The sequence below is a fragment of the Saimiri boliviensis genome, chromosome 5 (assembly GCF_048565385.1).
Source record: "Saimiri boliviensis isolate mSaiBol1 chromosome 5, mSaiBol1.pri, whole genome shotgun sequence".
In the NCBI taxonomy this organism is placed as follows: Eukaryota; Metazoa; Chordata; class Mammalia; order Primates; family Cebidae; genus Saimiri; species Saimiri boliviensis.
Window position 1 is genome coordinate 10,084,596 of NC_133453.1, and position 70,716 is coordinate 10,155,311.

Genomic DNA, 70,716 nt, shown 5'->3' on the forward strand with positions numbered 1-70,716 from the left:
ACCTAAATATAAGAGCTAAAACATAATATTCTTAGAAGAAAACATAGCAATAAAACTTTGTGCACAAGTGATTAAAGAAAATTGAGAAATTGGGCTTAATCAGAATTTAAAATGTTTGTGTTTCAAAGGCCATTTTTAAAAAGTCAAAATCTGCAGACTGGCTGGGCACAGTGGCTCACACCTGTAATCCCAGCACTTTGGGAGGTCACGGTGGGTGAATCATGAGGTGAAGAGATCAAGACCATCCTGGCCAACATGGCGAAACTCTGTCTCTACTAAAAATACAAAAATTAGCTGGGCATGGTGGCATGCGCCTATAGTCCCAACTACTCAGGAGGCTGAGGCAGGAGAATCGCTTGAACCCAGGAGGCGGAGGTTGCAGTAAGCCGAGATTGTGCCATTGCACTCCAGCCTGGCAACAGAGCAAGACTCTGTCTCAAAAAATAAAAGAGAAAAATACAAAATTAGCTGGGTGTGGTGGTGTGCGCCTGTAATCTCAGCTAATTGGGAGACTGAGGCAGAAGAATCACTTGAACCTTGGAGGTGGAGGTTTCAGTAAGCCAAGATTGTCCCATTGCATTCCAGCTTGGGCAACAAGAGTGAAACTCCGTCTCAAAAAAAAAAAAAAAGTAGAAAAAATCTATAGACTGGAAGAAAATATTTGCAGATCATATATCCGACAAGGGACTTGCGTCCAAATATATAAAGAACTCCTATTTTCATTCAATAAAAAGGCAACCCAGTTAAGAAATGGGCAAAGGATTTGAATGAACATTTCTCCAAAGAAGGCACATGAGTGGCCAGTAAGCACATGAAAAGATGGTCACCATTTGTTGTTAGGGAAATGCAAATCAAAACCATGATGTGATATACTTCACATTCATTAGAATGGCTATAACAAAGAAGGTAAACAGTCACAAGTGTTGACAAGGATGTGGAAAAGTTGGAGCCCTCATATGTTGCTGATGGGAATGTAAAATATTATAGTTGCTTTGGAAAAGTTTGACAGTTTCTGAAAATGATAAACATAGAGTTGCCATATGGTCCAGCAATTCTCTTAAGTATCTACCTCAAAGAAATGAAAACACATGTTCACACTTTTCTACAAATGTTCATGTCAGCATTATTTAATAGTCAAAAAGTAGAAATGACCCCAAAATTCTATTAGTTGATGGATTGATAAAGTATGGTATGTCCTTCCATATATGACATGTCCAGGATAGCCAAATCTTTACAGACTGGAACTAGAGCAGTAGTTGCTTGTGACTGGGAGCAAGAATGGGTTGGGGGGAATGAGGAGTGACTGCTGATGGGTACTTTTGGGGACAATAAAAATGTTCCAAAGTTAGTTTACAACGATGATGGTACAGTTGTGTAAATGTATTAGAAACCATTGTAAACTTTAAATAGGTGAATATTATGATATGTTAATTATATCAACCTTTTTAAGAAAAATTGTGTATGTGTATACATTTGTTTTTATATATACCTAATGTTGCCTGTATGGTTAGAAATTGGGTGGCCTGGAATAGGAATATGAGGAAGACTACTACACCATATCCTTTGTTTGTTTTTTTCATTTTTCTACATGATCAAAACCATATCCTTTTCTACTTTTTGGATTTTGAGTCTTGTATATTTCTGATTCAGAAGACAAATAATAGATTGTGGCCCTAAATGCTGACTGTTTTCTCTTTCACCCCATCCCCACAATTGCAGGATTGCATATGTTGAATTCAAGTCACAAGCTGAGGCAGAGAGAGCCTTGGAAGAAAAGCAGGGAACAGACGTTGATGGGCTTGCCATAGTTCTGGACCATATTGGAGAGAAAAGCCAGGGCCAGAAAAAAAAAGATTGAAAGAACAGCACTTGGAGAGGTGAGTGGTCCCAGAGCTCTATGGATTGAGAGTTACCAGGGTTGTCGCAGGGGGTCCCAAGGGAGAGGCTGGTATGAGTTTAAGGGCACTCAGCATTTTATCTTTTTTATTATTATTTTGAGACAGGGTCTCACTCCCTTCACCCACACAGGAGTGTGGTGGCACAGTCACCACAGTCTCAACTTCCTGGGCTCGGGTGATCCTCCCACCTCAGCCTCCCGAGTAGCTGGGATGGGAGGGCCACTCAGCACTTCAAAATGCAGTTTCTTCTGTATTGAAAGTGAATCATTCTCATAATTACATTAAACTGATTAATATTGTCCTAGTTGCCGGGCGCGGTGGCTCAAGCCTGTAATCCCAGCACTTTGGGAGGCCGAGGCGGGTGGATCACGAGGTCAAGAGATCGAGACCAACCTGGTCAACATGGTGAAACCCCGTCTCTACTAAAAATACAAAAAATTAGCTGGGCATGGTGGTGCGTGCCTATAATCCCAGCTACTCAGGAGGCTGAGGCAGGAGAATTGCCTGAACCCAGGAGGCGGAGGTTGCGGTGAGCCGAGATCGCGCCATTGTACTCCAGCCTGGGTAACAAGAGCGAGACTCCGTCTCAAAAAAAAAATATTGTCCTAGTTAACTGTAACCTGATGTCTGCAAAAGAAATGGCACTTTGAAGTCCATCAGTTGGCCAGGCACGGTGGCTCATGCCTGTTATCCCAGCACTTTGGGAGGCCAAGGTGGGTGGATCATTTGAGCCCAGGATAAGACTGGCTTGGTCAATATGGCAAAACCCTGTCTCTGCAAAAAATACAAAAATTTGCCAGGCATGGTGGTGCGTGCCTGTAATCCCAGCTACTTGAGAGTCTGAGGTGGGAGGATGGCTTGAGCCTGGGAGATGGAGGCTGCAGTGAGCCGAGATCACACAGCTGCACTCCAGCCTGGGCAACAGAGCTGGACCTTGTCTCAAAAAAAAAAAAAAAAAAGAAAAGAAACCCATCAGTTTATTTTTTCTTTTTGGGCACTCTCTTGTATTCTGTTTGAACAAGTTCTTATATCTATGGTTTCAGAATTAGATATTTAATTCTCTTCAGATATTATTTTTCTTCAAGTAGTGTTTTTGCAGGTTTAAACCAATGACCCCAAACCAGTGTCCTGAATTTGCCTAATCTGATCAGCAAACTGTTGCTTACAGAGTAAGAGACAATTGAATTTGTTTTGAGTATTTCAAAAGTCAAGAAATTTCACATAAAACCTTGGGTTTCCAGCTTCTTTTGATAAAACAAAAAATCTGGCCAGGTGCGGTGGCTTATACTTGTAATCCCAGCACTTTGGGAGACTGAGGTGGGTGGATCACCTGAGCCCAGTTGAGACCAGCCTGGGCAACATGGAGAGACTCCCATCTGTACAAAAATAAAGTAAAATCTGGGTGTGGTGGTGCGTACCTGTAGTCCCAGCTAACTCAAGAGGCTGAGGTGGGAAGATTGCCTGAACCCGGGAGGTCGAGGCTACAGTGAGCCATGATGGTGCCACTGCACTTCAGCCTATCTGTTGCAAAAAAAAAAAAAAAAAAAAAAAAAAAAAGGAAAGAAAATCTAGTGGCACGGTGGCTGCATTCCCACATGGCAGCAGTTGGCTGGCAATGAGAAGTAGCTGCTTCCTCTTAGGTGTGGCCTTTGCTCTTATTTGCTGGTAACCCCCACAGTTCCTGAGGGGAAACAGCAGTGGTGTGGAAACTTACACTTTTAAACATAGAGTTAATACCTTAAAATAACACTTTTTTCTTATAGTAAAGATGACATGGCTGGGCATGGTGGCTCATGCCTATAATCCCAGTACCGTGGGAGGCTGAGACAGGCGGATCATGAGGTCAGGAGTTCGAGACCAGCTGTTTAATGGTGAAACCCAGTCTCGACTAAAAATACAAAAATTAGCTGGGTTTGGTGGTTCACACCTGTAATCCCAGCTACTTGGGAGGCTGAGGCAGAAGAATTGCTTGAACCCAGGAGGTAGAGGTTGCATTGAGCCGAGATCACACTATTGCACTCTAGCCTGGTGACAGAGTGAGACTTTGTTTTGGGAAAAAAAAAGAAGATGACATTTTAATATTTCTTATGTATTTGTCTCTTTCACAAGTGGAAAGACAAAGTACAGAACAAGACAACCACACTGTTCAAGAAAAATGAGAGAAGCCTATTTTATTTGTGGAGGTAAAGAATGTCCCTACTGGCCTGGTGCGGTGGCTCAAGCCTGTAATCCCAGCACTTTGGGAGGCCGAGGCGGGTGGATCACGAGGTCGAGAGATCGAGACCATCCTGGTCAACATGGTGAAACCCCGTCTCTATTAAAAATACAAAAAATTAGCTGGGCATAGTGGCATGTGCCTGTAATCCAAGCTACTCAGGAGGCTGAGGCAGGAGAATTGCTTGAACCCAGGAGGCGGAGGTTGCGGTGAGCCGAGATCGCACCATTGCACTCCAGCCTGGGTCACGAGCGAAATTCCGTCTCAAAAAAAAAAAAAAAAAAAAAAAAAAAGTCCCTACATGTTTAATATGCAAACAAAGTCTTTCTGTGTCAAAAGAGCATGCCCTAAGACACCACTATGAAATAAACCATAGCAAGAACCATGAGGGATATACAGAGAAGATGAGTGACAAAAAAACCTAATGAACTGACAAAAAGACAGATTTCAACATGATTTGCTTTTGAATGTGAATAAAATAGGTGATGCTGCTAGGAAGTATAGTTACATATTAAATGAGAAAATTGCCTGGGCATCAAAACCTTTTACAGATGGGGAGTTTAAAAAGAATGTTTGTTGAGTACAGCAGAAATTATGTTTGTGGCTTTCTCTATTGCAACTCATGGGAGTGCTGATATAAATAATGTTCCCCGGTTGGCTGTGTTCATTCATGATGCTGATGAAACTTTTGATGTGACTGAAGAACTTTTAGATACAGTACCCATAACAGGCACAGCATCAGGAAATGACATATTTTTATGTGTTGATAAAAGTCTTAAAAATTTTAATGTGGACTGGTCAAAATTAGTAAGTGTTAGCACAGATGGTAATTCCGCAATGGTTGGTGTTAAACAACTTGTAACAAAACTGAAATCTAAGGTGGCAGGGCTTTGCAAAAGCACAGAACTTAAGTCTGTGCATGGCCTCATTCTCCGGGAATCACTTTGTGCTAAAAAGTTAAAAATGGATCATGTCATGGACATAGTAATTTGCAGCATAATCTAGATACATTCCCATGGCTCAAACCACAGAAAGTTCAACGCTTTTTTCAGTGAGTTAGATGCACAATGTGGAAACCTGTTCTACAACCTGGAAGTGAAGTGGCTGAGGCGTGGTATGGTGCTAAAGCAGTTTTTTGAACTGTTGGAAGAAATTGACTTTTTCGTGTCTTCTAAAGGAAAATCTGTGTCTCAGCTCACTAGCAAAAATTGGGTCAACGACTTAGCCTTTTTGATTGACATTACAGCACATCTGAATACATTGGATATTTCTCTGCAAAGGCGTTCACAAGTGGTTACACAAATGTATGATTCAATTCACTCATTCCTAGCAAAATCGTGTCTTTGGGAAACTCATTTGACAAGGAACAATCTGGCCCACTCCCCTACACTGAAATTAGTTTCTGAAAATGAAAGTGATGGCCAGAACTATATTCTAAAAATTGAAGAGTTGAAGACTGAATTCCAAAAATGATTCTCTGATATCAGTTCTTTATGAAAATGAACTGATATTGTTGTTTACCTTTCTTGATTAATCATGTGAATGAAGAGCTGCAAATGGAAGTTACTGAATTGCAGTCAATACTATACTGAAAACTAAATTTGATGATGTGGGAATCCCAGAATTCTACAGATACCTGGGGAATGGTTACCCTAATATAAAAACCATTGTGCAAAGATTCTGTCCATGTTTGGAAGTACCTATGTTTATGAGCAGTTATTTTCTATTATAAAACTAAATAAAACTAAATATTGGTTCCAATTAGGAAAGATGAATTATCTGCTGCACGTGGCTATACAAGATTCACAACCTGATGTTGATTGATACCTTGGGGCATAAGAAAGGAATGTTAGATTTTGGATTTCAAATCTGCAAAGTAATAAATTATGGAACTTGGGATAATTATTTTCAAATTATATTTTTTCAACATCAAATTTAGATAACATCTCTGGCATTATATGTGTTTGTTAAATCTTATACCATATAAAATAAAGTTGGATTATACTTCTGGTGGTTTTTTACACCTCGCCTTTCTGGCCTTTAGAGTTACTCAAGTTTATAAACTTCTGCCCTAAAAGAAGCCACATTTTTTTTTTTAAAGGAATTTGTAAGCCTGGGATGTGAACCAAGGAGTCAGCTGGATGAACTGAATGTTTAGACACCTAGTGCGATCTGATCCCTAAGCACAACAGACCTGCTACAGTCATCCTGAGGTTCAGGCCAGGGTAACTAACCTCCTTCCCTGTACAGGCTGAGTGGCAGAGCTGTTACTAGCCTCTGGACTTCTTTTGTGGTGCTTCTATTTGGATTTTACACATTTCTTTTGAAGTTCCAATGTTGTTGGTCAGCTTACAGTCAGTGTGGCTGGCCCAGAAACATTCTGCCTCTTACAGGCAGGGATGCTTGTTCCCTTGGTATTGGGGTACACAGTGGGGGTGCACAATGGGGTGTCGATGTGTGGAAGAGCATATGAGCATTTTTCCAGGGTAGCTGCCAGCAGACTCTTAGAGAGGTCTGTGACCCAAAAGGTGTTTTTCCACTGACAGTGACATCTCTGCTCACTGTTGTAGAAACCATATCTTAAAAAATTAGTCTAGCCACACATGGTGGCTCATGCTTGTAATCTCAGCACTTTGGGAGGCTGAGATGGGCAGATCACCTGAGATCAGGAGTTCGAGACCAGCCTGACCAACATATTGAAATTCTGTCTCTACTAAAAATATGAAAATTAGCTGGAAGTGGTAGCAGGCACCTGTAGTACCAGCTACTTGGGAGGCTGAGGCAGGAGAATCGCTTGAACTTGGGAGGCAGAGGTTGCAGTGAGCTGAGATCATGCTATTGCACTCCAGCTTGGGTGATGAGAGAAACTCTGTCTCAAAAAAAAAAAAAAATTAATTGAAGTAATATGTACTTATTGTAGAATATTTGGATATTATAAAGAAATTTTGAGAAAATACCTGTAATCTCAGCAGAGGTAAGCCCTGTAAATATTTAGGGATGTTTTCTTTCAATTTTCTATGTGCGATTTGATGTGGTTGAGCACATTATGGATAGACCATAGTGTATCCTGCTCTATGCCCTCACTCTACCACTCAACAGCAAGCCCTAAATAGCTCTCCATCTTCAGGCTCAGGTTATGTTTATTTGATTTCTCAAGGAGTGCACTTATGGACTTTGCTAGCTGGTGAGTTCTCTCGGCAACACGTGAGCATGGCTGAGTTGATTTTCCAATGTAGGATCCCTCTTCCTTTCTGGCAGGCTCATAGAAGGCTGGGAAGAAAACCCTTGCTGTTCTGGGAAGAAGAGGCAAATCTTATCACTGGAGAGTCTCAGGATAGCCTCAGTGCATAGGTCCTGGGACTGCTAATGAGTGTGAAGCTGAGCTCCGATAGCCATAGCAGAGCAAAGAGATGAAGACAGAGGGAATTTAGGGCAAGGCAGTGAGGTGTTGGGGTTCTGGTAGCCTCTGAGAAAGCTGGCTTAAAAGGCAAACCCAGATTCAGATTCTCTCCTTTAATAAGAGAGACTTGACTATAAAAGTGGGTGGGTGAGAGTGTGGTGGTGAGGGCCAAGGGGGTGCTCAGAACAGGCCTCTGGAGGTTGAGTGAGATGGCAGGGCAGGGCTAGGCTCTTCTCCAGAGGAAACTTGGGGACCATTTTGGAAAGAATGAGTGACTAAAGGTACAGAGTGACTTTGAGGATGACAGTGCATCCGGGAGTCTGGCAAGGCAGGGCAGTGAGAGGAGGGGCCAGGGACGGAGATGGAAGTTGGGGTGAAGGATGGGCAGACTGGCTAGGCATGTGGCCTCTGAATGTCAGGTCATTGTGGTTGAACCTTTCAGCTCTGGATGAGCAAGGGACAGTCCCAGGATCTGCTTTTGGCTGCATTCTCCTGTCTGGGGATCTGCTTTGGGCTGCATTCTCCTGTCTGGGGATCTGCTTTGGGCTGCATTCTCCTGTCTGAGGAAACAGTCTCTCGGCTGCACTCTCATGCAGCTGACTCCTGGCTCTGTGTTTTTGGAAATTTTGTTTCTACTGGCTCTTCTAATGCCCACATCTCTGGCACACTGTCTTTAAATTTCTATTTTTAAAAATGTGTAAAATTGACACTGTTCCCCAAATTCAGAAGGCACAAAGGGAAAAGTCTCCAACTCATCCTCTAGCCACCTAGCTCCTTTGTATAGAAGGAGCCAATATTATTGGCCTCTTCTTGTCTTCCACTGTTCAAGACAGGAATTATGGATTCTTTTCCTACCGATTTTTTACACAAAGCAACAAGCTATAACACATTTTCCTGTACCTTGCCTTTTTGTCGTTTAAAGTATTTTGGAGATACATCTGTAATGAACAGCTGTTCCCTTTGTTTTTATAGCTGTAGTGCTCCATTGCATGGATGTACAAGAATGTCCTTAACCAATGTATTAGGTTAACTCTACCTGCTGTAGTGGATGGACCCCAGTTCTTAGTAGCACAACACAGTAAGTGTTTATCTCTCACTGATGCCACATTCAGAGTGGGGTATTCCTGGGCAGATGGCCTTCTGTGTGGTCATCTGAGGACCCAGGCTTCCTCTGTTTTGCTCCTTTATCCTGTTCTGGGTCATTGGAAAGATCTTCATTCAGCGAGTAGATAGGAAAGAACAAGGAGGCTCCAGTAGGGGCACTTGGTACAGGCCGGGCCTGGATAGGTTTTTACCAGTCAAGGTCCAGCACCACACCTCTAGTCCCAAGGAGGCTGGGCAGGCGCTGCAGCTACACATCCAGGAAGAAGAGGGATTCTGGGTTGGCTGAGTGGCTAGCCTGTCTCTACTGCCCTTGGCTTCTGTTGAGGCTGTCGTGGTCTCAAGAGAATCCAGAACCAAGCCTCTTGCTGGGCATGTGCCCTTTCCAATCCTGCCCTTTCCTTTCACAGGCAAAGGTCTTGGGATAGTGCCCCAATTCCCTGACTGCAGTTCCTCGTCTACAACTCCGTGCACCTGTGATACCTGCTGTGCCTCCCAGCCCCCACAGGATCACTAGGGACCTCTGTGGCAAACGCTTCTAGAAAGATTTTTTTTTTTTCTTGAGGTGGAGTTTTCACTCAGTTGCCCAGGCTGGAGCACAGTAGCACGATCTCAGCTCACTGTAACCTCCGCCTCCCAGGTTCAAGTAATTCTCCTGCCTCAGCCTCCTGATAGCTGGAATTACAGGTACCCACCACCACACCCAGCTAATTTTTGTATTTTTAGTAGAGATGTGTTTCACCATGTTGGCCAGGCTGGTCTCGAACTCTTTACCTCGGATGATCTGCCTGCCTTGGCCTCCCAAAGTGCTGGGATTATAGGTGTGAGCCGCTGCGCCTGGCTGGAAGTTGATTTTTAGATCTGATCTTAATCTCAGCAACAGCTAACACTGTTTCCTCTCACTTGAAGTCTCCTTATTCTCATTTCCCCTCCTCTCTGAAGACTTCGCAGGCTATCCCCTCCCTCTTACTGTCCCCTCCATTCTGTGTTCCTCTGATGACTTTCCCCATAGCTTGCAGAGGCTTTGTCTTTTAGCTCCACAAGATGTTGGAAGCTCAGCTTGTACTTTTATTGCCATTGCCCTGGACATACTCATTTCTCCTGGAGTCTTGGTGCCTTTTATTGAGAACAGCATTCAAAACCAAGATCTGGCCGGGCTCGGTGGCTCACTCCTGTAATCCCAGTACTTTGGGAGGCCGTGGAAGGGGGATCACCTGAGGTCAAGAGTTCGAGACCAGCCTGGCCAAGATGGCAAAACTCCATCTCTGCTAAAAATCCAAAAATTAGCCGGTGTGTGGTGGGTGCCTGTAATTCCAGCTACTCGGGAGGATGAGGCAACAGAATTGTTTGAACCAGGGTGTTGGATGTTGCAGTGTGTCAAGATTGTGCCACTTCATTCCAGCCTGGGCAAAGGAGCAAAACTCCATCTCAAAACAACAACAAAAACAGAAGATCTGGGTGCTGGGCGGGTTCACTGGTATCGGCTGTTAGTACTTTCAGGCCTTTCCAGTGGATAGAGCTAGGAAATATATGTCTACACATGTGCATCTCCAAAGATCTTTCTATAGCTGTATGTATTTTAAAAACCAGGAGTTCGCAGTGATGTCTCCAATTCCAGTCCAACACCATAGTGTTTATTCTAGCCTACTCTTCTCATTATTAATTTGTTTAGAGACATGGTCTCACTGTGTCACCCAGGCTGGACTGTAGTGGTGCGATCATAGTTCACTGTGGCCTTGAATTCCTGGGCTCAAGTGATCCTCTGCCTCAGCTTCCCAGGTAGCTGGGACTACAGGTGTGCACCATCACCTGTGGCTGATTTTTTATGTTTTATCTCTTTTGTAGAGATAGGGGTCTTCTTGCTCTGTTGACCCAGCTGGTCTTTGACTCCTCACATCAAGCAATTCTGCCACAGCTTCCCAAAGTGCTGGGATTACAGGCATGAACAACTGTGCCCATCCCGTTTCCTTATTTTTAGCTCATTTGCCTGATGGTGAGAAATCTGGGTCTTGTTAGCCACATTATATGTACTTGCTCAGTGCCAGAATCCACGTCATATAGTTCATGGATTTCTAACATCCCTGTGAAAAAGAGAGATGTGAATTAGACATCAGATGTGTGCTCCTCTACCAACGGCACAATAGTGTGCAGTTTTTTCCCAAAATACTGTTTTCTAAAGTTCTGTAGGTTACTGCTCCCGCAGGGTTCCTGAATGCAGGTTACTCACATGTAACACAGCAGGTTCACTTGTTTCTGTTTGTATTCCATTTTGGGTCACCTCTACCACCCTTCTCCAATTCCTTGTTGATTTAAATATATATATATATTTTACTGTGAAACATAGAAATAGTTCTAAAAGTCAGAATCATACAGAGATGTGCAGTTGACCCTTGAATGATGCAGGAATTAGAGGTGCCAACTCCCTGTGTAGTTGAAAATCCACATATAACTTTTGATTCCCCCAAAACACAAGTACTGATAGGCTGCTGTTGATCAATAACGCAAACAATTGATGAACACATATTTTGTATGTTACATGTATTATATACTTTATTCTTAAAGAAAACATTATTAAGAAAATCAGGCCGGGCACAGTGGCTCATGCCTGTAATCCCAACACTTTGGGAGGCTGAGGTGGGCAGATCACCTGAAGTCAGGAGTTCGAGACCAGCCTGGCCAACGTGGTGAAACCCTGTCTCTACTAACAATACCAAAAAAAAAAAAAAAGAAAAGAAAAAACTGGCCATGGTGGCGGGTGCCTGTAGTCCCATCTACTCAGGAGGCTGAGGCAGGGAGAATTGCTTCAGTACAGGAGGCGGAGGCTGCAGTGAGCCGAGATCGTGCCACTTCACTCCAGCCTGGGCAACAAGCGAGACTCCATCTCAAAAAGAAAATCATAAGGAAGAGAAGATCTGTTATACTATTCATTAGGTGTAAGTGGATCACCATAAAGGTTTTCATTCTCATCTTCACATTGAATAGGAAGAGGAGGAGGAGGGGTGGTCTTGCTGACTCGGGGTGGCCAAGGTACAGACGTGTACACACAGTTGAAACCGTGTTGTTCAAGGGTTAGCTGGACTCAGAGAAGTGTTACCTCTCCTCTCCCTTCTCCCCTCTCCCACCTGTCATGACCTGCTCTGTGCTCCAACACCTCAGAAACGGCCAGTCTCATGAGTTTCTGGTGTATCCTGACTGTTACGTCTTCATGCACATGAATGTTTGGCAGTTCCTCTTCCTTCTGGATGAAAGGCAACCCACTGCAGGTACGTTTCACACTTGGCTTTTCCCCTTTGACAGTACTTTGGGAATCATGAGTAAGTCATTGGACTTACAGGATGGAGAGCAGGCGCTGGCCCCACGGCCAGTACACCCTGGGTGCACAAGGGGAAGGTGAGCAGGGGGCTTGGCGGTGCCTTCACAGAAACGCTCTCCTCAGCTGTTGCCTTTGTTAGCATTCACAGCCAAGGACAGAAGTACCAAATCATGATTCTATTATTTCTTTTCTTTTTTTTTCTTCAAGACCAAGTCTTGCTCTGTTGCCCAGGCTGGAGTACAGTGGCACAATCTCGACTCAGTGCAACCTCCACCTCCCAGTTCAAGCAGTTCTCCTGCCTCAGCCTCCCAAGTAGCTGGGATTACAGGCACGTGCCACCATACCTGGATAAGTTTTTTGTATTTTTAGTAGAGACGAGGTTTCACTATGTTGGCCAGGCTGGTCTGGAACTCCTGACCTTAGGTGAGCCTTGACCTCCCAGAGTGCTGAGATTACAGGCCTAAGCCACCTTGCCCAGCCATGATTCTATTATTTCTAAGGTGAGGGAAAATTGTAAACATTTTGATTATCAATTTAAATACAAAGATAGAGTCTATAAAATCTAGGCAGAAAAGCATCAGTCTCTTACCGAAGAACTTTTATGTGTTTTGTATATCAAGAATCCCCACAGGTATCCTGCAAACTCGATCTTCTCCCATTTTACAGATGAGGGAAGCCTAAGCCTCAGAGAGGAAGTAACTCCCCAGGGTCACACAGCTGGGAAGCCACAGAGCACCTGATTATTCTTGCTCCCCCACTCATGCCCCACCACCATCTGTCACACAGCTCCCCCACGCTGGGTCCACAGGCTAGCAGGAAGGGTCGCTGGGAGGGCGGGAACCTGCGCACCAGCTGAAGTGACAGGGCCCAAGAAACCGCACCCCAGAGGCAGCCTCCACCGCCAGCTCAGGGGCAGAGGGGCTCGGGGTCTCAGCGCCTGCGGGTGGGAGATGGCATCAAGTCTGTACGGTGGACGCTGGGAGTCCTGCGGGTCGCCCGAGGACCACGTAGCCTCAGGGGAATGCTGGGCCAGAGAAGACCAGTACCTGCCCCGAGGAACCCCGGCCCCCCCTGCCCGCTTCCTACGCTGGGCTGACTGCCTGGACTGCGCTCCGCAGGCGCCGTGGCCTCCTTCCCGTTTGCTCTCGAGGCCCCTGTGGCCCCTGCCCTACCCTACTCTACCCCACCCCAGCTCCTCCAGCAAAGGTCTCCTAACCGGAGGCTGCTGTGCCACCTTGACAATGGCAGCCCTCATCTGCTACCGCGGAGAAGTCTTGAAACTCCTAGACTTTGGTCGCTTCTGTTCCTGCCAGGGAAGGACGCGCAGGGCCAGCCTCGTGACTTGGGTTCCCGCCCGGGCCTCGCCGTGTGCCTGCTGCTCTCCACGGGGCCTGCTGCCCACCACCCGTGACCCAGGGCTTTCTGCCGGCCGCCAGCACCAGCCTGACCCTCGGACGAGAGCCCAGTACTGCCCAACCCAGGCCTTTTTTAGGGTCCCCTTCTCTCCAGGTAAGGCCTCATTATCCCCACGTGGTCCCCCTCCTCCCCATGGCCGCCCCATGCCCATGTAGGGTTCCCGTTTTCCTGGCGTGTGTTCTCCGCCCTCTCCTTGTGGGGTCCTGGTCCTCTCCAGGCTTCTGGAAGGTGGGTGAACTGGAGACAACCATGGTCAGGGAGCCTCGGGAAGGCTGAGCAACGGCAGGAAAGAGACGGACTCAGCGCATTTCTCGGAAGTAAAGTGATGGGATCCCTAGGCAGCGGGAGTCCTGGCACCCAGGACCACAGTTTGAGGTGCCTGGTGCAAAATGAAAATGCAGGGCTCCTGCTCGGCAGTAACTCAGACGTCAAGATGGCGACAGCAGAGCTTCCAGCCAAGCCTAGAGCCCCGCCAAATGCAGGTCACACACCCGCAAACCGGCCCTACTGCATCTGCGAGTCGGGCGCCCAGGAAGGCACGGGGCTCAGGGGCTGCCTGGAGAGACCTGGCCCGGTTTCCCCGAGCGCCGCTCGAGAGCTGTGCCTGACCCAGGCTGCCGCGGCGCCGCCACCTGCCGGCCACCTTGGGCCTCTGCTGCGCCTCTCGGAGAGAAGGACCTTGTGTGGAGTGGCCAGGCGCCTCGTGACCCAGACAGTACCTTGGAAGAAGAGAAAACAGCCGAGGAGGGAGCATTCTGTAGGAGTTCCCATCAGCTACAGCACCCCAGTGACGGTGGCAGCACGCTACTGCCGCTCTTGAACTGCCCTGTTCTTTCCATCAGCAAGGTAAGAAGATGATTCCCCTATAGATAAGGAAATGAATTCAGAATTGGAGTTTTCTGGCCTGGTGCGATGGCTCACGCCACTCATCTCAATACTTTGAGAGGCCCAGGCAGGCGGATCATCTGCGGTTAGGTGTTTGAGAGAAGGCTGGCCAATATGGTGAAACCTCATCTCTACTAAAAACAAAAATTAGCCGGGCCTGATGGCAGATGCCTGTAATCCCAGCTTCTTGGGAACCTGAGGCAGGAGAATCACTTGAGCTCGGGAGTCTTGAGGTTGCAGTGAGCTGAGATTGCCCTACTACACTCCAGCCTGGGTGACAGAGTGAGACTCCATCGCAAAAAATAAAAAATTAAAAAAATTAAAAAAATTTTTTTTGGCGTTTTCTGGCTGCAGAGTCAATGGAGCGGCCTCCCGTGACCCTTCTCTATTCTCCAGGTGCTCCCCTGATCATTCTCTGGGTACCTGCCTCTGCCCCCCACTCTGGTGCTGACCCCCTGGGGCTGGGGGTGCAGCAGGTGGCCCAGGAACACACATTATCATAACCACCATATTGCCTGGGCACAAAGGTGGGGCTGTAATCCAGGGACAGTCTGGGGAACTCCTTTGTGGGAAATGGCTTCTGGAAAAGATGCTTACAAGACTCTGTCTCAAAAAAAAAAAAAAAAAAAAAAAAAAAGCAAACTCTAATCCTATACATTAGAAGAAAATGAACATCTGTTTCATCTCTCCAGCCTTCCCACTGCCCCATCAATTTCCAGTTACATTTTGTCACATATTATATGGGAAATTTCCCAGTTATTCACATTACAGCCAAGAATTTCGATTACATTGCATGGCTTCTATTGATTTTATTATTATAAAATAAAATCATCTTTTTTTTTTTTTTTTTTTTGAGATGGAGTCTTGCTCTGCTGCCCAGGCTGGAGTGCAGTGGCTCCATCTCTGCTCACTGTGACCTCTACCTCCTGGGTTCAAGCTATTGCCCTGCCTCAGCCTCCTGAGTAGCTGGGATTACAGATGTGTGACATCAAGCCTGGCTAATTTTTGTATTTTTAATAGAGACGGGCTTTCTCCATGTTGGTCAGGCTGGTCTCAAACTCCTGACCTCCGGTGATCAGCCCACCTCAGCCTTCTAAAGTGCTGGGATTACAGGCACGAGCCACCGTGCCCAGCCTGCAACCTCCTCCTCCCAGGTTCAAGCAATTCTCCTGCCTCAGCCTCTCGAGTAACTGGGACTACAGGCATGCACCACCCTGCTCAGCTAATTTTTGTATTTTTAGTAGAGATGGGGTTTCACCATGTTGGCCAGGATGGTCTCAATCTCTTGACTTTGTGATCCGCCCACCTCACCCTCCTAAAGTGCTGGGATTACAGGCGTGTGCCAAGCATCTCACTTCTTCTTTTTCTTTTCTTTTCTTTTTTTTTTTTTTTTTTGAAACATAGTTTTGCTCTTGCTGTCCAGGATGGAGTGCAGTGGTAGGATCTCAGCTCACTGCAACCTCCTGTCCAGGATGGAGTGCAGTGGTAGGATCTCAGCTCACTGCAACCTCTGCCTCCTGGGTTCAAGTGATTCTCCTGCCTCAGCCTCCCGAGTAGCTGGGACTACAGGCGTGCGCCACCATGCCCAGCTAATTTTTTTTTTTTTTTTTTTTTTTTAGGCGGAGTTTTGCTCGTTACCCAGGCTGGAGTGCAATGGCGCAATCTTGGCTCACCGCAACCTCCGCCTCCTGGGTTCAGGCAATTCTCCTGCCTCAGCCTCCTCAGTAGCTGGGATTACAGGCACGCGCCACCATGCCCAGCTAATTTTTGTATTTTTAGTAGAGACGGGGTTTCACCATGTTGACCAGGATGGTCTCGATCTGTCAACCTCGTGATCCACCCGCCTCGGCCTCCCAAAGTGCTGGGATTACAAGCTTGAGCCACCGCGCCCGGCCTAATTTTTGTATTTTTAGTAGAGACGGGGTTTCACCATGTTGACCAGGATGATCTCGATCTCTTGACCTCGTGATCTACTTGCCTCGGCCTCCCAAAATGTTGGAATTACAGGCGTGAGCCACCGCACCTGGCCTGAATTTTTTTTTTTTTGAGACAGAGTTTCGCTCTTGTTACCCAGGCTGGAGTGCAATGGCGCGATCTCGGCTCACCGCAACCTCCGCCTCCTGGGTTCAAGCAATTCTCCTGCCTCAGCCTCCCGAGTAGCTGGGACTACAGGCATGCGCCACCATGCCCACGCTAATTTTTTGTATTTTTAGTAGAGACGGGGTTTCACCGTGTTGACCAGGATGGTCTCAATCTCTTAACCTCGTGATCCACCTGCCTCAGCCTCCCAAAGTGCTGGGATTATAGGCGTGAGCCACTGCGCCCAGCCTAATTTTTGAATTTTTAGTAGAGACGGGGTTTCACCATGTTGGTCAGGCTGGTCTCCAACTCCTGACCTCAGGTGATCCTCCTGCCTCAACCTCCCAAAGTGCTGGGATTATAGGCGTCAGTCACCATGCTTGGCCAAAAGCTCACTTCTTGTTATTTCGTAGTATCTGTTGATTAATTTGGGGAGTATTGCCATCCTAACAAAATTGAATCTTCTGATCCATGAACATGGGCAGTGTTTCCATTTATTAGGTCTTTGTTGCCAATGTTCTGCAGTTTTCAGTGTTTGTCTTGCACTTCTTTTGTTAACTTTATTTATAACATTTATTTTTGATGCAGTTGTAAATTGAATTGTTTTCCTTTTTTTTTTTTTTTTTTTTTTTGAGACAGAGTTTCGCTCTTGTTACCTAGCCTGGAGTGCAATGGCACGATCTCGGCTCACCGCAACCTCCGCCTCCTGGGTTCAAGCAATTCTCCTGTCTCAGCCTCCTGAGTAGCTGGGATTACAGGCATGCACCACCATGCCCAGCTAATTTTTTGTATTTTTAGTAGAGACGGGGTTTCACCTTGTTGACCAAGGTTGGTCTCGATCTCTTGACCTTGTGATCCACCCGCCTCGGCCTCCCAAAGTGCTGGGATTACAGGCTTGAGCCACCGCGCCTGGCAGAATTGTTTTCCTAATTCAGTTTTTGATTGTTCATTGGCATTGATAGAAATACCCTTGGTTTTTACATATTGATTTTGCATCTTTTGTATCTTGCTTAACTTTTTTTTAGCTCTAATAGTTTGTGTGTGTGTGTGTGTGTGTGTGTGTGTGTGTGTGTGTGTGTGGATCCTGTCAGGATCATGTTATCTGCAAATATAGTTTTACTTTTTTTTTTTTGCCTAATTGTTCTGGATGGCACCTCCAGTACAATTTGAACAGAAGTGGTGAGAGCAGACACCTTTGCATTGTTCCTGATCTTAAAGCTTTCAGTCTTTCACCACTGGGTTAGATGTTTTTGTAGACGCCCTTTATCAGATTGAGGAAGTACCTGGCTACTGTTTTGTTTGGTGTTTTGCTTTTTGTTAAACATGAAAGGGTGTTGGCTTTTGTGAGCCCTTCCTGCATATATTGAGATAATTACATTCCTTTTGTTGTATAGTTAACACATTTTTGTTTATTTTTTTGACAGCGAGTCTCATTCCATCATCCAGGCTGGGGTGCAGTGGTGCAATCTCAGCTCACTGCAACCTCCATCTCCTGGGTTCAAGCAAGTCTCCTGCCTCAGCCTCCTAAGTAGCTGGGACTATAGTTGTGTGCCACTGTGCCCAGCTAATTTTTATATTTGTGATGGAGTTGGGGTTTCACCATGTTGACCAGGCTGGTCTCAAACTCCTGACCTCAAGTGATCCACCCACCTTGTCCTCCCAAAATGCTGAGATTACAGGCCTGAGCCACCATGCCCAGCTGGGTTAACCATTTTTAAAAGCAGTTAGTTACCTGGGTAGGGTAATGAATTAGGAACCAGGAAAATGGAAGACGAATGCAAGAGAGACTTTTAACTGTCTTTTGTTTTATTTTACTTTGAGATGGAATCTCTCTATATGCAGTGGCTACTCACAGGCATGATCTACCTTGGCCGGGCATGGTGGCTAATGCCTGTAATCCCAGCACTTTGGGAGGCTGAGGTGGGCAAATCACCTGATATCAGGAGTTTGAGACCAGCCTGGCCAACATGGTGAAACCCCAGCTGTACTAAAAATATAAAAGTTAGCCAGAGGTGGTTGCTCACACCTTTAATTCCAGCTACTTGGGGGGCTGAGGCAGAAGAATCGCTTGAACCCGGGAGGCAGAGGTTATAGTGAGCTGAGATCATACCACTGCACTCCAGTGTGGGCAACCGAGCAAGACTCTGTCTCAAAAAAAAAAAAAAAAAGAATAGCTCACTCACTACAGCCTTGAACTCCTGGTTCCAAGTCAGCCTCCTGCCTCAGCATCCTGAGTAGCTGGGACTATAGGCACATCACCGCACCTGACCTGCTCCTTTTATATTTTTTGGTTTCTTGGATGTATTTATTATTCAAAAAATTATGTTTTTGGTTTTTTTTTTTTTTTGAGACAGAGCCTTGCTCTGTCACCCAGGCTGGAGTGCGGTGGTGCCATCTTGGCTCACTGCAACCTCTGCTTCCCAGATTCAAGCAATTCTCCTGCCTCAACCTCTCAAGTAGCTAGGATTACAGCCACCACGCACAGCTAATTTTTGTATTTTTCGTAGAGATAGGGTTTCACCACGTTGGTCAGGCTGGTGTCGAACTCCAGACCTCAAGTGGTCCGCCCACCTTGGCCTCTCAAAGTGCTGGGATTACAGGAGTGAGTCACCACTAAATTATCTCAATTTTTATTATCTAAATCATTTTACTATCTAAATTATTACAATTTTTAAAAATTGTGATATATGGTATTAGATGTATACGTGAAACAAATATTGTGATAAAATGTACTATCTTAACCATTTTTAAGTGTATAGTTCAGTAGTGTTAAGTATAGTCACATTATACAACCTATTTCTAGAACTTTTTCATCTTGCAAAACTGCAACTCTTGGGCTGGGCACAGTGGCTTATGCCTGTAATCTCAGGATTTTGGGCAGCCAAGGTGAGAGGACTTCTTTCTTTCCCCTTTTTTTTTTTTTTTTTTTTGGTTCTGTTGCCCAGGCTGGAGTGCAGTGGCCCCATGTCAGCTCACTGTTCACTGCAACCTCTGCCTCCTGGGCTCAAGCCAGCCTCCTACCTCAGCCTCTGAAGTAGCTGGGACTGCAGGAATATGCCACCACACCTGGCTAATTTGTGTTTTGTTTGTTTTTTGAGATGGAATTTCCCTCTTATTACCCAGGCTGGAGTGCAATGGTGCAATCTAGGCTCACTCCAACCTCCACCTACCAGGTTCAAGTGATTCTCCTGCTTCAGCTTCGAGAGTAGCTGGGATTACAGGTGCCCACTACCACACCTGGCTAATTTTTATATTTTTATTAGAGATGGGGTTTCACCATGTTAGTCAGGCTGGTCTCAAACTCCTGACCTCAGGTGATCCAACCCCCTTGGCCTCCCAGAGTGCTGGGATTACAGGCACCTGGCCCCATCTCTCTTGGGGAAAAAAAAAGCAGCAGCTCACAGTGGAGTGGGGAGACAGACGCATAAGTTTGCTCACTTTTGAGTGTTGTGCAGCTGGTGCAGTAGCACGAGGAGGATCTGACCCAGCCTGGGGATTATAGGGAGGACCCCAGGAAAGTGATTTAGTCCGGATGACCAGGAGGCTGGAGATGGAGGGGGTCATCTCGGGCAGGGAAAGGAGCACAACAAGAGGTGGAGGTGGGACAGAGCTCAGAGGGCCGCCTGGGAGAAGATGGGTGGTCCAGTTGGCCTGGAGTTTGGGCATAGGACCAGGACTAGGGTGAGAGACAAGTGAGGCAGTTGTCTTGCATACAGAATTTCAGGCCCCAAACGTCAATGATCAACATAATATTTTAGTGTAATATTTAAAAATAAAAATTAATGCCAGAAAATCCATGATGAACTTATCAAATTTTAAATGACAGGATCAGTGACTGCTGTGCAGGCCACGGTGAATCCCGAGGCAAGAGAAATGTCAGTGATAGTGATCTGTGTTCATTTAAAAATCCGATTTTAGGCTGGGCACAGTGGCTCATGCCTGTAATCCCAGCACTTTGGGAGGCTGAGGAGGGAGGATGACTTGAACCCAGGAGTTTGAAACCAGCCTGGGCAACATGGCAAGACCTCGGCTCTACAAAAAATTAAAAGATAGCCTGGCATGGTGGAATATGCCTGTATTCCCAGCTACTTGGGGCCGAGGTGGGAGGATCTCTTAAGTTTAGATTGCAGTGAGCCAAGGGGCACCATTGTACTTCAGCCTGGGTCACAGAGTGAGACTGCCTCAAAAATATAAAATAAGATAAATTTCTGACTTTTTTCATTATGGATTTTTCCCAGTAATTAAAAACTATTGCAGTCAAATATTATCTCAATGATTGAGTTTTTAAGCGTTGTGCCTGAGACAAGTGCCTTACCTCACCTCAGGCTCCCTCTCTGTAGCAAGAATGGGTTTTCTTTGAGATGGAGTCTTGCTATGTCACCCAGGCTTGTGTGCGGTGGTGCGATCTGGGCTCACTACCACCTCCGCCTCCAGGGTTCAAGCAATTCTCCTGCCTCTACCTCCTAAGTAGCTGGGATTACAGGTGTCTGCCACCAGGCCTGGCTAATTTTTTGTATTTCTAGTAGAGACGGGGTTTCACTATGTTGGCCAGGCTGGCCTCAAACTCCTGACCTTGTGATCCACCTGCCTCGGTTTCCCAAAGGGATTACAGGAGCAAGCCACCATGCCCAGCCTCACGAAGGAGTTTTCAGTGGTAGATTGGGACACTTGAATTTTCTCTTGTTGGCTGTCAGAAGTCACTGAAATCCCTCAATTAGAAGAATGTGTTTGTATCTACCGCTGAGGAAAACTGATGTGGCTGCTGTGTGGTGGGTTAAGATACAGGCAAGACAGGTCAGAATGGCTGCGTTAATCCAGGCAGGAACTTGAGAAGGGGCAGTAAGAGAAGGACAGTGGAAAGTAGAGTGGACCCATTCCAGAGACACTCGAAGCCCAGGCCAGGGGAAGCCCTGGGTCTGAGAGCTGAGGAGAGGGCAGGGTCTAGACAATGCTACCATCTGAATGCTGGTGTCCCCCCAAATTCATATGTTGAAAGCTAATCCCTAAGGCAAGAGTATGAAGAGGTGGTGCCTTTAGGTGATCCGCTCCTGAAGGCTCCTCCCTCAAGAATGGGATTCGTATCCTTATAAAAGGGGCTTACGGGGGCCTGTGGGTTCCTTCTGCCTGTGAAGAAGCAGCAAAAAGGGCACAGTCTAGGAGAGAGGCCCTCGCAGATACCAGGTCTCCCAGTGCTTTGATCTTGGATTTCCAGCCTCCGAGACAGCGAGCAACACATTTCTGTTGTTTAAAAGAGATCCCATCTAACATGATAGCAGCTCCAGCAGACTAAGACAACATACCGGCTCTTGGCCATGCAAGCTGGGAGCTGTTTCTCCTTTACTGAGGTAGGAAAGACAGCAGCAGTTCACGGGTGGAAGAGGCTGAAATCAGAGTGGAACACTTTACTTGGAGTCTGAAGTGGTTTTTTTTTGTTTTGTTTTGTTTGTTTGTTTGTTTGTTTTTCCTGAGACTAAGTTTTGCTCTTGTTACCCAGGCTGGAGTGCAATGGCGCCATCTCGGCTCACCATAACCTCTGCCTCCCGGGTTCAAGCGATTCTCCTGCCTCAGCCTCCTGAGTAACTAAGATTATAGGCATGTGCTGCCACACCTGGCTAATTTTGTATTTTTAGTAGAGACAGGATTTTTCCATGTTGGTCAGGCTGGTCTTGAACTCCTGACCTCAGGTGATCCGCCCTCTTCAGCCTCCCAAAGTGCTGGGATTACAGGTGTGAGCCACTGCGTCCGGAGAGTCTGAAATTTGATAGGGCACCAAAGGGAGATGTTTGCCAAGCCACTGGGTTACTGAGGAAGAAAGCTGCTCCTGCAGAGCCCCTGATATGGGCACCATCAGATGGCATCGCCCACAGGAAGGAGAAGCTGCTTGGAGGAGTGGCTCCAAGTAGGTGGGGTACACACAGATGGTAGCTGAAGCCACTGGATAAGGGGGTTACCAGTGAGAGAATGTTGAGAAGAGAGAAAGGTGGAAACACTCTTCTTTGAGGGGAAGCTCCAAGGAGGATGCAGTCAAGAGACAGAGGCTGCAGAAGGGTCAAAAGAGATAAGAGATAAGGTCTGCAAGGTGTCCTTGTGGCTAGAGGGTGTCTGCAGAAGGCAGGGTTGAAGGCCGCCTGCAGGGGCTGGGAACCTGGGGGCCCTGGTGGAGCTGCAAGCAACTGTTGTCAACTCTTCCCAGGAGCTTGTTCCTGCAAAGGGCAATGGAAGGGAAGGAGGTATTGAATGGAATGGCAGGTGGCAGGCCAGGCACAGTGTCACGCCTGTAACCTCAACACTTTGGGAGGCCCAGGCAGGAGGATCACTTGAGCTTAGGAGTTTGAGACCAGCCTGAGCAACATGGCAAATCCCTGTCTCTGTAAAAAATACAAAAAGTAGCTGGGTGTGGCAGCAAACACCTGTAGTCTTAGCTACTTGTGGAGCCTGAGGCAGGAGGATCACTTGAGCTTAGGAGTTTGAGACCAGCCTGAGCAACATGGCAAATCCCTGTCTCTGTAAAAAATACAAAAAGTAGCTGGGTGTGGCAGCAAACACCTGTAGTCTTAGCTACTTGTGGAGCCTGAGGCAGGAGGATCACTTGAGCCTGGGAGGTCGAGGCTGCAGTGAGCTGTGTTCATACCACTGCATTCTGGCCTGGGCAACAGAGTGAGTGTCAAAACAACAACAAAAAATGGCGGGTGATGGCTGAGATCACTGCTGTAGGACCCCCAGGAGGGGTGAGGAGGGGCTCGCTGGCACAGGAGAAGGGGTGCTTTAGAGAAAGACTGGTTTCCTTGGGGCCTTGGGGTGATAGGGAGTGCTCAGGGTGTCTGTGAATGTATGTAAATCAGAGGGTGCGAATCCCTCTGGGAGGTCTGTCCTTCCCTTTGTTGGAGAAGATAGGGTACCTCTCTTGACAGGGAGGGCAGAGAAGGAGAGGTGAGGGGCCTGAGGGAAGAGGCTTGGCATAGAGGCCAGGGAGATGGAAATGAGAACGGTCAGGACCTCCTGGAAGAGGGTCTATCTGGGCTAGCAGCTGGGGCTGCTACCAGGGTGGCTGCTGGGAGGGCAGGGCATTTGGAGGCCCCAAATCTGCGTCATCACAGATTCTCTCCAGCAGGGCCCCACCTCCTGGATGGAGAGGCCTGGGAGGTGCAGCAGGGAAGCTGGGGATAGCAACGATCTAGGGCCCTCAGTAGCCTCCTCCAGTGGGCTCAGGGGCCTGAGGCTAGTGGTGAGGAGCTGACTCTACCTCTGGGTGAGCAGGGGAAGCTTCTCAGGCTGCCTCCAGAAGACGGAGGTTGGGTTCTTTAGCTCTGGCCCCTGAGACCCCGAGGCACAGGTGCTTCCTGCAGGGGAAGACTTGCTAATACCCCAAGCAAGGCCTGGTAAGGGAGGAAGAGCTTGGGGTCCCCCTTTGGCATCTGGGGGAAAGTGCTGGGGAGTATGCACAGGCCTCGGTGAACCTGAAAGAGAAGCAGGCTGGGCTGGTAAAGGGACCTTCACAGCAGACACCCCAGGCCTCCACACTCAGGCAGACCTGGAGCTCTAGAAACTGAGGCTGTGGTTCTCCCAGCCAGCTGGGGTGCCCAGCCCGGTCCTGCTCAGCCACCATGGTGGGGGCTCACCCTGCAGGCTTTGTGAGCTGGATGCTGGCTGAATCAGGCCAGCCCCACCTGCAACTCAGGGGGAGGAGCAGGGGAGACACAGGATATCCCCACCTTCAGACCCTCTGAAGCTTCCCTGGCAGCAGCCTGGCCCCTCATCATGGCCCTCAGTGGAAAAGCCTGGAGTAGGGGGCAGCTGCTTCCTGCTCAGTCCCCTCAGCTTCTCATCAGCAATTCTCTCTCATGTCACCACGTCCCTGCACTAAACCCCCTTACTCCCTCTTTTTAAAATAGTGTGATTTTTCTTGGCTGGTTGGGGCCTAACTGAGATACTTAGTTGCTACAGCCCCAGACCTGGAAAGTGGAGTTAATCCTTGGAAGCCTGCAGACCAGTTCCACTGGGCTGTGGGACCCTAGCATGAGTGTGAGGCCCACTATGGCTGACTGGGTCTCAGGGGCCAGAAGTCCCCATGGGTGCCCCAAGTGGGTGCCTCGCTACACAGGTATAGGGAGGGGCAGACAGGCCACAGCAGCAGGCAGAGTTGGGCCAGGTCAATGCAGGCCTGAAGAGGCAGCCAGTGGCCACTCAAGGCAGTGGTACCCCTGGAGCTTCTAGGCTGGTGGCTGAGGCTGTCACACTCCCCACAAGAATTAGAGCCATGCTCACACCCCTCCCCACCATCCAGTTCCTCCTCTGCTAAAATGTGGAGCACTGTCTCCCAGCCTTGGAGCTCAGGGGCAGCAGATAACCCAGTACTTGGGAGAACATCTATCAAATGTAAAAGGCCATAACCTTGACCCAGCTGTTCTCCAGATGATTTGTGTAAAATAAAGCATGTGAGGTTATTCGCTATAGCAGTTTGTAATGGCCAAACATAGCAAACAACCCTAAATGTCCAGCAATGGTGACTAGATTAATTGTGATCCTTCCACACAAGGAACGCCATGTAGCTATTAAAAAAGAGGAGCTCTGTATGTGTTTATGAAAGATGAGTTACAAGATACACATAGTTAAAAGGAGAGTTCAGAACAGTGTATATGATAGCGTTTGCATTAAATATAACAAATATACTTGTCTATTTGCATGTATGACTGAATTTGGAAGGATATACAATAGACTGGCACTGCCTTGAGATTGGGAGCCCTAGAGGACAGGGAGGGAAGGGAGACTTCATTTACTGTACGTGTTTGAATCTTTTGAATTTTGTACTATGTGTGTAACTCACATTTTCAAAACAGAGCATTTAGAAACAAATAGGCCAGATGTGGTGGCTCACATCTATAATCCCAGTGCTTTGGGAGGCTGAGGCAGGAGGACTGATTCAGCTGGGAGGACTGAGTGAGCTGGGGACGTCAAGGCTGCAGTGAGCCATGATCCTGCCACTGCACTCCAGCCTGGGTGACAGTGAGATTCTGTCTCCAAAAAAAAAAAAAAAAAAAAAAAAACTGGGATGACACAGTAGTGTCTTCACTTGCATCCTACTCCACTGCTAGCTACGTGACCCCGGACAAGTTAATTTACCTCTGTGCCCCAGTTTCTGTAAAACAGTGATACCTTTTTGGAAAGGTTATTTTGAAGAGCAAGTGAATGAATATGTGAAGAGCTGGAAGAGCGCCTGCCACTGAGTCAGCATTATGAAGTGTTAGATATTGCTATTTTGCTGCCCCAGACTTAACTCCAAAGCAACGCCACTTGAGCCATGCCGGCTCTCCCTGCTGCTGCTTCTACCTAAATACTTTACTCATTTAACAAATAATTTTTTTTTTTTTAAATAGGGTCTTTTTTTTTTTTTTTTTTTTTTTTTTGAGACAGAGTTTCCCTCTTGCTGCCCAGGCTGGAGTGCAATGGTGCGATCTCGGCTCACTGCAACCTCCGACTCCCGGGTTCAAGCGATCCTCCCACCTCAGCCTTCAGAGTAGCTGGGACTCCACGTGAGTGCCACCACACCCCCTAATTATTTACTTTGTTTTTTGGAGAGACGGGGTCGCACTGTTACCCAGGCCAGTCTCAAGTTCCTGGACTTAAGCGATCCTCCTGCCTCAGCTTCCCAAAGTACTGGAATTACTGGCATGAGCCAACACGCCCGGCCTTAACAAATAAATTTTCTTTCTTTTTGAGATGGAGTCTCGCTCTGTCGCCCAGGCTGGAGTGCAGTGGCGCGATCTCGGCTCACTGCAACCTTCGCTTCGCCAGTTCAAGGGCCTCGGTCTCCCAAAGTGGTGGGATTAAAGGCGTGGGTCACCACGCCCAGACTCAGGTGATCTTTTTTTTTTTTTTTTTGAGACGGAGTTTCGCTCTTGTTACCCAGGCTGGAGTGCCATGGCGCGATCTCGGCTCACCGCAACCTCCACCTCCTGGGTTCAGGCAATTCTCCTGCCTCAGCCTCCTGAGTAGCTGGGATTACAGGCACGTGCCACCATGCCCAGCTAATGTTTTGTATTTTTAGTAGAGACGGGGTTTCACCGTGTTGACCAGGATGGTCTCGATCTCTCGACCTCGTGATCCACCCGCCTCGGCCTCCCAAAGTGCTGGGATTACAGGCTTGAGCCACCGCGCCCGGCCCAACTCTGGTGATTTTTTAACAAGTCCAGCCGTAGCTGCAGGTATCCTGGTTCTGTAGGAACGAGGAAGTATGGACGGATCCGCACCCGGATCCATGGATGGGATGGATCTCAGGGAGGCGCTGGACGGAGGGAAATGCTCTGGTTTGCTAAGCCTGGCACCGACCGAGACCCACCCGCAAAGCGACCCGTGGAAGTCCCTGGCGGCCTCCTCCGCCCTGCAGGTGGCTCTCGACCTGCTCTCGGGCCATCTGGTGACGCCGACTTGGCAGCCACCACCTTAATTGGCGCGTCATACCAACCAGGGAACCCGTGGGCGGGCAGAGGCCCAGCTCTCCGGCCAGCCAGCCCGGGCACCTCTCCCTGCCATGTGAGGCCAGAAAGTTACTTCTCCGAGGCTGTTTCCAGTGACCAGAAATACCTCCCGCCCGAGGTTCTGTGGGGTGGGGGAGGTTCGTGCACTTCTCACAGAAAACGTCGCACAGACCCGCGACTGCCTTTATTAAGAGCTCTCAGGAGGCTGCCTGGAGCCGGGGGTGTCTCCGGCCCCATGCTCGCGGGCATCGGGGCGAAGCTGTGCCCCCGAGAGGGCCAACGGGAACTCCACGGTCCCTCAACTTCCGGCGTTGGAGGGCTCCTAGCTCGGGGCTGCCGGGAGCAGCGGCATGAGTGCGTGCCGGGGCCGCGCGCGGGGTCTCTGGGGCCTCGAACTTCAGGGCTGTCGGAGTCTAGAGAGCCAGCCACACTAGAGAAACTGAGGCCGCCCGATTACACCACCCCCGCGCTCCCCTCACGCCCGGCGCCAAAAACGCCAGTCCCACGGCGCAGGCCGGGACCCGCGCGCCCACGGCCCAATCAGCGCGGGCCCTCCACAAAGCGAGCCCCGCCCCCACGCCGCGGCTGCCAGCACCTCCCCCTCCCGTGGCCGTCTCGGCCCGCCCATTCCCAGCCCCGCGCCGTTCTGGGTTAGAGGCTCGCGATTGGCTCACAGGGACGGCTGCGAGCTCTGGTTGGTCGGCGCAGAGTCACGAGGGCGCCGTCGTCGCCTTTCCACAGGCGATTACTGGGCAGGCTCCGTCTTTCGCCTCAGTCTCGAGCTCTCGCTGGCCTTTGGGTGTACGTGCTCCGGGATCTTCAGTACCGCGGCCGCCATCGCCGTCGCTTGGCTCCCTCTGGGCTCATCTGCGCCACTTGCTCGCTGCGCACTCCGCCGCCATAAGCTGCCGTCATGGTGAAGCTCGCGAAGGTAAGCGGCCTTGAGTGCGAGCACAGAGGTCTAGGCCTGCTTTCCGAGGGGCGAGCGCGGCGCCGCGGGGAGGAGGGCCTGCGCGCAGTCCCGGGCGCGTTCGAGGGCGCCATGCTACGGGAAGTCTCGCGCGATTAGTGGGGAGGTCTCGCGGTTTCTGGCTACTTGGTGGCGAGGTGAGGAGCTTCTGCAGGTGTTGGGGGCGCCGAACGCGGCGGGAAAGACAGAGTCACTGAGCGCGGGGAGGGGGCGCTAGGCCCCGGGGCGAGGAGATGAGACCAAACTCTTGCGACGCGTACGGGCTAGAACCCGACTCCTGACGCACGTGCCCGGGAGCGCGGCCTGCCACGTGGGCCGCGCCGCGTGGGTCCCGGAATCTCCAGAGGGACCGGTGCGTTGGGGTGGGAAATGGCGGTATCGGCCCGGGTCTGAGGAAGGGCTGCGCTCGGGATGTCTCCACCCGGGCCCGGCAAGCCGACACGTGGTGGGCCCCGGGAAGTGGCTCTGCCGCTGTGTTTCGGGCACGTGGTGGCCTACCAGGTACCCCCACGTGGCCGCGCCGCCTCTTTAAGGGGCGGGGTTGTCTCGCTGGGAAAGGAAAAACGTTCATGAGAAAACCAAGGTAGTAATTTTTTTTAAGTGCCTTAGTGATCTCCACCCATAATTTGGATTTAGATTTGGGTGAGGGTTGTAGAATAAGGTACCGGGATTTGAAGTATTAAAACACGGGTGTACTTAACTAAGAAAGCCTAAGGTTTAAAAAAAAAAAAAAAAAAAAAGTCAACTAAGCTAAAAAAGTCAACCTGGAGAAATGAAGAAATCATTTCTCCAGGTTGACTTTTTTTAGCTTACGTTTGATTTTCTGTTTGTAAAGCCTGACAGCAAAAATATGTGGGCGGTTGAGAGTAGTCCCTCTTGCATTGCCATTAGGACTAGTTTTTACGTTAGTTGTGCTGTTTGGCACTATGAGAAATGGATCTGAGGAAGGAGATGATGGCATTTTACACTGAACAGTAATGGCAAAATGTGAATGGCCTGAAATGTCGAAATGAAGATGTAATGATATACTTGTGTCCATTTTAGGCAGGTAAAAATCAAGGTGACCCCAAGAAAATGGCTCCTCCTCCAAAGGAGGTAGAAGAAGATAGTGAAGATGAGGAAATGTCAGAAGATGAAGAAGATGATAGCAGTGGAGAAGAGGTAATTTCATGCAACTCAATGCAGAATTAAGTTAAAACTAAAATGGAGAGTTAGGACATGAAATTGGATGTCTTTGATAAAAATAAGATTTTATTCATCTGGGTATCGCCTGTTGTAGTGATTGTTTCAGAAGCTCTTCATTCATGTCAGGATGTCATCTGGCCAAATATTTGAATGTAAGTTTGAGACAGATCTGAGGATCTCCTTTCCGTGTGCATCTCCAGGGCTTGGAGTGTGATTTGTTGTGCTGAATCGTTACATTTGTCCAGTTTCAACATACTATCCTCACCCCCACATTTAGACAGGAGGGAAAGATCTGTTCTCTAAGTGGCAGAGCTGGGCATTGTATTCAGATCTGAGGATAACCTTACCAGATTCCTTTCCTAGGCTCCATTTAAGATTAATTGGTCTCTATTCCATTACATACAAGGTTTGTAACTCTACTCACTGTGTTACAAGTTGTCTCTGGTGTAGACTGAGGGCTGCCACCACCTTTTGTGTTAACGTTTACCCTCTAGCACTCCTGTCTATTTATTTGCTCACTATAAAGACAAGTAAAGACTGAATTGTGCTCAGACTTCTCGTTAAGAATTGAATAAAAGTTTTACTCTTCCATACGCTGCCTGATAAAACTAGTAATCAAAAAGCAGATTTCAGTGGGACTTTATTAATGTAGCTAAATGATGGATTTTACCAAACATGCCCACTCTTTGATGTGATCGTTTTGTAAGGGATATTCAGCCTACTTGATCTTCATTTCATCTCAGATCCTAAGAATTGAGCTTCACCAAGCTTGGTACCAGCACCTACTGTAGGAGCCTCAAATGATTTAATAACGGTTAATGCTTGGAGCCTCCTGTGTGTAAGGTTGTGAATATAATTTACACATAGCAATTCCTGTTCCTTAAATTTGTAAGGATGATACTGTTAACATTTTCAGATGAGAAAGTTGGGGTTTGGGAAAGTATGAGGTATAAGAATTCAGAGGTATTTTAAGTGTTCAGAAGGGTTCCTTATTCCTGGATATTCACCTGATAATATGGAGTTTAACATGCTAACGTGTATCTAGGGTGTGTGGTCTTGAACCACAGGCATTGCCAGAATCTAACACTGATTGGGACCATGGTTGTCTTCTTACTGGTTTGGTTTTCATTTATTCTCAAGGTTGTCATACCTCAGAAGAAAGGCAAGAAGGCTGCTGCAACCCCAGCAAAGAAAGTGGTAGTTTCCCCAACAAAAAAGGTTGCAGTTGCCCCACCGGCTAAGAAAGCAGCTGTCACTCCAGGCAAAAAGGCAGCAGCAACACCTGCCAAGAAGACAGTTACACTGGCCAAAGCAGTCGCCACACCTGGCAAGAAGGGAGCCACACCAGGCAAAGCATTGGTAGCAACTCCTGGTAAAAAGGGTGCTGCCATTCCAGCCAAGGGGGCAAAGAATGGCAAGAATGCCAAGAAGGAAGACAGTGATGAAGAGGAGGAGGACGACAGTGAGGAAGATGAGGATGATGACGATGACGAAGATGAGGACGAGGATGAATTTGAACCAGCGGTGGTGAAAGCAGCAGCTGCTGCCCCTGCCTCAGAGGATGAGGACGATGAGGACGATGATGAGGAGGAGGAGGATGAAGATGATGATGAAGATGGTAAGGCATTCTCTCGGTAGTTACTAGGCTTCTGTTTGCAAGTTATCTTGAGATTCTGGGAGCAGTACTGCATATTTCTTCCACAACAACCTGGAGATGAGATTGGTATCCTTGTGGGAATTCTCTGGGCTGTTGTGTGCCAGACTTAATTACCCATTAATGATTTTGTGCGTTGAGAAAATTTCAACAGCACAGTCTGATTGTTTTTCATAATGTAGGATTTTGTTACAAAGTGATTTTTTTTTTTTTTTTTTTTTTTTTTGAGACTGAGTTTTTGCTCTTTTGCCCTGGTTGGAGTGCAACGGTGTGATCTTGCTCACTGCAACCTCTGTCTCCTGGGTTCAAGCGATTCTCCTGCCTCAGCCTCCCAAGTAGCTGGGATTGCAGGTGCCTGCCACCACACCTGACTAATTTTTGTATATTTAGTAGAGGTGGGGTTTGACCATATTGGCCAGGCTGGTCTCAAACCTTGACCTCAGGTGATGTACCCACCTTGGTCTCCCAAAGTGCTGGGATTATAGGTGTGAGCCACTGTGCCTGACCCTAAGTGATATACTCTTGCCATGACTATAACTAACCATGGTGACAGTACTGCACTTTCTTTTCGTTAGATTTTAGAACCAATGTTTGTTTCGGGTGACTGCTGGAATTTTTTGACTAGATGGCTTTTCTTTCAGACTCTGACGAAGAAGCTATGGAGACTACGCCAGCCAAAGGAAAGAAAGCTGCAAAAGCTGTTCCTGTTCCTGCGAAAGCCAAGAACGTAGCTGAGGATGAAGATGAAGAGGATGATGAGGAGGATGAGGATGAGGATGAGGATGATGAGGAGGAAGAGGAGGAGGATGAAGATGATGAGGAGGAGGAGGAAGAAGAGGAAGAAGAAGGTAATCAAATTAGATTCTGACATACATTGACATGAGGTGCTTAAAGGAGACAATTAAGTGTTTGTGGCTATTGATGGGTGATACATTGTTTGACATATTGTGCAGAGCCTATCAAAGAAGCATCTGGAAAACGAAAGAAGGAAATGACCAAACAGAAAGCAGCTCCTGAAGCCAAGAAACAGAAAGTGGAAGGTAACTTGCAGAATTAGGGGATGTGGGGGAGATGAACAGCACAAATGATGAATGACAAAGGGACTTAATACTGAAACCTGATGTTACATTGCAGTGTGCTGATGTGCTGTGTATAGAAATTTCGCATTGGAAGCTTAACTTTTTACCTCACTTTACAAATAGACTGAGTTCGGCTTTTTTTGAATAGGCACAGAACCAACCACGGCTTTCAATCTCTTTGTTGGAAACCTAAACTTTAACAAATCTGCTCCCGAATTAAAAACTGGTATCAGCGATGTTTTTGCTAAAAATGATCTTGCTGTTGTGGATGTCAGAATTGGTATGACTAGGTAAGTGCTTCACTGTACCTTACACATGGGTCTCTTAATGCTTTTCTCTCCCCTATTAGCACAGTTACTTTAGCCTGGTGCTTTTAAACATGAATAATGTAAACATCTTCAAGGATTAGCATTAGTGAACTAAGTTAGAATCAAATTATAGAGCCCCTAAAGTGCAATTTTCTTAATCCTAACAGTAGAGTATGGAATAATCTTTAGTAAGTTTTGGGAGATAAAAGTCTCGCTGTCACCTAGGCTGGAGTGCAGTGGTGCAATCTTGGCTCACCACAGCCCCCGTCTCCTGGGTTCAAGTGATTCTCCTGCCTCAGCCTCCCGAGTAGCTGGGGCTGCAGGCGTGTGCCACCATGCCCAGGTAATTTTTTGTATTTTTAGTAAAGACGGGGTTTCACTGTGTTAGCCAGGATGGTCTCGATCTCCTGACCTCATGATCTGCCGACCTCAGCCTCCCAGACTGCTGGGATTAAAAGCCTGAGCCACAGCACCCAGCCAGTAAGTTTTAATAATTTGGTGTTAGGAGCATTGCTTGAACCTGGGAGATGGAGCTTGCAGTGAGCCAGGATCATGCCCCTGTACTCCAGCCTGGACAACAGAGCAAGACTCCGTGTCAATTTAAAATAATAATTTGGTGTTTATTTTTTTGGACGTACCTAAAACTTTTAAACTTGACTAGTCATAGCAAATGCTTTTATCCAGACAGAATTCTCCTGTATTAGTGCTTATAGGTGTTCTTTTCAGTTGCTATGGTGAATTGTTACAAGCAATTTAGCTAGTAATGAAGACCTCAAAGGTGAATGTGCGTGTCATGTCTTCATACTAAGACCTTGTTCTGTAGCTACCATTTGCAGAGCCTTGACTTTATTTTGCTAATACCAGGGATGCTTTTTAATGTGATCTTTGTTTGCACCATCACATTTGTTTGGAATAAATATTGTGGATTTCGATTTGTGTTTTCACCTGTTGGAATTTTGCTCTTCTCTTCACCTTGAAGAAAATTTGGTTATGTGGATTTTGAATCTGCCGAAGACCTGGAAAAAGCCTTGGAACTTACTGGTTTGAAAGTCTTTGGCAATGAAATTAAACTAGAGAAACCAAAAGGCAAAGACAGTAAGAAAGGTATGTAATGATTTAGGAGCTGATGGAGCAAACTCAGGCCCTAGACTGCTAGGGAAAATGCTTTGTAACCCATTTATGTTCGTTTCCTTTTATTTAAAAAAATTTTTTTCCCATTGGTTTCTTCTGAGACGGAGTTTCACTCTTGTTACCCAGGCTGGAGTGCAATGGCGCGATCTCGGCTCACCGCAACCTCCGCCTCCTGGGTTCAGGCAATTCTCCTGCCTCAGCCTCCTGAGTAGCTGGGATTACAGGCACGCGCCACCATGCCCAGCTAATTTTTTGTATTTTTGTAGAGACGGGGTTTCACCACGTTGACCAGGATGGTCTCGATCTCTCGACCTCGTGATCCACCCGTCTCGGCCTCCCAAAGTGCTGGGATTCCAGGCTTGAGCCACCGCGCCCGGCCTGGTTTCTTCTTAATGTGGGAATTTAATGAGTTACAGTGTTTACAAGAGTACTCGGTGCTACTTGCTAGTGTTACAGTGTAAATTCCTGAGTTAGGCAAATGAGCACTTTCACTAAGAATAAGATTAGATGCACCTAAATTAAAGTAAAGGGATCTGTCTTCACTGAAACTAGATTAGGTCCCTAATTAGTGTTTGAATCCTTTGCTTTTTTTTCTCTATACAGTTGTAATGTTTTAAATTGGTATATTCATTTTTTTTGTTTCTAAAAATAATGCATGCACATCTACTCTAGGTTGAACTCTAGTTTGAACAGATAGTTTGACATCAGCTGTGACAATATGGAGGGACCACTTGTGTGTTGCCACCACGGTATCTCCATATTTAGCACAGAGCCTTGAATATCATGGGATCTCAAACCTTGCTTGTTGAATAGAGCTATGTCTGTCCCCCCCCCCCCTTCCTATTGTAGCTCCAAACATTCAGGTGTTTTTTAGGCCATACAGCTAATTTTTATTTTTTAAATCTAGAACGAGATGCGAGAACACTTTTGGCTAAAAATCTCCCTTACAAAGTCACTCAGGATGAATTAAAAGAAGTGTTTGAAGATGCTGCGGAGATCAGATTAGTCAGCAAGGATGGGAAAAGTAAAGGGTATGTTCTGTCTATTGAAGTGTTGGGGTTTTTACAACATTAATGCACTTTCCTGTATTAACAGAAGAAATGTTGGTTTGATTTTCTTAGGTGTGTAATCTTGGGCCATTTAACGTGTAAACCTGTGCCTCAATTACCCATCTGTACTATGGGGATAACGTACTCATAGGATGATCTTAAAAGACAAGTTAATACATATAAAGGAGCAAGAAATGTGCCTAGCTTATAATTAATTGTTGTAAGTAGTAGCAGTGCTTTCGGTGAGGTGAAGTGACTGAAGAAAATTGAGTTTTTGTAAAACTTTTTAGTGGGAAAGTGGAAGCTCAAGTTTTGATTGAAAATTAGAAGATAAGGGAAGTTTGACATTTTGGTTGGCATAAAACTAAAGGCATTTATTGTACTCAGGAAGCAAGTTCTGTGTTGCTGAGGTAAGAGCATTTGTGTTAATATGGTTTTTAAAATCACAAGTTCTTCTCCCTCCATTGCAGGATTGCTTATATTGAATTTAAGACAGAAGCTGATGCAGAGAAAACCTTTGAAGAAAAGCAGGGAACAGAGATCGATGGGCGATCTATTTCCCTGTATTATACTGGAGAGAAAGGTCAAAATCAAGACTATAGAGGTGGAAAGAATAGCACTTGGAGTGGTAAGAAATTAGGCTTGTTACAGGGTTCCAGAATTAGAAATCCGTTGTGTCTTTTTACTTCCTAAGTACTTTTTAATCAAAGTTACTTAAATGTAGGTGAAGATCACATCAGTATTTGTGTAATAACTCTTTCAAGCACTGAAATCCTTTTTTTTTTTTTTTTTTTTTTTTTTTTTGAGGCAGAGTTTCACTCTTGTTACCCAGGCTAGAGTGCAATGGCACCATCTCGGCTCACTGCAACCTCCGCCTCCTGGGTTCAGGCAATTCTTCTGCCTCAGCCTCCTGAGTAGCTGGGATTACAGGCACACACCACCATGCCCAGCTAATTTTTTGTATTTTTAGTAGAGACGGGGTTTCACCATGTTGACCAGGATGGTCTCAATCTCTTGACCTCGTGATCCACCCACCTCGGCCTCCCAAAGTGCTGGGATTACAGGCTTGAGCCACCGCGCCCGGCCCCAAGCACTGAAATTCTTAGGAATAAGATAGTACTGCTGTGAGCAAAGCTAGGAACCACTGTGTCAGAGTTTTAAGAATGTGGCATCTCTGTCTGCAGGTGAATCAAAAACTCTGGTTTTAAGCAACCTCTCCTATAGTGCAACAGAAGAAACTCTTCAGGAAGTATTTGAAAAAGCAACTTTTATTAAAGTACCCCAGAACCAAAATGGCAAATCTAAAGGGTAAGATAATTAATATCTTTATGTCATCAGTTACGGTCTGTGTGTGTCTTACAGGTCTAAAGGAAGGTAAGGTCATGTGTGATCCTGTCAGAAAAGCAAAATCATTTTAGCTACATAAATGAGTATAAAATAATAGCATCATTTAGGTGTGGACTTTGAGGGAAGGGGCTTGGCAGCATCATGTGACGGAGAAGGAACATGTGCCTGGTAGCTTACTCTAAGCATTGACTGTTCATCCTCAGGTATGCATTTATAGAGTTTGCTTCATTTGAAGATGCTAAAGAAGCTTTAAATTCCTGTAATAAAAGGGAAATTGAGGGCAGAGCCATCAGGCTGGAGTTGCAAGGACCCAGGGGATCACCTAATGCCAGAAGCCGTAAGTTAACCTGGACAGGATTCTGTGGTTGGGGGTGGCACTCTCAGTGCTTTCAGTGTTTATTTTTTGCACAAATTGTGTTTTCTGTTGCTACTGAGTGAAGAATAACTGGATATGATGACTGATTACCTGAGAAATAATTGATGAAATCTCGAGAAAATTCCTCTAGATAGTCAAGTTCTGATCCAGCTATCAACTCAGAGCAGCAAATTTGCCTGTGATTTCCTGCCCTTCCAGTGGGCAGCACTTGCTTGGGTTGCTTCTCCCACTCTCCATATTAGATCTGGGGCAGGAGATAGCTATGCAGTGGCAATTTAGAAATGGAAACTCAAAACAGCCTTATTTGAAATAAAACTAGTTAGCTTAGTTGCTTTAACTGCTTTTCCACTAAGACAGGCATTCTTGGCCAATAGTCATACTAGGCATTGTGCAAATTTCACTGTTATTACGTACAAACTGACTTCACAGTCACAATTTTTTCTTCCCCAGAGCCATCCAAAACGCTGTTTGTCAAAGGCCTCTCTGAGGATACCACTGAAGAGACATTAAAGGAGTCATTTGACGGCTCTGTTCGGGCAAGGATAGTCACTGACCGGGAAACTGGGTCCTCCAAAGGGTAAGGACGAGAAGCATGAGTGCTATTTCCACTTGAAGGGGTTTTTGTTGTGGAGACCCTCGAGTCTAATGTGTCTTCTCATTGAGCTCCTTTCTGTCTATCGATGGCAGTTTGTGGATTCGCACGAGAAGAAGAGAGAATTCACAGAACTCATTATTTTACCTTCTGTCTTTACAGAGGTATATTTGGCTGTTTTGTGAGACATTCTGGGGTTCAAGCTGTTGACACCAGTTAGTTTTCCAAGAGAGCTACTCTCACTGGTATCTCTTCCCAACTAAACAAGACTACTTTCCGTGGGACGACTCCCAGCGTGTGCAGTTCACCTGGGACATGTGCAGCAGGAGCTTTTTATAATGGGCAATTTGATTTGGTGTTCTAGGTTTGGCTTTGTAGACTTCAACAGTGAGGAGGATGCCAAAGCTGCCAAGGAGGCCATGGAAGATGGTGAAATTGATGGAAATAAAGTTACCTTGGACTGGGCCAAACCTAAGGGTGAAGGTGGCTTCGGGGGTCGTGGTGGAGGCAGAGGTGGCTTTGGAGGCAGAGGTGGTGGCAGAGGAGGCCGAGGAGGATTTGGTGGCAGAGGCCGGGGAGGCTTTGGAGGTAAGGCATACAGGAATGACTTCTTCATTATGTACTGGATGCCACCCAGTATGTGTGTTTCAGACCCTGTACCCTGTCAAGGTTCCTAATCACTGGGGAGGAGGAGCTTTGTATGCATTCTTTAACAGCGTCTTGCCTTCCCCCTGTAGGGCGAGGTGGCTTCCGAGGAGGCAGAGGAGGAGGAGGTGACCACAAGCCACAAGGAAAGAAGACGAAGTTTGAATAGCTTCTGTTCCTCTGCTTTCCCTTTTCCATTTGAAAGAAAGGACTCTGGGGTTTTTACTGTTACCTGATCAATGACAGAGCCTTCTGAGGACATTCCAAGACAGTATACAGTCCTGTGGTCTCCTTGGAAATCGTATAGATAACATTTCAAGGGCAATACCTTCTTGGTTTTGACTGGATATTCGTATAAACTTTTTAAAGAGTTGAGTGATAGAGCTAACCCTTATCTGTAAGTTTTGAATTTATATTGTTTCATCCCATGTACAAAACCATTTTTTCCTACAAATAGTTTGGGTTTTGTTGTTGTGGTTTTTTTGTTTTTGTTTTTGTTTTTGTTTTGTTTGTTTTTTTTTTTTTTGCGTTCTGGGGGTTGTAAAAAAAGAAAGCAAAATGTTTTATCATGGTTTTTGCTTCAGCAGCTTTAGGACAAATTAAAAGTCAACTCTGGTGCCAGACGTGTTACTTCCTAAAGAGTGTTTCCCCTGGAATGTCACTGGAGAGCATGGCATAGCCAGCTCTGCCACTTGCTTCATCCTTCCCAATGGAAATGCTCAGTGTGTACATTTCCAGTGTCCCAGCCCATAACCTGGTTGAAACGCTGGTGAGGGGACCCACTCCTACAGCCCTGGTGCTGGCTTGAAGGTTGCTGCAGCTTCTCCCACTTGTAGCAAGCCTGAGGATTATGTCCAGCAGACAACTGGAAAGTACAGGAACACATTAGGTTTCCTAGGACAAGCAGTTAAGAGCATCAGGGTCAGGCACAGTGCCTCATGCCTGCAGTCCCAGCACTTTGGGAGGCCAAGGTGGGCAGATGACTTGAGGATAGGAGTTCAAGACCAGCCTGGCCAACATAGTAAAACCCTCTCTCTACTGAAAATATAAAAATTAGCTGGGTGTGGTGGTGTGTGCTTGTAGTCCCAGTTACTCAGGAGGCTGAAGCAGGAGAGTCATGTCAAACCCGGGAAGCAGAGGTTGCAGTGAACTGAGCGTGCACTACTACACTCCAAGCTGGGTAATGGGGCGAGACTACAAAGCAGCAATTCTGGACTAGAACTCATGCTAGATGGATAGACTAATGGACGCTGGGAGAGTGGGGCTGAGGAGGAAACTGCCAATCCAGTAAAGTCCCAAAAAGCCATTCATTCTGCACTATGCATATTGCTTATTATTTTTGGTCATAAGTAATTGGCTCATGAGCAAGGTCTGAGTCAAAGGACTATCAACATTGTAATGAATTTAGTTGAAACCCAGTGCCTAAAATCAACATAGGTAGCCAATTCCAAAAGCCTATTCTGGTCAGGCCAGTGGAATCAAACTGGTAAGTTTAGAGGGCAACCTGAAGACAACTGCTTTGGGTTTACCCTGGTTCAGTGGGGTATGAAATCTTAAGATCCTTGTGCTTTTCTGCTTGTCAGCCCTGTTCAGTGTGCAGGGGATGAGAGTGGTGACAATCCAGGTATAAGACCCTCATGCTCCATGAAGGAAGGTGGTCAGCAAGGGTAGTAGCTATGAGAAAAAAGTGGGAGGATCTCGAATGAGGCAAATGTAAAGACCAAAAAAGCCATTGTGGCCAATGAATCGAAGGCTTTCAGTTAATTGAAGCCCATCAGGTGTCATGGATTAAGTCTGTTCGCTCTGAAATTGCAGCAAGGCAGATAGTATGAACGTAAGTATGAAGTTACCTCCATGGCCGTCCCAAGTTGCTTTCAAGAAAGGTCTGTGAGGGGTCAGGCACAGTGGCTCATACCTGCAATCCCAGTACTTGGGAGGCTGAGGCAGGTGGATCACCTGAGGCTGGGAGTTTGAGACCAGTTTGATCAACGTGGAGAAACCCGTCTCTACTAAAAATACGTAATTAGTTGGGCATGGTGGTACATACCTGTAATCCTAGCTACTTGGGAGGCTGAGGCAGGAAGCTCAGAACCCAGAAGGTGGAGGTTGCAGGAAGCCAAGATCTCGCCATTACACTCCAGTCTGGGAACTGTAAAAAAAATCTTGTGAGGCTTCATGCAGTGGGTCATACCTGTGATCACAACACCTTGGGAAGCCTGGGTGGGGAGATGGTTTGAGCCCAGGAGTTTGAGACAAGCCTAAGTAAGAGCGAGACTCCCATCTCTACAATAAAAATTAGGTGGCCATGATGGCATAAGCCTGTAGTCCTCAGGAAGCTGAGGTGGGAGGATTGCTTGAGCCCAAGAGTTCGAGGCCGCAGTGAGCTGTGATCACACCACCACTCCGACCTGAATAACAGAAACAGAAACCTTGTGACCTTGGCATCTAGGTGTTCTGGAATCTCAAATGATGCCTCCAGGACTCTCCTCGGTCCCCTGCAGCCTTCACTCAGGTGACGATATGTCATGGACAGTTTCTTTTTGCAATTTTTCGGAGGCCAATGGGTTAAAGTAAGTGATAATCTACAGGCTGTGTGGCTATCTAGGAACAGGGGCCGGGATTGCTGGTGGCTCTGGCGCAGCAGTCATTGCTTTTTCGGTACTTGCAGAGCCGATGGGAGTGCGATGTTGGTAGGTTCCCTTGCTGTGTGCAAGGGAGGGCTTGAGTCGAAGGAAGAGTTCATGGCTCCCAAGGTGGGGCTTGCATTTCTATCAAGTTGCTGTTGATAAAGAGGCACTGACTGTTACTATGCTCAGCAGCTAGGCTTTTTTCTCAGCCCTTCTGCTAACCTGCTGTGAGGCAAGGCAAGGGCAGGACACTAGGTTCCTATCCCATGATTCTTTTTCCTTTTTCCATTCCTTAAGGAAAGTTGAGATGGTCCAGTCCTATGAGTTCCCACGGCTTGTTCTAATCACATATGCCTATTTCCTATAGAATGAAGATGAGAGCTGGGCGCAGTGGCTCACACCTGTAATCCCAGCACTTTGGAAGTTGGGTGGATCACCTGAGGTCAGGAGTTTGAGACCAGCCTGGCCAACATGGTGAAACTCCATCCTCACTAAAAATACAAAAATTACCTAGGCATGGTGGTACATGCCTGTAATCCCAGCTATTCAGGAGGCTGAGGCAGGAGAATCGCTTGAACTCAGGAGGCGAAAGTTGCGGTGAGCCGAGATTGCACCATTGCACTCCAGCCTAGGCAACAGAATGAAACTCCAGCTAAAAAAAAAAAAAAAAAAAGATGAGGATGGAAGGTGGTTACCCTGCAGGGCCAGAAAGACACCACGGCTTGAGACTGGGGACTGAAGTCACAGTCACAATCCTCTCTGCTGACTGTCTCTAGTTTCTGATTTGATGGGGTTTGCAGCCATTTTAGGAAAGTGATTGTTCTCTTCAGCAAATGGTTGGCGCCACGTTTGTCATACTTCCAGCAGGTGGCAGCATAAGCCCGCAAGAAGCTGGAAACAGGCTGGAGGGAGGCCTGGTAATGATGTGGCCGCAGGCCTGTGCGTCTCTTAACTCCAAACTCACCCTCAGATTTGGGACTAGTGGGTAGGCCCAGGGAGTCCCCCACCTTGAGTAATGCTGCATAACCCCTATAAAAGGGGTTTTTCTTTTTTTTTGAGACAAGAGTCTTGCTCTGTCACCCAGGCTGGAGTGCAGTGGGGTAATCTCCACCCACTGCAACCTCCACATCCCAGGTTCAAATGATTCTCCTGCCTCAGCCTCCCAAGCAGGTGGGACTACAGGCACATGCCACTACGCCCAGCTAATTTTTTTGTATTTTTAATGAGACAGGGTTTCACCATGTTAGCCAAGATGGTCTTGATCTCCTGACCTGGTGATCTGCCCACCTTGGCCTCCCAAAGTGCTGGGATTACAGGTGTGAGCCACTGCACCTGGCTAAAAGGTTTCTAATTGGATCCTACAGCTGAGATGTTTTGGAAGCATGTCCTGTGCTTTTTCTCTGAGAGTTACCCTGTTATCTTTGTATGTCTCACTGTCTCCCCTCAGCCTAATACCAAAGCTTTTCTCATCCCAAAAGATTGTCCCCGACCCTGTTGCCTCACACAGTTGTTCCCTCTTCCCTTCATTGCCAAACTTTCAGGATGACCTCACTTCAGCCTCCTTGAAGTGTGGCTTCTGTCCCCTACCCCCATCGTGTTCATTAAGATGCCAAAGCCAGTGGTCAGTCTTCCCTCAGTTCACCTACTTCCCTGTAGCATCTGACAGACAATCCCTCCTTCCTGCCAAAACTCCTCCTCCACCTTTAAGAATGTAGGCAGTAGGGCCAGGCACAGTGGCTCATGCCTGTAATTCCAGCACTTTGGGAGGCCGAGGCAGGTGGATCACCTGAGGTCAGGAGTTCGAGACCAGCCTGGCCAACATGATAAAACCCCATCTCTACTGAAAATACAAAAATTAGCTGGACATGGTGGCATGTGCCTGTAATCCCAGCTACTCAGGAGGCTGAGGCAGGAGAATTGCTTGAACCCGGGAGGCAGAGGTTGCAGTGACCTGAGATTGTGCTACTGCACTCCAGCCTGGGAAACTGAGCAAGACTCCATCTAAAAAAAAAAAAAATTAGCTGGGTGTGGTGGCAGGCATCTATATAATCCCAGCTACTCAGGAGGCTGAGGCAGGAAAATCACTTGAACCCAGGAGGCGGAGGTTCCAGTGAGCCAAGATCGTGCCACTGTACTCCAGCCTGGACAACAGAGCAAGACTCTGTCTCAAAAAAAAAGGAAAAAAAAAAAAGAATTTAGGCAGTGGCCCAGCACTGTGGGAGGCCGAGGCAGGAAGACAGCATGAGCAACACAGCGGGACACCTGTCTCTACAAAAACAACACTAACAACAACAAAGAACTTAAACACACTAAGAGAGTGACTGAGGAGAGGAAGGAAAATAACAAATCCCCAAGGATTACAGCCATTCAAAAGCCCAATTCTATCCAATTCATAGATGGGAGCCCATGGCTGTCCCCACCCTCCTGGGAGTAAGAAGCCAGGAGGGTTACCCTATTTCTGATCCTTGTACAGGGAAACATGAAAAGAAATGCACGTTCCCTCAGACAGCAGGGACTTGGTTTTGTTCACTGTGCCCAGGCCGGAGTGCAATGGCGCAGTCTCGGCTCACTGCAACTTCCGCCTCCCAGGTTCAAGTGATGTTCCTGCCTCAGACTCCCAAGTAGCTGGGACTACAGGCATGTGCCCCACGCCTGGCTAACTTTTTATATTTTTAGTAGAGACAGGCTTCCACTGTGTTAGCTGAGATGGTCTGGATTTTGTTGCTGTTTTGTTTTTGAGAGAGAGCCTTGCTCTGTTACCCAGGCTGGAGTGCAGTGGCACCGTCTCGGCTCACTGCAACCTCTGCCTCCCAGGTTCAAGCGATTCTTCTACCTCAGCCTCCCAAGTAGCTGGGATTACAGGCATGTGCCACCATGCCAAGCTAATTTTTTATATTTTTAGTAGAATCGGGGTTTTACCATGCTGGCCAGGCTGGTCTTGAACTTCTGGCCTCCTAATTCACCTGCCTCGGCCTCCCAAAGTGCTGGAATTACAGGCATGAGCCACTGTACCCGGCCCAGGACATTTCATAATGAAAAAAGGTCAATTTACCAAAAATACATAGCAATCTTAAATGTGTATGCAAACAATAACAGTTTTATAATCTGTGAAGCAAAAAATAGAGAAATGGACAGATTTTCAATCACAGTTGGAGATTTTAACATTGTTCATTTTATAAGTGATAAATAGATAAATATCAGAAATGATATAGAAGAATTGAAAACTGTTGACCAGTTAGGCCTAACTACTGAAAAACACGCCTTCTTTTCACGTGCACATAAAACAGTCACCAAAACATTCTATCTAGGCCACGAAACAAATCTCAAGAAATTTCAAAGGATTGGAAAATATACCAAGAAATAAATTAGAAATGAATAAGATACCTAGAATACCCTGCAGTAAGCCATGATCACGCCACTGCACTGTAGCCTGGGCAACAAAGCAAAACTCCATCTCTTAAAAAAAAAAAAAAATTAACAGCCGGGTGCAGTGGCTCACACTTGCAATCCCAGCACTTTGGGAGGCTGAGGCGGGCGGATGGCCTGAGGTCAGGAGTTAGAGATCAGCCTGGCCAACATGGTGAAATCCGTCTCTACTAAAAATACAAAAATTAGCTGGGTGTGGTGGCAGGTGCCTGTAATCCCAGCTACTTGGGAGGTTGAGGCAGGAGAATTGGTTGAACCTGAGGAGGTTGCAGTGAGCTGAGATTGCACCATTGCGCTCCAGCCTGGGTGACAAAAGCGACACTTTGTCTCAAAAAAAAAAAAGAAAGAAATTAACAAACGGAATCAAGAAATACATAAAAATGATGATTCATCATGATCAAGTAGGGGTATAGTCTCAACTCAAGTTTGGTTAACATTTGAAAAATCCATGTATTACCTTGGTGCCAAAGTAATTGCAGTTTTTGCCACCACTTTCAATGGCAAAACAGCAATTACTTTTCCATTGACCTAATAATTCACCATTTTATAGAATTAAATAAGAAAAATAATACAATTGCCCAAATTAAAGTAGAAAAAGCGATTGTCAAACTTCAACAATTAACAATTGTCAAACTTTCAACAGTTGTGAAAAACAAAACTCAATGAAATTTTAACAGGCTGATGAACATTTGTGAAAAACCGAAGGCTAATATCACACTTGAGAGTAAAATGTTGAACATTCTCCTCCTAAAATCATGAGCAAGGCAAGGGTGTCTATTCTATTTCTATATAACACTCGAGCTGAAGTCCAGTACAATAAGGCAAGGGGAAAAAAAGCATAAAGATTGGGAAGAAAGAACTAGAACAGTCATTATTCACAGATATGATTCCATATTTAGAAAAATCATTGGGAATCTACAAAAAAACTATCATAGCCGGGCACGGTGGCTCAAGCCTGTAATCCCAGCACTTTGAGAGGCCGAGGCGGGTGGATCACAAGGTCGAGAGGTCGAGACCATCCTGGTCAACATTCTGAAACCCCGTCTCTACTAAAAATACAAAAAATTAGCTGGGCATGGTGGCACGTGCCTGTAATCCCAGCTACTCAGGAGGCTGAGGCAGGAGAATTGCCTGAAACCGGGAGGCGGAGGTTGCGGTGAGCCGAGATCGCGCCATTGCACTCCAGCCTGGGTAACAAGAGCGAAACTCCGTCTCAAAAAAAAAAAAAAAAAAAAACTATCATAAAAAGCAAAAGTACAAAGGTTTAAGGACATAAAATAAATATGTAAAAATTGGTTTCACTTATATACCGAACAGCAAATAACTGGAAAACAGAACATTTTAAATTAGCATTTATAATTGCATTAAGAAAAACAAAATACTTAGGAATAGATTTAATACAAGGTGAGCAGGGTATTGTCGAGAGAAATTGACTAAATAACTGGAGAGATACATCCTGTTTGTAAATGAAAAGACTCAATATTGTTAACCGGTCAATTATCTCCAAGCTTATTTATAGATTCAACCCAATCATCATAGTCTCAGAAAATTTTTGAATAGAAATTGACAAGATGGGCTGGGTGCAGTGGCTCACACCTCCAGTCCCAGCACTTTGGGGGCCCAAGGTGAGTGGATGACAAGGTTATGAGTTCGAGACCAGCCTGGCCAATATAGTGAAACCCCCTCTCTAGTAAAAATACAAAAATTAGCCAGGTGTTGTGCTGGGTGCCTATAATCCCAGCCACTTGGGAGGCTGAGGCAGGAGAATCATTTGAAACCAGGAGGCAGAGGTTGCAGTGAGCCGAGATTGTACCACTGCACTCCAGCCTGGGCAACAGAGCGAGACTTTGTCTCAAAAAAAAAAAAAAAAAAAAAAGGAAATAGACAAGTTGATTCTAAAACTTACATGGAAATGCAAAACACTAGAATAGCTAAAACAATCTCTTTTTTGAGACAGGACCTCACTCAGTTGCCCAGGCTAGAGTGCAGTAACATGATCTTGGCTCACTGCAGCCTCGACTTCTTTAGACTCAAGTGATCCTCCTGCCTCAGCCTCCCAAGTAGCTGGGCATGCAGGCACACACCACCACACCTGGATAATTTCTGTATTTTTTTTTGTACAGACAGGGTTTTGACGAGCTGCCCCAGCTGGTCTCAAACTCTTGGGCTCAAGTAGATCTGCCCACCTCGGTCTCCCAAAGTGCTGGGATTACAGGTGTCAGCCACTGTGCCCAGGTCAAAACAATCTTGAAAAGTAAAAGTAAGTTGGAGGACTTACAGTAAATGATTTTGAGGTTTAATATAAAGCTACAGTAATACAGTGTGGTATTGTTACAGGAAAAAATATACATCAGTGACACAGACTAGAAAGTCCAGAAATCATTCCTCATATATATAATTTATTTTTTATAAAGGTACCCAGGTATTCAATGGGAAGATACAGTCTTTTCATTAAATAATGTTTAGAAAACTGGATATTCATATGGGCTGAGTGTGGTTGCTCACATCTATAACGTTGGCACTTTGTGAGGCTTGAGCCCAAGGGTTTGAGACCAGCCTGGGCAACATAGGGAGACCCCATTTTCACAAAAAATAAAATAAGTGGGGTGTGGTGGTGTGCACCGAAAGTCCTAGCTACTGGGAAGCTGAGGCAGGAGGATTGCTTGAGCCTAGGAAGTCGAGGCTGCAGTGAGCTAGGATTATGCCACTGCACTCCAGCCTAGGTGACAGAGTGAGACCCCCTACCCCCCCAAATATATATATATTCATATATTTTTTATATATATTCTTGGCTGGGCGTGGTGGCTCACACTTTGGGAGGCTGAGGCAGTGGATCACTTGAGGTCAGGAGTTCAAGACCAGCCTGGCCAACATGATGAAACCCTGTCTGTACTAAAAATACAAAACTTAGCTAGGCATGGTGGCATCTGTAATCCCAGCTACTCGGGAGGCTGAGGCAGGAAAATCACTTGAACCCAGGAGGTGGAGGTTGCAGTCAGCTGAGATCACACCACTGCACTCCAGCCTAGGTGACAGAGTGAGATTTCGTTTCAAAAAAATCAAAAAAGAAAGAAAGAAAGAAAAGGAAGGAAGGAGAGAAAGAGAGAAAAAATAAGGGCATTCAACATCGTTGGTCACCAGAGAAATACAAATTAAAGCCACAATGAGATACCACTAGTCACCCACCAAATAGCTCAAATCAACAGCACTGACAATGCCACATGTTGACAAGGATGTAAACAATGAGAACTCTCCTCTATTCCTGGTAGAATATGCAGCTGCACTGTTAGTGGTGGTAGTTACCTGTATGAGTCGGTGGCAACCTCAATTCTTGCCTCCTCAGAAGAAAGAATTCGACTGAAGGCCGTAAGGCATAAGGAGAGAGAGCAAGGTAAGTTTTAGAGCAGGAGTGAAAGTTACTAAAAAGCTTTAGAGGCGGGGCTCAGTGACTCGGCCTGTAATCTCAGCACTTTGGGAGGCCGAGACGGGCAGATCACCTGAGGTCAGGAGTTCTAGACCAGCCTGGCCAACATGGTGAAACCCCATCTCTACTAAAAGTACAAAAATTAGCTGGGCATGGTGGTGGGCACCTGTAATCTCAGCTACTCAGGAGGCTGAGGCAGGAAAATCGCTTGAACCCAGGAGGTGGAGGTTGCGGTGAACCGAGACCGTGCCATTACACTCCAGCCTGGGTGACAGAGCGAGACTCCACCTAAAAACAAAACAAAACAAAAAAAATAGCCAGGCATGGTGGCCCATGCCTGTAGTCCCAGCTACTCAGGAGGCTGAGGCAGGAGAATTGCTTGAACCAGGAAGACGAAGGTTGCAGTGAGCCGAAATCGTGCCACTGCACTTCAGCCTGGGCGGCAGAGGGAGACTCTGTCTCAAAAAAAAAAAAAAAAAAAAAAAAAAAAAAAAAAAAAGCTTTAGAGCAGTAGGAAAGGAAGGAAGTACACAAAGTACACATGGAAGAGAGCCGAGCGGGCGACCTGAGAGACCAAGTGCACAGCCTGACCTCCTGCCGTGGGGTTCTGACGCTGGCATGCTTCCTGGATCTTGCGTTATTTCTCCCCACTCCTCAGATCTCATTGGAAAGCTGCTGATCACCAATTTCAGGTGTTTTCTATTAGGAGCCTGCCTTTCCCCGGACTGGCTGTGATCAACTACTACTTTAGAGAGATTTAACAACCACCTGACCACCGCCGTATGGCCGCCCGACACCCGCAGCGTGTGTGGGGGGACCTTCTCCTGCTCGTACCTGACTAGCTACCTGCTGCAGTGGCACAGCCATTTTGGAAAAGTGTTTGACCATTTGTTATAAAGTTAAACACACACCAACTCTGACCGTTTCTAATAGTATAAAGTTAAATGTATACCTACTCTTATGACTCAATTCCACTCCTAAATATTTTCTCGAGAGCAATGAAAACATCCGTCCACAAAAACACTTGTATAACAATCTTTGTGGCAGCTTTAGTCATAATATCCCCAAACTGGAACGAATTCAGATGTCCATCAAGAGGAGAGTGGATACTTAGCACATAGTTTTTTTTGAGATGGAGTCCCATTCTATCCTCCAGGCTGGAACGCAGTGGTACCATCTCGGCTCACAGCAACCGCCGCCTCCCAGGTTCAAGTGATTCTCTTGCCTCAGCCTCCTGATTAGCTGGGACTACAGGCACGTGCCACCACACCTGGCTAATTTCTTGTATTTTTTTTAGTAAAGATGAGGTTTCACTGTGTTAGCCAGGATGGTTTCGATCTATCGACCTTGTGATCGGCCTGCCTCGGCCTCCCAAAGCGCTGAGATTACAAGTGTGAGCCACTTGCCCGGCCTTGTTTTATTTATTTATTTATTTATTGAGACAGGTCTCCCTCTGTTGCGAAGGCTGGAGTGCAGTGGTGAGATATCAGCTCACTGCAGCATCTACCTTCTGTGCTCAATCAATCCTCCCACTTCAGCCTCCCACACAGCTGGGACCACAAGTGCATGCCACCACACCAAGCTAATTTTTAAATTTTTTTTAGAGATGGAGTCTCCCTATGTTGCCCAGGCTGGCTTCAAACTCCTGGGGCTGAAGGGATCGTCCTGCCTTGGCCTCCCAAAGTACTGGAATTACAGTCATGAGCCCCTGCACTCAGCCTACCTAACGGTTTTTAAAACTTACTTATTCACAACAACGTGGATGACTCAAAAATCTTTTGTAGAGTGACAGAAGCTAGAACTAACGAGCAACACTAATCATTGGTCATACTGATCAGAAAAGTGTTTGTCAGAGTAAACAGACAACCTACAGAATGGGAGAAAATATTTGCCAACCACTCATCCAACAAAGGTCTAATATCTGGAATCTATAAGAAACTTAAGAATTTAACAAGCAAAAAACAAACAACTCAAATAAAAAGGGGGCTAATACATGAATAGACACTTCTCAAAATAAGACAAGAGTGGCCGGGCACGGTGGCCCACGCCTGTAATCCCAGCACTTTCGGAAGACAAGGCAGGTGGCTCACCGGAGGTCCAGAGTTCGAGACCAGCCTGACCAACATGGCAAAAACTGGTCTGTACTAAAAATACAAAAATTAGCTGGGCACGGTGGTGCATGCCTGTAATCCCAGCTACTTGGGAGGCTGAGGCAGGAGAACTGCTTCAATCCTGGAGGCGGAGATTTCAGTGAGCCGAGATTGTGCCATTGCGCTCCAGCCTGGGCAACAAGAGCGAAACGCTGTCTGAAAATAAATAAGAGTGGCCCACAAACATGAAGAAATGCTCAACATCACTAATTATCAGAGGAATGCAAATCAAAACCACAATCATGGACTGGGCGCGGTGGCTCACGCCTGTAATCCCAGAACCTTGGGAGGCCAAGGTGGGTAGATCACGAGGCCAGGAGATCCAGACCATCCTGGCCAACATGGTGAAACCCCGTCTCTACTAAACAGACAAAAATTAGCTGGGTGTGGTGGTGCCTGCTTGTAATCCCAGCTACTCGGGAGGCTGAGGCACGAGAATCGCTTGAACTCAGGAGGCGGAGGTTGCAGTGAGCTAAGGTCGTGGCACTGTGTTCCAACCTGGGTGAAGAGTGAGACGCCGTCACAAAATAAATAATAAAAAGGCAAACAAAACCGCTGATTTTTTGGATCTGGGATGATACTTTGGCTGTCTTTCTGTGCCCTCGACCCACTGCACCCTCCCAAAATGAAATTAACCTACTCAAGTTCATCACAAAGGTGGGCTGATCGTCCCAGTGGCAGAATCGACCATCCTGTCCGCTCCACCACACCAAGAGCCCTTCTGCTTCAGGTCCCAGGAGGTGAGGGCTTCTGGTGTCATCCTCAGACCACGGGGCGAGGGTGGGACTGGATTCTTCCTGTCTGGGTTCACGTCCAATTGCTGGTGCTTCCTTGAGCACAGTACCCTTGCCCCCATGTTTATGATTGGGAAAGTATACTAATTAGAACTAATTAGGATCTAATCTAATTAGAACCAGCCAAAGGAAGAGACACAGGGCAGAGTCCAGGGAGGGTCCTGATTCGGAGCTGGCAGCCACACGAGGAGCCAGGTACGCGCCTCCTTACTGTGGTGTGTGATGATATGCAGAGTACTGCCAACCACGGAAGCTTCCCCGGGCTTTGATGTCAGAATTTGTATTGCAGTTTCCCTCTGTGGGCTGGATTGATGGAATCATCACCCACGAGGTGGTTGAACTCGGTCTCCAGCTTGTTTGCTCGCCCCGGGGGTTGATTTTGACATCTCTTGCCCCAAGGGGCCCAACAAGAGTCACCTCTTTAGCGTTAGGGTATACCATCTGGTGTGGTCTCCCAGGAGCCAGGACAAAGGGACAAAGGCCAGATCTCTCTGGGGAGAGGGAGGGTGTGAATTGCTTAGTACACAGCTCCTGACTTGAGCCTCCAGCCCCTCAAGCCGGTGCTCCCCTCAACTCTGACCGCACATTCTACTTGCGAGTGATCTTACAAGTCTTCCCTGGCCTGGAACTGACAACGGGGAAATTGCTGAGGTAGGTAGCTGGCTCCAGGACCCGGCTTGAGGATGGGCAGGAAGGCACTTACGCCACCCTCCCATGAGCCCCTCGTGCCCGCTTACAACCCCAGACCGCAGTGATGTTCAGGCTTTCGAAGCAAGCTCTGTCGCTTTCTGCAGCATCTGTGGGTGGACTTTGACTCCCGACTGGTGACTTGCGGAAGAGAAGACCAGCGGCTCGTCTCACTCGCACAAGAGATGGAAGGCTCCTGCCTCTGCGACCTCCTGCCCTTTGGCTCCCCCGTCTGGGAACAATGTGGAAGTGGCTGTCATGAGCCACATCCAGTCCCGCTGAAGTCCTGCTTGACGTTGGCGGAGGATGTCGTAGTTCAGAGCTGGGAGGACGGACCAGACACCAAGTAAGACCAAGAGCTCCCCACTCCTTCTGACTCTGGACGAGTGGGGTGCAGGCGGACTGCAGGAGTGACTGGGGAACAGAACTGCAGAGACTGCAGAGACTCCGGTTCCCTCAGGGAATCTGGCTGAGCGATGAGAGTAGGGGCACAGCTGAAGAGGTTCATGGGGTTGAAAGAGTTTCTTGTTTTTGTTTGTTTTCAACATGTGAAAGACTCGAGCCCATTTAAAAGGCCACAGAGCTAGGCGCGGTGGCTCAGGCCAGCACTTTGGGAGACTGAGGCGGGCGGATCACATAAGGTCAGGAGTTCGAGACCAGCCTGGCCAAAATGGTGAAACCCCATCTCTACTAAAAGTACAAAAATTAGCTGGGCATGGTGGCATGCACCTGTAGTCACAGCTACTCAGGAGGCTGAGGTAAGAGAATCAGTTGAATCCAGGAGGCAAAGTTTACAGTGAGCCAAGACTGCACCTCTGCACTCCAGCCTGGGCAATAGAGTGAGGCTCTGTCTCAAAAGAAAAAAAAAGAAAAGAAAAAAAAAAACGGCCACGCATGGTGGCTCACGCCTATAATCCCAGCACTTTGGGAGGCCAAGGCGGGTGGATCTTGAGGTCGAGAGATCGAGACTATCCTGGTTAACATGGTGAAACCCCGTCTCTACTAAAAATACAAAAATTCGCTGGGCATGGTGGCACATGCCTGTAGTCCTAGCTACTTGGGAGGCTGAGGCAGGAGAATTGCTTGAACCCAGGAGGCGGAGGTTGCGGTGAGCCGAGATCATGCCATTGCACTCCAGTCTGGGCAACAAGAGCGAAACTCTGTCTCAGAAAAAAAAAAAAAAAAGGAAAAGAAAAAGAAAAAAAAGACCATGGAGGCTGGGTGCAGTGGCTCATGCCTGTAATCCCAGCCCTTTGGGAGGCCAAGGCAGGCAGCTCATCTGAGGTCAGGAGTTCGAGAACAATCTGGCTAACATGGTGAAACCCCGTTTCTACTTGAAATACAAAAAATTAGCTGGGTATGGTGGCACATGCCTGTAATTCAGCTACACAGGAGGCTGAGGCAGGAGAATCGCTTGAACCCGGGATGCGGAGGTTACAGTGAGCCGAGATCACACAATTGCACTCCAGCCTGGGCAGCAAGAGTGAAACTCCATCTCAAAAATAAACAAACAAATGAAAAGGCCATGGAGAAGGATTGGTGGAGCAATGGATGTTGACCACAGAAGGGAGACAGTGGTCCTAACGGATTGGGAAGGGTGGGCTCTGAGACTCAGGTGGAGGCAGGCAGGGGATGGGTCTTCGGTTTTAAACTGGAGGTGCTCTTCCCACGAGTCCTTCCACGTGCTCTTTGAATGAAAAGGCAAGGTCATCTGAAGAAAAGCTGGAGATGGCCGGGTGCGGTGGCTCAAGCCTGTAATCCCAGCACTTTGGGAGGCCGAGGCGGGTGGATCACAAGGTCAAGAGATCGAGACCATCCTGGTCAACATGGTGAAACCCCGTCTCTACTAAAAATACAAAAAAATTAGCTGGGCATGGCGGCGCGTGCCTGTAATCCCAGCTACTCAGGAGGCTGAGGCAGGAGAATTGCCTGAACCCAGGAGGCGGAGGTTGCGGTGAGCCTAGATTGTACTATTGCACTCCAGCCTGGGTAACAAGAGCGAAACTCCGTCTCAAAAAAAAAAAAAAAAAAAGAAAAAAAGAAAAGCTGGAGATGTCAGAGTCAGAGTTTTGAGAAGAGCAGAGGTCTCAAATGTGTCCAGGAAACATGGAATTAGCCCCAAGTGCACATGAGAATTGAGTACATAATAAATTTGGCACTTCCACGTGGTGTTGGTGCAACTGGATCATCTGCCTAGAGGAAAAGTTGGATTAATATCTTTTTATTTTTTGAGACAGGGTCTCACTCTGTCACCCAGACTGGAGTGAAGTGGTGTGATCATGGATCACTGCTGCCTTGACCTCCCAGGGTCAGGTAATATTCCTGTCAGCTTCCTGAGTAGCTAGGACCACAGGCACACACCACCATGCCTGGCTAATTTTTTTTAGATTATTATTTGTAGGAATGGGGTCTCACTATGCTGCTCAGGCTGATCTCATACTCCTGGGCTCAAGTGATCGTTTTGCCTTGGCCTCCAAAAGTGCTGAGGTTACAGGCATGAGCCACAGTAATACCTCATGTCTTATATTCAAATACATTTCAGGCCAGGCATGGTGGCTCACGCCTATAATCCCAGCACTTTGGGAGGCCAGGGAAGGCGGATCACAGGGTCAGGAGTTCAAGACCAGCCTGGCCAATATGGTGAAACCTCACCTCTACTAAAAATACAAATAATTAGTTGGGCATGGTGGCGGGTGCCTGTAGTCCCAGCTACGCAGGAGGCTGAGGCAAGAGAATTGCTTGGACCTGGGAGGTGGAGGTTGTAGTGAGCTGAGATCATGCCACTGCACCCCAGCCTGGGCAACAGAGTGAGACTCCATGTCAAACAAACAAATAAATTTCAGGTGGATTAAATATGTTAATGTAAAAAGTGACATATGAAAGTACTAGAAGAAAATATGGGAAATTTATAACTCAAAATTGGAAAGAGCTTCTTTATTTTTAATTGTGTTAGTTTTCAGGGCTTTTTGGGTAGGACAGAACTTTTGAAGAATAATGACACAGTACCTACAAGCCATTAAGGGAAAGATGGAAAATTTACATTAAAATATCACTGTATCATAGACAAATTATGAATAAAGTCAACGAATGGAAAAATACTTTCAATACATACCTGATCAATGTCTTTAGTGAAGCGCTTCTACAAATCAATAAGAAAAAGTCGGGGCCGGGCGCGGTGGCTCAAGCCTGTAATACCAGCACTTTGGGAGGCCGAGGCGGGTGGATCACGAGGTCAAGAGATCGAGACCAACGTGGTCAACATGGTGAAACCCCGTCTCTACTAAAAATACAAAAAATTAGCTGGGCGTGGTGGCGCGTGCCTGTAATCCCAGCTACTCAGGAGGCTGAGGCAGGAGAATTGCCTGAACCCAGGAGGCGGAGGTTGCGGTGAGCCGAGATCGCGCCATTGCACTCCAGCCTGGGTAACAAGAGTGAAACTCCGTCTCAGAAAAAAAAAAAAAAAAAGTCAGTCCCGTTCTAGTAGGTGTAGCAAGTAGAAAAACAGACAAAGACAAACCAATAGAAAAACACGGACAAAGGCTGTAAACCAACCGTGAAGCAGGCCCACTGTGAGCTGCTTACCCACTTGTCTGCATCTGGTGTGGTCAGGCTGCCGGGGTGCTGGGGCCCTGCCCTCTCCTTCACCCGCAGATTTCAGTCCAGATGACCCTTTATGGGCTCATGTGCTTTGTCTGCTACCTTTTTTTTGAGACAAGGTCTTCCTCTATTGCCCAGGCTGGAGTGCAGTGGCACGATTATAGCTCACTGTAACTTTGAACTCCTGGGCTCAAGCGATTCTCTGCCTCAACCTGCTGAATAGCTAGGGCTGCAGGGGTGCACCACCATGCCGGCTAATTTTTGAATTTTTGGTAAAGACGGGGTCTCACTATGTTGCTCAGGCTGGTCTGGAACTCCTGGGCTCAAGGGAGCCTCCCAAAGTGCTGAGATTACAGGGCGAGCCACGGCACTCACCTGCCTCTACTTCTTGTTTATGGAAATTCTTTTGGTTTCCCTTTTTTTCTTTTTTGCTCTGCCGTCCAGTCTGGAGCGCAGCGGTGCAAACGTGGCTTACTGCAGTCTCAACTTCCTGGGCTCCTGCCTCAGCTTCCCTGATAGCTGGAACCACAGGTGTGCACCACCATACAGGGCTGATTTTTTGTAGAAATGGGCCTCCTTATGTTGCCCAGGCTGGCCTCAAACTCCCAGGTTCAAACAATCCTCCCACCTGGGCCTCCCAAAGTGCTGGGCTTACAGGTGTGAACACTGTTCCCAGCTACTTCTTTTTTTTTTTTTTTTTTTTTTTTTGAGACGGAGTTTCGCTCTTGTTACCCAGGCTGGAGTGCAATGGCACGATCTTGGCTCACCGCAACCTCCGCCTCCTGGGTTCAGGCAATTCTCCTGCCTCAGCCTCCCGAGCGGCGGGGATTACAGGCACGTGCCACCATGCCCAGCTAATTTTTGTATTTTTAGTAGAGACGGGGTTTCACTATGTTGACCAGGATGGTCTCGATCTCTTGACCTCGTGATCCACCCGCCTCGGCCTCCCAAAGTGCTGGGATTACAGGCTTGAGCCACCGCACCTGGCCAACTTCTTGTTTTTTTTTTTTTGTTTTTTTTTTGAGACAGAGTTTCGCTCTTGTTACCCAGGCTGGAGTGCAATGGCACGATCTCGGCTCACTGCAACCTCCGCCTCCTGGGTTCAGGCAATTCTCCTGCCTCAGCCTCCTGAGTAGCTGGGATTACAGGCATGCGCCACCATGCCCAGCTACTTTTTTGTGTTTTTAGTAGAGACGGGGTTTCACCATGTTGACCAGGATGGTCTCGATCTCTTGACCTTGTGATCCACCCGCCTCAGCCTCCCAAAGTGCTGGGATTACAGGCTTGAGCCACCGCGCCCAGCCTAACTTCTTGTTTTTTAATTTTAAAACACATAGGTGGACATTGAATTTATGTGGGACTTCACATACAGATTGTTAATCTATCACACCTTACCATACTGAGTTATCCGGCTCCTCTTGGCTTTCCTATTTAAGTTGGCTCACCTTTTCCTGGCTCTCTCATTTCTTTACTATTTCACCTTCGTATCTTTTCTTCCTTGAATTTTGTACATCCTTTGGTAATTACAACCCTTGTGCATTTTAGCTGAGTTACGGTTTCTCCTCTTAATTTCCATGCATCTGATTTCCTCTGTGCCAAATTACTCACCTCAGCGGAGGGTGCTGGGGTGGAGGGAACACGAAGCTTCTCCTCTGACTCTACTGCAAGGTCTCCCACCCCATCATGAGGAGGAAGGGCCTGACCCCACAGGCCTTGTGGGTGGCCACAGACGCTGCCCTCCTCACTCTCTCTTGATCTAGGATTCCTCTTTCTTCCCCTTCCACAGCTGCACCCCCACCCATCACCTTGGAGATCCAGTGTGCATGGACTTTTGTTTTCTTGTTTTTGAAAACACAGTCTCACTCTGTCCCCCAGGCTGGAGCGCAGTGGCACAATCTCGGCTCACTGCAGCCTCTTCCTCCTGGGTTCAAGTTATTCTCCTGCCTCAGTAGCCTGGATTATGGGCATTTGACACCACACCCAGCTAATTTTTGTATTTTTTAGTAGTGATCGGGTTTTATCATGTTGGTCAGGCTGGTCTCAAACTCCTGACTCAAGTGATCTGCCCGCCTCATCCTCCCAAAGTGCTGGGATTACAGGCGTGAGCCACCACGCCCGGCCACGATGGGCTTTTGAAGCATGTGAATGTAGTTATATCTACTGTCTTTTTCTTTGTGACTTCCTCCACTGATTTATGCAAATAACAATGAATAATCATGTAAAGTGATTATTTATATATACTATTCATGGATGGATTGAATGACTCAATATTAAGATGTCATTTTCCCTAGAATTGAGCCACAGATTCTGTGTACTCCAGATAAAAATCCTAGTAGGACTTTTTTTTTCCTGGAAATTGACGAGTTAACTTTAATGTTTATATGAAAATCAAAGGACTTAGAATAATCAAAGGCACTTTAAAAACAGGAACAAAGTTTAAGGACTTATGTATTACCTGATATCAAGACTTATTAAAAGATTTCAGGGGCCAGGCGCAATGACTCACGCCTGTAATCCCAGCATTTGGGAGACTGAGGAAGGTGGATCATTAGGCCAGGAGATCGAGACCATCCTGGCCAATAAGGTGAAACCTTGTCTCTACTAAAAACAAAAAAATTAGCCGGGCGTGGTGGCACTCCTTGGTAATCTCAGCTACTCCCGGAGGCTGAGCAGGAGACTCACTTGAACGTGGGTGGTGGAAGTTGCAGTGAGCTGAGATTGAACTCCAGCCTGAAGACAGAGCAAGACTCTGTCTCAAAAAAAAAAAAACAAAAAACAAACAAAAAAAAACCCTATCAGGAAAACGTGTATTATTGTAAATATATACAAAGGCTGGGCATGGTAGCTCATGCCTGTAATCCCAGCACTTTGGGAGGCTGGCCAGAGGATCACTTGAGCCCAGGTGTTTAAGACCTGAGGCAACATAGTGAGACCCCCATAACTCTACAAAAACTTAAAGAAAACTAGCCGGGTGTGGTCACACGTGCCTCTAGTCCCAGCTGCTCAGGAGGCTGAGGTGGAAGGATTCCTTGAGCCCTGGAGGTCAAGCCTTCAGTGAGCTATGATCACATCACAGCACTCCAGTTTGGCTGCAGAACAAGACCCTGTCTCAAAAACAAAAAAACAAAAGAAAACAAAAACACCATCACTGGGAAAGACTAAAGAGCAGAACTAGACTCACATGTGTCAGCTGATTTTTGACAAAGATGCAAAAGTGATTCAGTGGTAAAAGCATGGTCTTTCAACAGTACTGGGGCAATTAATATCTACATGCAAAAAACAAAACACGGCCGGGCGCGGTGGCTCAAGCCTGTAATCCCAGCACTTTGGGAGGCCGAGGCGGGTGGATCACGAGGTCAAGAGATCGAGACCATCCTGGTCAACATGGTGAAACCCCGTCTCTACTAAAAATACAAAAATTAGCTGGGCATGGTGGCACGTGCCTGTAGTCCCAGCTACTAGGGAGGCTGAGGCAGGAGAATTGCTTGAACCCAGGAGGCGGAGGTTGCGGTGAGCCGAGATCGAGCCATTGCACTCCAGCCTGGGTAACAAGAGCGAAACCCCATCTCAAAAAAACAAAACAAAACAAAAAACACACAAAAAATCCAACTAAGATCTAGTATTGGGGGAGAAATTCATGGGTTTCACAGGTGAAATAATTGTAAACATAAGAGAAGTGAATGGCCAGGCATGGTGGCTCACACCTGTAATCTCAGCACTTTGGGAGGCCGAGGCAGGCAGATCACCTGGGGTCGGGAGTTTCAGATCAGCCTAGCCAACATGGTGAAACCTCATTTCTACTAAATATATATATATATATATATATATATATATATATACATACATACACACACACACACACATATATATATAAAGTAGCTGGGCATGGTGGCACACACACCTATAATCCCAGCTACTCGGGAGACTGAGGCAGGAGTATGGCTTGAACCCAGGAGGCAGAGTAGCAGTGAGCAGAGTTTGCGCCATTCCAGCCTAGGTGACAGAGCAAAACTGCATCTCAAAAAAAAAAAGAAAAAAGAGAGAGGTGAATGAAGAAAGGTATAGTTTTTTCTTAGTGATATAAAACGTGAACAACGTGTGTTCTTGGAAGGAAAACTAAACATTTTAAGGTTGTCAGTCTTTCTAAATTAATGTTTAGGTGTTAACATAATTCTAACCAAAATTCTTGGGATTTTCTTAAAGTTTTATTGAAATAAAACTGACGTACAATAAATTTCATATACTTGGAGTGTGCAATTTGCTAAATATTGACACAGGTGTACACCCATAAAACCATCACCACAATCAAGACAGCAAACATAACCACTCCCACTAAGAGCCTCGTGCCTCTGCACAGCCCCTTCCTTCTCTCCGCCTTCCCTTCTTCCCTGGTCACCTCTGGTCTCCCTCCCTTCCTCCCTTCCTTTTTCTTTCTCTCTCTTTCTCCTCTTCTTCTTTCTTCTTTTTTTTTTTTTTTTTTTTTTGGTTTGACTGTCTTTTTGAGGTGGAGTCACTCTGTAGGCTGGAGTGCAGTGGTGCGATCTCAGCTCACTGCAACCTCTGCCTCCCAGGTTCAAGCAATTCTCCTGCCTCAGCTTCCTGAGTAGCTGGGACTACAGGCATGCACCACCACACCTGGCTAATTTTTGTGTTTTTTTTCTTTTTCTTTTTCTTTCTTTTTTTTTTTTTTGAGACAGAGTTTTGCTCTTGTTACCCAGGCTGGAGAGCAATGGCGCGATCTCGGCTCACTGCAACCTCCGCCTCCTGGGTTCAGGCAATTCTCCTGCTTCAGCCTCCTGAGTAGCTGGGATTACAGGCACGCACCACCATGCTCAGCTAATTTTTTGTATTTTTAGGAGAGACGGGGTTTCACCATGTTGACCAGGATGGTCTCGAACTCTCGACCTCATGATCCACCCGCCTCGGCCTCCCAAAGTGCTGGGATTACAGGCTTGAGCCACCGTGCCCGGCAATTTTTGTGTTTTTAATAGAGACTGGGTTTCACCATGTTGGCCAGGATGGTCTTGATCTCCCGACCTCGTGATCCACCTGCCTCGGCCTCCCAAAGTGCTGAGATGACAGGCTTGAGCCACTGCGCCCAGTCCCCTTTTTTTCCTTTGAAGACAGGGTATTGCTCTGTTACCTAGCCTGGAGCACAGTGGCACAATCACAACTCACTATAGCTATGACTGTGCCACTGCACTCCAGGGCTCAGGCAATCCTCCTGTCTCAGCCTCCCAAGTAGCTGGGACTAAAGGTACATGCCACCACTGCTGATGTCTCTGAGATGGAGTCTCACTCTGTCACCTAGGGTGAAGTGCAGTGATGAGATCTTGGCTCACTGCAACCTCCGCCTCCCAGGTTCAAGTGATTCTTCTCCCTCAGTCTCCCAAGTAGCTGGAATTATAGGTGCGCGCCACCACTATGCCTGGCTCATTTTTGTATTTTCAGTAGAGATGGGGTTTCACCATGTTAGTCAGGCTGGTCTCAAACTCCTGACCTCAAGTGATCTATCTGCCTCAGCCTCCCAAAGTGTTGGGATTACAGGCGTGAGCCACTACGCCTGGCCCCACCACTAATTTTTCAATTTCTTCTTAGAAACAGGGTCTCCCTAACTTTCCCATGCTGCTTTTGAACTCCTGGCGTCCAGTGATCCTCACTCCTCTGCTTCCTGAGCTGCTGGGATTACAGATGTGAGCCACTGCACCTGACCGGGTCTGCTTTCTGTTACTACGAATCATTTTGCATTTTCATGAGTGTAGTGTGCAGATAATCTGTTTGAGTCCTTGCTTTGAATTCTTTTTGATATATACCCAGAAGTGGGATTGCTGAAACAAATGAGAGTTCTATGTTGACCTCTCGGAGGCACTGCCAAACTGTTTTCCATAGCAGCTGCATCATTTTTTGTTTGTTTGTTTGAGTCAGAGTCTTGCTCTGTCACCCAGGTTGGAGTGCAACGGTGCAATCTCAGTTTACTGCAAACTCTGCCTCGCAGATTCAAGCAATTCTCCTGCCTCAGCCTCCTGAGTAGCTGGGTTTATAGGCGCCTGCCATCACACCCAGGTACTTTTTGTATTTTTATTAGAGACGGGGTTTCACCATGTTGGCCAGGCTGGTCCCTTTGTCCAGGCTGGTCTCGAACTCCTAACCTCATGCTCTACCTGCCTCGACCTCCCAAAGTGCTAGGATTACAGGTGTGAGCTACCGCACCCGGCCATAGCTGCACCATTTCAGGCCCACTCCCAGTTTCTCCACTTTCTTGCCAACATTTGTTAATTTCTACTTTTTGATGTAGCCATCCCAATGGATGTGACATGGTATCTCGTTATGACTCTGATTTGCATTTCCCTAGTGATTAGAGATGTTGTACATCTTTTCATCTGCCTATTGACCATTTATTTATCTTCTTGGGAGAATGTCCATTCAAGTCCTTTGTGCATTGAACTGTATTTTTTTTCTTTTTTTGGAGATGGAGTCTCACTATGTCACCCAGGCTGGAGGGCAGTGGTGTGATCTCCACTTACTGCAACTTCCACCTCCTGGGTTCAAGCGATTCTCCTGCCTCAGCTCCCGAGTAGCTGGGATTACAGGCATCTACCACCACGCCTGGCTAATTTTTGTATTTTCAGTAGATACAGGGTTTCACCATGTTGGCCAGGCTGGTCTCAAACTCCTGACCTCATGTGTTCTGCCCACCTCAGCCTCCCAAAGTGCTAGGATTACAGGCATGAGCCACTATGCCCAGCCTGAAGTCTATTTTTAATGTGCTACTAAGCAGGATTCTCTAAGATTTCATTTAGGATTTTTGTATCTAGTAGGCCCAGTTAATCTGCTCCCAAATTCCTGTCCCATACAAACAATGATATAGCTATTCGTTGTCATTTTAAACTCTTCAGTTGGGGAATAATTTGTTGCTTAGCAATGGGTAACTAATGCAGGCTTTGGGCCCGGAAATCAGGCCTCCCCCATGCGAAAAGAAAATGGAAATCTCCACTCCACTCTTCTGCCTGGGTTCCTCCTTTCTTCATTCATTCTAAATGTGGGGTTCAAGAGATATCTCCAGATTTGCACAGACCCCAAAGCTCCATGGAGAATTTATTTCTATTTAAAATTGCACTTCCCCTGGGTGAGGTGGCTCATGCCTGTAATCCCAGTGATAGGGACAGGAGGCAGAGAAATTCTAGACAGAAAAGGGTGGGGTCCCTGGCGAAGCTTCACCCTCAGGCCGGGAAGCCTGAGAATGTGGCCCAAAGCGAGAACTTATATCTGTTTTCCTGCTCAAATGTTGCCTTTTCCTAAACCACCATGGCTCCACCCCACCCCCATCCTGTGCTTATAAAGACCCCAGACTCAGCCAGCAGAGAAGACGAAGCAGCTGGACATCGGGATGACTAAGGCTGGATGTTGGAGAGAAGTAGCTTGACTTCTGAGGGCTAGCTTGATGGCGTAACTTTGGAGAAGAATCCGGCCAGTGACAGCTGGACTTCAGGAAATATTCCCTGCACTTTCAGCTCCCCTTCCCGCTGACAGCCACTGTCACCAGCAATAAAAGAACCTGCATTTACCGTCCTTCCATTTGTCTGTGCAACCTGATTTTTCCTGGATGCCAAACAAGAGCTCAGGTGCCACGGGTGCGGATGCTAAAGGCCATCGCATTGACCCTCTGCCCTCACTGGTATGGAACACCTGCTTCATGCAGAAAGGCAGAGGGCCCACTGAGCTGTTTAACACTTAGGCCATGTACGGATGGTGAGGTTAAAAGAGCACTGTAACACATGCCCTCTGGGGCTTCAGGAGTCGCACACACTCGTCACTTGATGCTACTGTAGGGCCCATGTGGAGTTTTGCTCCTACTGGCACCCAAAAGCGCTCACCCCAGCTCCTGCACCTGTTCACCTGTGTGAATGAGTGGAGCTTGCCCCTGCTGGTGCCGAAGCAGCCAGCTAGCTCCAGCAGCTGCACTCCGGTTCCAGTCTGCAAAAGGGTCAGGGAAATTTCCTGCTTCATCAGCACTTTGGTAGGCCAAGGTGGGTGGATTGCTTGAGCCCAGGAGTTTAAGACCAACATGGACAACATGGCAAAACCCCATCATCTCTGCTAAAAAATAAAAAATAAATAAAAAATAAAAATTAGCTGGGTGTGGTGGTATGTGCCTGTAGTCCCAACTACTTGGGAGGCTGAAGTGGGAGGATTGACTGAGCCTGAGAGGTTGAGGCTGCAGTGAGCTGTGATCACGCCACTGCACTCCAGCCTGGGCAACAGAGTGAGACTCCTTTGCAAAAAACAAAACAAAACAAAATAAAACAAAAAACAAAAGAAAGAAAGAAAGTTTTGTGGCAAAATGAAAAGAACCCTATTCCCCCAGGGACCCAAGCAACCTAGCAACCTACTGTAGAATCCAAGCCCTAGTGAGAGAGCAGGACTTGAGATGCAGAGATGCACCTCAGCTAGGTATGGGTCCCGTGGCACCAGTGAGGGAGCTGGAACATGGGTGTGGGTGGGTGGGTGGCTTGGGGGATGACTGCAGTCCCCGAAAAGGGCAGGGTAGACATTGCCTGGTGTACTCCCTGCCCCCACGGTCCCGCAGATACCTGGCTGTCAGCACCATCATGCAGCAGGTGCCGTAAGGGAGCCTTTTGGTCAGCAATGGCCCTGGGCTACTCAGGGGGAACTCAGGTGGTCCTAGAAGGGTGACGGACAAGCAATAGTCACCCATGTGCAGAGTCAATGACACTGATGAGAAGGCAGTGGGTGAGGCCCAGCCGTGGGTGATAACCACCCAGGAGACAAACCCCGTGGGTGCTATCACCCGGGATAATTCTGAGAAGAGACGGCTGGATCTGCCCCTGGCAGGGAGACCACTGATCAGTAGTGAAGCAGGAGGTCTTCTTAACCCCTTCTCGGGACTTGTGACAGGGATGCCTCATTTACTCAGCCCGCTGCTCTCAACGCCTCGTGGGAAAGAGCACACGAGCCAATGAGGCGGGAACTGAATGCAGGATGCTGGAACCAGCCAGCTGTTCCAGTGCAGGCAGGACCAAACTCTAGTCTCTCAGATCCACTGCATTCCACACCTTATGAAAGGGAGTGCACAGGTGAGCAGGCGCAGGGGCCGGAGCGAGTGCAGGAGTGAGCTTCGTTCAGGCTTCACGGCAGTGACCAGGCAGGTGCCTGCCATTCTGGAAGCCCCCGAGGGCATGCATGTTAGAGTGCTCTTGTAGCTCTGCTGTCCATGGATGGCTTAAGTGTTAACAGCTCTCGATGGGCCCAAGGCTGCCTTCCGCTAGTGAGGAGAAAGGGCCAGTGTGACAGCCTTTTGTACCCACACTTGTGGCTCCCAAGCTCTTCTCCGGCATCCAGGAAAAACGAGATCACATGAACGAACTGAAGGATGGTAAATGTGAGGAATTTTATTGTCAATGAAAATGGCTCGGCCAGGCACTGTGGCTCACACCTGTAATCCCAGCACTTGGAGAGCTTGAGGTGGGTGATTCACAAGGTCAGGAGATCAAGACCATCCTGGCTAACATGGTGAAACCCTGTCTCTACCAAAAAGGCAAAAAATTAGCTGGGTGTGGTGGCATGTGCCTATAATCCCAGCTACTTGGGAAGCTGAGGCAGCAGAATCGCTTGAACCTGAGAGGTGCAGGCTGCAGTGAGATGAGATGGTACCATTGCACTCCAGCCTGGGTGACAGAGTCTCTCACTGTCTCAAAAAAAAAAAAAAAAAAGGAAAAGTGGCTCTCAGCGGGAAGAGAGCGGTTAAGGGGATGTAGGGTAGGCAATCTTCCCCTTCCTTTTTTTTTTTTTTTTGAGGTGGAGTTTCGCTCTTGTTACCCAGGCTGGAGTGCAATGGCACGATCTCGGCTCACCGCAACCTCCGCCTCTTGGGTTCAGGCAATTCTCCTGCCTCAGCCTCTAGCTACTCAGGAGTCTGAGGCGAGAGGATCACTTGAGCCCAGGAGGTCAAGGCTACAGTGTACTATGATCGCTCCACTGCCCTCCAGCCTGGCTGACAGAGCAGGACCCTGTCTGTAAAACGAACAAAAATTAATTTTAAAAATAAAAAAATTAAAAGTCTATTCATATATGAATAATTCTAATTTTATACTTTAAATTGCATTTAACTAACTTGTTAATTATATTTGTCTTTCATTAAATTTGCCATCGGTTTAAGTATTTTAATGCTTTTAAAAAATAATTGACTTGGGCCGGGCGCGGTGGCTCAAGCCTGTAATCCCAGCACTTTGGGAGGCCGAGGCGGGTGGATCATGAGGTCGAGAGATCGAGACCATCCTGGTCAACATGGTGAAACCCCGTCTCTACTAAAAGTGCAAAAAATTAGCTGGGCATGGTGGCACATGCCTGTAATCCCAGCTACTCAGGAGGCTGAGGCAGGAGAATTGCCTGAGCCCAGGAGGCGGAGGTTGCGGCGAGCCGAGATTGCGCCATTGCACTCCAGCCTGGGTAACAAGAGCGAAACTCTGTCTCAAAAAAAAAAAAAAATAATAATAATAATAATAATAATTGACTTGGATTTATTTATCTACTGCTTTCAAATTCATCAGATTTGACACACATCTCTCTTATGTCTTATTTCCTTTTTCTGTTTTCATTTTAGTCTGTTTTAAAGTTATTTTCTGGGCCAGGCATGGTGGTAATTGCAGCACTTTGGGAAGCAGAGGTGAGTGGATCCCCTGAGGTCAGTAGTTCGAGACCAGCCTGGCCAACATGGCGAGACACCATCTCTACTAAAAATACAAAAATTAGCTGGGCGTGGTGGCAGGCACTCAGCTTCTCGGGTGGCTGAGACAGGAGAACCTCTCGAACTTAGGAGGTGGGGGAGGTTGCGTTAAGCTGAGATCTCACCACTGCACTCTAGTCTGGGTGACAGAGCAAGACAATGTTTCTAAATAAATAAATAAAGTTCTTTTCTGGCCCAGAGTGCTGGCTTGTGTCTGTAGTCTCAGCACTTTGGGAGGCCAAGGTGAACAGATGAATTGAGCCCAGGCGATTGAGACCAGCCTGGGCAACATAGAGAAACCCGATCTCTACCAAAAATACAAAAATTAGCTGGGCCTGGAGGGAATGTCTATAGTCCCAGCTACTTGGGAGGCTGAGGTGGAAGGACTGCTTGAGCCAGGAAGGCAGAGGTTGCAGTGAGCCAAGATGGCAGCACCGTACTCCAGCCTGGGCGACAGGGCGAGACCCTGTTTCAACAAAATAAATAAAAATAAAGCTCTTTTCCTGCAATGTTAAGTTGAAACATTAGTTCACTTATTTTTATTTATTTATTTATTTTGAGATGGAGTCTCACTCTGTTGCCCAGGCTGGAGTGCAGTAGCACAAACTCAGCTCACTGCAACCTCCACCCCCTGGGTTCAAGCGATTCTCTTGCCTCACCCTCCGGAGTAGCTGGGACTACAGGTGTGCATTATCATGCCCAGCTAATTTTTTTTTGTATTTTGAGTAGAGATGGGGTTTCACCATGCTGGCCAGGCTGGTCTCAAACTCCTGATCTTGTGATCCATCCACCCTGGCCTTCAAAAGTGCTGGGATTACAGGTGTGAGCCATCATGCTTGGCCTTTTTTCCTTACAATAATGAATGCATTTAAAGTTGTTCATTTGGGCAATGTTCAGCAGTTACAGCCTTAAGCCCGAGGCCTGACACGTAATACCCCTTGAAGTAACAATGACATAAACTGACATTATTCCCTTAAATATAATTATGTGGTATTCCTGATTTCAAAACAATGAAGCATTATCGTTTTTATTTTCTCTGTGACTCAACAGTTATTTAAGAAACTAGGATTTTTGTCATTGCTCTTGTTTGGTTTCCTTTTGTGGGTAATTTCTGATTTACTGTATATGGTGGACACAGAGTTTGGCTTGTGTAATTTCTGCCTTGGGGGATACTTGATGTTGTCTTTCCTTCTAATATACATACATGGTAAAGGTTTCACATGCAAAAAGCGGAGACAAGCTGTGTGTGGCACAGAATTTGATGCACATCTTTGATTCAAACTACTCATAGTATTGTTTGGGTCTTTGATTTTTTTGTTTGTTTGTTTTTGAAACAGAGTCATCAAGCTCCAGGCTGGAGTGCAGTGGCGCAATCTTGGCTCACTGCAATCTCCACCTCCTGGGTTCAAGCAATTCTCCTGCCTTAGCCTCCCGAGTATCTGGGACTACAGGTGTGCGCCAAGATGCCCAGCTAATTTTTGTATTTTTTAGTAGAGATGGGGTTTCACCATGTTGGCCAGGATCGTCTTGATCTCTTGACATTGTGATCCACCCGCCTTGGCCTCCCAAAGTGCTGGGATTACAGGCATGAGCCACTGCGCCTGGCCTGATGTCTTTGATTTTGGTGGGTTAAATCTCTTCTAGGTTGTTAAACAGTATGTTAAAGACTCACTACATTTGTGTTTCTGGCAATACCTCTTTGTACTGCCAACATTTTTTTTTCTGAGTGTTTTGGTTTTTTATTTTTTACATAACATCCATTTATTTCGCCATTGTCCCATAGGTCAGGAGACCAGCACAGAGTGGCCATGCTGTCTGTGCAGGCTGAAATCAGAGTGCCGGCCGGCTGCAGCCTTCTTCTGGAATTTAGGGTCCTCTTCCAAGCTCATTTTTTTGGTGTGCGAACAGAACAGTAAACACACCTTTCTTTTTTTTGAGACGGAGTTTCGCTCTTGTTACCCAGGCTGGAGTGCAATGGCGCAATCTCGGCTCACCACAACCTCCACCTCCTGGGTTCAGGCAAGTCTCCTGCCTCAGCCTCCTGAGTAGCTGGGATTACAGGCACGTGCCACCATGCCCAGCTAATTTTTTGTATTTTTAGTAGAGACGGGGTTTCACCATGTTGACCAGGATGGTCTCGATCTCTCGACCTCGTGATCTGCCCGCCTCGGCCTCCCAGAGTGCTGGGATTACAGGCTTGAGCCACCGCGCCCGGCAAACACACCTTTCTTATATGGGTGAAGACAGAAAGAGAGGATTTACTTGCCTTTCCAGACCTTGATTTTCCTAAGACAGAACTCCAGCTCTTTGCCCTCTGGTGCATGGCTATCAACTTAGCCACACTGTCCCAGCCGTGAAGCGATGTACGCAAGAAGCTTGTCCTGCTGGAACTGCTACTCCAGGAGACTGATGATTTTTGCATTCTTTTTTCTTTCCTCATATTTCTTCTCAGGCTGGAGTGCAATGGTGGTCTCGGCTCACTGCAACCTCCGCCTCCTGGGTTCAGGCGATTCTCCTGCCTCAGCCTCCCAAGTAGCTGGGACTATAGGTGCCTGCCACCACATCCGGTTAATTTTTGCATTTTTAGTAGAGATGGGGTTTCACTATGTTGGCCAGGCTAATCTCGAACTCCTGACCTCGTGATCCACCTGCCTCGGCCTCCCAAAGTGCTGGGATTACCGCGTCTGGCCTCTCTTCTGAATTTTTTTAGATCATTATTTAAAATCTCTTCTTCCTCAGGGGTCAGCTTGGCTCCCTTCTTGCGGCCCAGGAGCAGTGCATAGTGGGGCTGGTACCACTGCCGGTACAGTGTGCTGTCAATGAGCACCATGCAATTCTTCACCAGGGTCTGGGTACAGACCAGCTCGTTATTAGACGTACTGTAGACCACATTGATGACCCTTCTTTTGCGAGTACAACACTCTGAGCCCCAGGAGACATTCCCCACGTCCAGCCTCAGGGCACGGTATTTCTTGTTACCGCCCCACATGTGGACTATGTGGATGCAGCGGGGCCCATATTGGTGTTGGCAGCTGGGCGCCCCAACTCATACTTCCACTGCTCGTGGCAGGGCTTTCTCTTGCCCCAGTCTTACAGCGCTTGTGCCAGTTGTCCCGAGAGATGCCAATCACTCAACGCTCCACGTTCATTTCTATTACTGGCAGAATTCAGTATGAAGTCCCCATTTCCTTGCAGGCTGCCAGCCAGGGGCTGCTGTTAGCTTCTAGAAGCCGCTATCATTCCTTGTCACCTTGTCCCTCCATCTTCAGGTCAGCAATGGCTTGTGAATTCTGCTTCTAGACTCTCTGACTTCTCCTTCTGTCACCAGTGGGAGAAAGTTCTCTGCTTTTAACGTCTCGTGGGGTTAGATCAGGCCCAACCAGATTATCTCCCTAGTTTAAGGCCAACTGTGCCTGTAACCTAAGCTAATTACGGAGGTGATATCTCATCCTGTGCACAGATAGGTTCCAGGGCGCAGGGCAGGACATCTCAGGGGTGCTGGGTTTACTGTGCCTTACAGTGGCTCATAGGTCCCCACTAGAGAAGGCACATTTTGTCAGCCACCCACTATTTTCTTTTTTTTCTTTTCTTTTTTTTTTTTTCTTTTGAGACAGAGTCTTACTCTATTGAGCAGGCTGGAGTGCAGTGGCATGATCTCGGCTACTGCAACCTCTGCTTCCTGGGTTCAAGTAATTCTGCCTCAGCCTCCCGAGAAACTGGGTTTACAGGCATGCACCACCACCACACCAGGCCAGGCTAATTTTTTCTATTTTTAGCGGAGATAGGGTTTCACCAAGTTGGCCAGTCTGGTCTTGAACACCTGACCTCAAGTGGTCCACCCTCTTGAGTCTCCCAAAATGCTGAGAGTACAGGGATGAGTCACTGTGCCTGGACCACTCTCTGCTTTCTTTTCTTTTCCTTTTTTTGTTTTGTTTTTGTTTTTTTTTTTTGAGACAGAGTTTCGCTCTCGTTACCCAGGCTGGAGTGCAATGGCACGATCTTGGCTCACTGCAACCTCCGCCTCCTGGGTTCAGGCAATTCTCCTGCCTCAGCCTCCTGAGTAGCTGGGATTACAGGCACGAGTCACCATGCCCAGCTAATTTTTTTGTATTTTTAGTAGAGACGGGGTTTCACCATGTTGACCAGGATGGTCTCGATCTCTTGACCTTGTGATCCACCCGCCTCGGCCTCCCAAAGTGCTGGGATTACAGGCTTGAGCCACCGCGCCTGGCCCTTTTTTTTTTTTCTTGAGACAGAGTCGTGCTCTGTCACAGGGCTAGAGTGCAGTGGTGCGATTTCAGCTCACTGCAACCTCTGACTCCTGGGTTCAAGCAGTTCTCCTGCCTCAGCCTCCCAAGTAGCTGGGATTGCAGGCATGTACCACAACGCCCACCTTATTTTTGTATTTTTAATAGAGATGGGGTTTTACCAGGTTGGCCAGGATGGTCTCAATCTCCTGACCTTGTGATCCCCCCACCTCAACCTCCCAAAATGCTGGGATTACAGGCATGAGTCACTGCCACCAGCTTATTTTCTAAGTGCTAAACAACATGACTCCAAAGCATAACTGAAAAGCGGGTGAGTTGCTCACCGAATGTAAAGTCCAATGAACAAGAGCGAGGGCTGGTACAAACTAGTGAATGTATTCCAAAGGCAGCTTTGGGAAGAGATACGACGCGTCCTGCCTTTAAGCGTGCTGCTTCACCTTTGGAGCAGGGTAAAGCAGCACAGGGACACTTTTATAAGTTGGGGGATAGGGAAGTGTGCAAGGCGGGGTCCCCCTGCGGCTGGAATCTTATCTACCAGAGAGTTGAGTTGGCGCCTTCCTGGGCGGAAATAAGTTGTAAAAGTGGCCAAGTGGTCATGCTTTTGACATGCCCTCCTGGAGGATGCAAGTCACTTCCAGCTTGCAGAGTGGAAGTTCCAAGGCCACCGCATGGAGGTGAAAGTTCCGTGGCGGGTATGCTTCGGGCTGCAAAACCACTGTCAGCAAATCCACCGCCAGCTCTCAAGGAAAGAGCTGACTTGGAGCACATAGAATTTGCCCTGAGCTGGGTTTGGTGGCTCACACCTGTAATCCCAGCACTTTGGGAGGCCAAGGCAAGCGGATCATCTGAGTTTGGGAGTTCAAGACCAGCCTGACTAACATGGAGAAACCCCGTCTCTACTAAAAATACAAAATTAACCAGGTGTGGTGGTGCATGCCTGTAATTCCAGCTACTTGGGAGGCTGAGGCAGGGAATTGCTTGAACCCGGGAGGTGGAGGTTTCGGTGAGTCGAGATCACGCCATTGCACTCCAGCCTGGGCAACAAGAGTAAAACTCCATCTCTGGCTGGGCGCGGTGGCTCAAGCCTGTAATCCCAGCACTTTGGGAGGCCGAGGCGGGTGGATCACAAGGTAGAGAGATCGAGACCAACCTGGTCAACATGGTGAAACCCCGTCTCTACTAAAAATACAAAAAACTAGCTGGGCATGGTGGCGCGTGCCTGTAATCCCAGCTACTCAGGAGGCTGAGGCAGGAGAATTGCCTGAACCCAGGAGGCGGAGGTTGCGGTGAGCCGAGATCGCGCCATTGCACTCCAGCCTGGGCAACAAGAGCGAAACTCCATCTCAAAAAAAAAAAAAAAAAAAAAAAACTCCATCTCAAAAAAAAGAAAAGAAAAGAACATGGCCGGGCGTGGTGGCTGATGCCTGTAATCCAAGCACTTTGGAGGTTAAGGCAGGCGGATCACCTGAGGTTGGGAGTTCAAGACCAGCCTGACCAACATGGTGAAACCCCGTCTTTAAAAAAAGAAAGGAAAAGGAAAGGAAAGAACTTGTCCTCAAGGGAATGTCTAGTCAGGGGACAGTGACTGGTGACATTTGCATTTCTGAAAGGCTGAGTAGGAAACAAGAAGGAAGGAAAGGGGAGAGAATATAAAATAATTGAAAAAACAAAACTAACTCGTTCTGTTGTTCTTAGAAAAAACGGGGGCACTTGGTTACAAAAGTACATAAAACCAAATCTAGCAAGAAACATTTGACCAGGTCTGTGGGAACTATCCTAGCTGAACCTGGCCTTCCCACCAGCGCTCAGCAAATCGCAGGCAGCCTTGGTGGACAGGCAGCTGCTTCCAGACTTGCCTCCGTCCTCCAGACCCTGCCTAGC

General features: G+C 47.3%; 1 protein-coding gene, 3 non-coding genes and 1 pseudogene across 4 annotated transcripts; 4 read left to right on the forward strand and 1 right to left on the reverse strand.

The window, feature by feature from the left end:
* Nucleotides 1-27,559: 27,559 nt before the first annotated feature.
* NCL (nucleolin) lies at nt 27,560-37,757 on the forward strand. The gene is made up of 14 exons (XM_003930604.4): nt 27,560-27,713; nt 28,797-28,913; nt 30,078-30,555; nt 31,233-31,439; nt 31,545-31,631; nt 31,819-31,960; nt 32,958-33,082; nt 34,017-34,140; nt 34,629-34,786; nt 35,343-35,466; nt 35,709-35,842; nt 36,332-36,458; nt 36,838-37,061; nt 37,211-37,757. Exons 1-14 carry the CDS (start codon nt 27,696-27,698, stop codon nt 37,285-37,287), a joined length of 2,142 nt encoding a protein of 713 aa, XP_003930653.1. The 5' UTR covers nt 27,560-27,695; the 3' UTR covers nt 37,288-37,757.
* LOC120364457 (small nucleolar RNA SNORD82) lies at nt 31,669-31,738 on the forward strand. The gene has a single exon (XR_005579710.1). It is a non-coding gene; the product is annotated as a small nucleolar RNA SNORD82 (small nucleolar RNA).
* On the forward strand, nt 35,952-36,031 carry LOC120364458 (small nucleolar RNA SNORD20). Its single transcript, XR_005579711.1, has one exon. It is a non-coding gene; the product is annotated as a small nucleolar RNA SNORD20 (small nucleolar RNA).
* On the forward strand, nt 36,531-36,665 carry LOC120364453 (small nucleolar RNA SNORA75). The gene has a single exon (XR_005579706.1). It is a non-coding gene; the product is annotated as a small nucleolar RNA SNORA75 (small nucleolar RNA).
* Nucleotides 37,758-66,628: 28,871 nt separating the features above from the next.
* The window catches only part of LOC101039485 (small ribosomal subunit protein eS8-like), a 5,705-nt pseudogene continuing 1,617 nt past the window's right edge, over nt 66,629-70,716 (reverse strand).

Excerpts from the sequence above, each read along its gene's own strand:
- NCL (XM_003930604.4), top strand. Across the intron at positions 35,467-35,708 it reads CAAAATGGCAAATCTAAAGG|GTATGCATTTATAGAGTTTG; the intron begins GTAAGATAATTA and ends GTTCATCCTCAG. Across the intron at positions 35,843-36,331 it reads ATCACCTAATGCCAGAAGCC|AGCCATCCAAAACGCTGTTT; the intron begins GTAAGTTAACCT and ends TTTCTTCCCCAG.